Source organism: Phoenix dactylifera, unplaced genomic scaffold (genome assembly GCF_009389715.1).
Source record: "Phoenix dactylifera cultivar Barhee BC4 unplaced genomic scaffold, palm_55x_up_171113_PBpolish2nd_filt_p 000275F, whole genome shotgun sequence".
NCBI classification, from domain to species: Eukaryota; Viridiplantae; Streptophyta; class Magnoliopsida; order Arecales; family Arecaceae; genus Phoenix; species Phoenix dactylifera.
The window spans coordinates 8,581-72,575 of NW_024067760.1; the positions used below are offsets into that span (position 1 = coordinate 8,581).

Consider the following 63,995-nt stretch of genomic DNA (forward strand, 5'->3'; position numbering starts at 1 on the left):
TGCCTGTGGAAACCGTACGCCTCGAGTGCCTGCTGAAGAAAACTCCATCTGATCCTGTCATAAGCTCTCTCCATATCCAGCTTAATAGCCATCAAGCAACGTCGCTTCGATGCTCGCTGGCAGGTCCCACATCATCTCCTGAGCCAGCAAAACATTATGGGAGATATTTCTGCCAGCTATAAACGCCCCCTATTCCTGACTGATGATGCCAGGCAATAGGGGCTTCATCCTTCGGACCATTATTCTGGCCACAACCTTATACAAGATAGTGCACAGACTAATGGGTCTAAAATGGCCTGACTCCACCGCCTCCTGACGCTTCGGAATGAGCGTGATGAAGGTGGCTTTCCAATCTTCAGGCATCCACGCCTGAGAGAAAAAGCACTGAATAGCCTCTACACTGCTATCCGAATGATACCCCAATACTGTCGGAAGAAAGAACGGGGGGAAATCCATCCGGTCCCGGGGCCTTGTCTGGAGCCAAAGCCCAGACTGCCTCCTGAACCTCCTGTGCCGACACAGGTCGGACCAGGGCTGCATTCTCCGTATCCTCGACTCTCGCGTCCATCCGCATGGGATGGTCTCGGTCGCCGGAGACCTCATCCTCCATCCATCTGTCACGGAAGAAGTCCAGCAGGGCCTGACTAATGGCAGGCTCCCCTTCCACCCGAAGTCCAGACCCATCTCGTAGCGAGTGTATCGTGCTCCGCTGTCTCGGATGATCGTGGTCCGGTGGAAGAAACTAGTATTACGGTCTCCCTCACGTACCCACTGAACTCGAGATTTCTGTCGCCAGAAGATCTCGTGCTGCCGTAGTAGTGAGTGGTGGGTCGCTAGGAGCCCCCCAAAGTCCGCTCATGGTCATCCGCCGAGAGCGCACCTTCTAGGTCTTCTTTCCGCTGCAACTCAGAGATCGCAGACTCTACCCCCTCTACTCTCCGGAAGATATCGCCCACAACCTCACGGTTCCACCGCCGAAGACGCCTCTTGGCCAATTCTAGTTTGCGCGACACCCGGTGCATTGGCATCTCCACACACCGAGATGCACCATGCCTCACAAACAATGTCCCAGGACTGTGGGTACGATAGCCGAACCTTCTCAAAGCGGAAGGGGCTATGGTGACTAGGTCCCGAGGATGTGGAGATCAGCAGGGGGGCAGTGGTCTGAAGCGATCCGAGGTAAGTGACTAACTCTGCATGTAGGAAAACGGAGGATCCAGTCCGGGGACGCAAGTGCCCTATCTAGACGCTCCCATACCCTAGCACTTGCCGAGCTGATTATTACACCAAGTAAACTTCGGTCCAGAGAACCCTAAGTCCACCAGGCCAGGTGCGCGACACAAAATCGCGAAACTCCCTCCTATCCGCTCTGTCCATAAAGGCTGCCCCCACCCCTCTTGTCACCCCAAACTCAATATGCAGTTAAAGTCACCAACAACAATAGTCGGGAGACCCTGGGCGGGTAAGGCTGGTAATCTCCTGCCAGAGGACTCTCCTGGTCCTATAATCCGTGCTCGCATACACCCCACACCAAAACCCATGGAGCAGCATCCGGTGCCGAGACAACCATAACTACCTGCTGGGGGCAGTTGTGGAAGACATCAAAGGTCGCCACCCCTCGCCTCCATAGTAGCAGGATACCTCCCGACAGCCCCCGAGAATCGACTGCGTATGACTCCCAGTCCCTCCCCAAGCGCCGTCTCAAACGTGCAAGCCCCTCGCCAGATAGCCGGGTCTCACTAATGAAGCAGATCTCCGGATCATGGACTTGCACTAACCGTTTGAAGGATGACATGAAGGACGGCTTGGCCGCCCCCCCTACAGTTCCAGGCTAGGACCCTCATGGATCACAGTCCACGTAGTCGGGCCTCCGACCCCATCTTCCCCCTGGAGCACGGAATCAACTTCAAACGCGCTACCTGGGCCTCCCGCTGCTCGTAGATACGGCCTGCATGACTGCCGCCCTGATGCGCTGCACAGCAGTCGAGTGATCCGTACCCCCCCTGTCATCAGCGATACCGCCTGAGACCCCCCCCGGAAGAGGCACAAGGTGGTCCCCGGCCCCACTCCCGCTAGGAGCAGCCTCCCCCAGCTCATCCCCAGCCGGAGGCCGAGAGCCAAGCTCGGCCGTGCTCCTCACCAAGTGCGAGACCGGGTGATCCCCGTCCTCGCACCCTCCTGGGGCAGTCGTCTCCGGCATATCTGAGGTCGGTGGCGGAGGGCCAAACCGAAAGACCCCATCTGGGCTACTCCAAGGCCCTCATGAATGTCCCATAAACCCCGGCTCGCTCGGCCCGCCCCTGGGTCTAGCCTGGCCAGTAACCATAGAGGTCCCCAACCCAGACTCCTGCACCTGGCATGGTGGGCAGTATTGGAAAGGCCCTGCAGGTGCCCCATGGGGTCCGGCCAGGGTCTGTTCTTCCTGGGCCAGGAGATCCGGCTCCGTCAGAACCCCCTGTCCCAAGGCTAGCTGAGGCAGTGGGCCCCCCACACCCTATGACTGTGTGCCCCCCAGAACCAGGGCTTGTGGGCCCGTGGCTGCCCGCGGGCCCAGCCCCAGGCTCGGCCTGGGTCGTCCCGTCCACGGGCCGCGCGCCAGTGGCAGGGGCAGCCCGCTACTCCCCATGCGGACGCGTGCCCTGATCGCGAGGCGCGTCCGCTGCGCGGGACTTCCCCTCGACGCGGGGCGCGCCCCCGGTGCGGGGCACGCCCTAGTCCACCGTAGCCGGCCCACGAGCCCGGCGCCCGGCTCGCTGGGCCCGGGTGCGCTGGGCCGGCACCCGGGCAGGCCTCGCCGCCTGCTGGGCCGCCGGCCCAAGGCCCCCGAGCAGGCCAAGGCCCGCTTGTGGCCGGGGCCTCTTCTGATTGTGGACCCGGGCCGCCGTCGTCCCACTGGGCCCCGGGTCGGCCCGCCGAGTGACTGGGTCGACTCGCTTGGCTGGCCCCGAGTTCCCCCAACCCGTCCGGGTCGACTCCTGGCTCACCGACCGGGTCGACTCCTGGCTCACAGGCCAGGTCGACTCGAAGGGGCTCGAAGGAAAGCACCGGGCATAGCCCGTCACCCCCTCCGGCCAGCGGCGACCGCCGGCGCGCCACCTTCGTTGGCTTTTGCCAACCGTCGGTGTCCGCCGGCGAGTTCGGGTTGGGCGATTGAGGTGGCTGGCGGGCCAGCGCTTGCCCCGATCCTGGGTCGGGTGCGCTCGTCTCCCCCGACTGCGGCGGGCGGTTCTCCCGCTGGAGTCTCCACCGCGTCGCCACCATCCAAGGGCCGTAAACCGGCCCTTGGTTCTCCTCCCCAGCAGCCGGAGGCGGCTGATCCGAGCCACCACCCGGGTCCGCCACTCCCGAGTTTGACCCCCCCTTTTCATGGTCTGTCGCCGGGAAGCGGCAAGCCGCCACCCCATGTCCCATACGACCACACCGGGGCAGATCGCCGGAGCATTTTCGAAGACGAAGGGCTGCCATCGCACCTTCGTCTTCCCTTGGATCAAAACCCCCGGTAACAGAGGTTTGGAGGCGTCGACCACCACCTTCACACGGGCGAAGCCCATCGCCGCCTGCTGCTCGGTAACCTCGTCCACCGCAATCGGCCGGCCCGCCCGAGCGGCGATGTGGAGAATGGTCGATGTCGACCAGTACTCCGGCGGAAGGCGGGGGAGGCGGAGCCAAATCAGAGCCGTTTTCACGGCGTCTTTCTCGGGCTCGAAGTCCGGCACCCAGGGGGACATGGCGAGGAGCTGCCCCGCCACCACCCACGGGCCCTTACCGAGGGCCCGATCCCGGTCCTCCGTCGACCCGGAACTTCAAGGCAAGGTAGTCGTCCGCGAGTGGGACGGCCACCACCTCCTGAAGCTTCGCTCGGGGCGGCCACGTCCTTGGCCACCCATTCCGCCGGAACGCGGCGGCCGAAGGTGCGTGCCACCGCCGCTCGCCCTTCCCATGCTAGCCGAGCCGCCGCGATCGGTTCCTCCGGGAGAATCAGGACCTCCGGGAAGCGGCGGCTCAGCCGCTCCACCTCAGCAGCCGTGGGCCACTGATTCACCCACGGCCCCGGCTTAGACCAGGCACCGGGAATACGTACCTTTGCCTTTCGCCGGTCCCTCCGCTGGCTGGGCCCCTTTTCCTCTCGCCGGTCCCTCCGCAAGCTGCTTCCCCTTCCGCTCCTCCGCTGGCTGCTTCCCCTGCCGCTCCATGGAAATGGCTATTGACTGCCCTCAATCTGAGCCAGGACAACATGACCAGGGCTATCGTTGGTCCAAGCTATTGGGCCCATATGAAGATCACCTGGTAGAAGGACCATCACAGGGGACCGAGTAGTGGAGGTGGCATCAGGGGAGAGAGAGAGAGAGAGAGAGAGAGAGAGAGAGAGAGAGAGAGAGAGAGAGAGAGAGATAAGGAAGCAAAGGGCCGGTCTATCATGTGCTCGAGGGGGAAGGATAAAGAGATTGCCGGCCATGGAGGCAGCCATGGAAATGGAAGAAGGGAGCAGGATAGGGAGCAGAATGGAAATGATAGAAGGGAGATGAAAGTGTCATGCCCCAACCCACTGCTTAGGCTGACACGTAACACGGCCACACATTATATAGGGTATAGCACTAGGGAATGTGCAAGGATTTTTGGATGAATAAAAATTTTCGCAGTATAATTCATCATTTCCAGAATAGAACAATTAACTCCAATATTGTTACATAATAAAAGAACCTAAATACAAATTTTTGAACATCCAGTAGTATCAAAAATATTTCTTTCCCTTCCACGTCTTACTAGCAAACCTAACTTCAACCGAGCGCTAACCACCCTATAGTTTTGAAAAAAAAATCAAGCAATAAGAAATCCTTCCATGCACACACTAATATATGTAATGAAATGATACATAGTCATGAACCTATGCAACTGCTAGTACACATTAAAGAGAATATAATAGTCATGCTTATTCCAAAATTAATCGATATTCAAAATTTGGATCTTCCTATCATTTCGCTCAATATATCAATCATAAGTCATCAATAGCAATTTATCTTAACATTGAGTCAAATAAGCATCTTATTAGCATCTAATGGTAAGGCTTTGCTTAGTAACTTTTTTGAACTTGCTCTCCCGAATTTTTAATTATCTTGTGATTTGGACTAGCCATGGCCACGCTCTAGAGACTAACAAACCATAGTACCATGTTCTTGCTCATAGTGAGGCCATCCATAGTTTTACGTTCATATCCATGATGAGTTTATCTACGATTCCATGTTCGTATATGTGACAAGGCTATTTTTTCACAATGCCATGTTCTTGCCCGTGATGAGGCTGTCCATATTAATGTTTTCAATATCTTCTTTATATATTAACCATTGGATTATCACACATTGGAATTATTTTAATCAATTTCACTCAATAAACTAAAAGATAGTCCTATCGTAATTCATGCAAAAATCAGACCAAATATCCTCATGATAATAGACATGATTTACAATATATGTACAAGATATCGTCGTGCATATCAATATTTACATTTACAGGTGAACATGCATGGGATTCTTACCTATATCGACAATTAGTCGAATAATGTACCTACAAGTCCTTGCATACCCCTAATAATTTCCAACAAATTTGATACCAATAATTATCATAAATAAGAAACCAACGATCCAACAAAATTGGCCCTAACCCATACATTTACCTCACCTTCCCTAATTCAAATAATTTATCAAAAATTAACTAAATGAGGGGATCATATTTTTTACCATAATTCGAGAGTTCGAGTTTAAAACTCACATTTAGACTGTTTCTTGTTAGGATACTGCACTCTACAGAAATTAAGATTATTAAAGTAGGAAGAAAATAAAATATTAGAGGAGGGACAAGACTGGCGAGGTGGTGGTGCCTAGTGTCCCAAGTCTATTTAGATCTGAGTGACAATTGTCTAGATCAGTTGCAGGGGTCCAATTTGAGTAGGGACAACATGTCTAAGGTTGTTAATGGCCCGATATATTGAGGCTAGATGAAGATCGACCAGTAGAAGGGCCATCATGGTGGATCGAGTGGTGGAGATGGCATAAGGGAAAGGAGAGAGAGATAAAGAAGCAAGCGGATGGTTGGGATCTCTTATTAGTGGCACGCGAAATTTTTTTCGTCTCATGCTGAGTGCTAAGATTCGTGCGGACTTTCAGGCTTGTGCAGCCTTAAAGGCCGGTCAATGGACCGGGCCCTTACATTCATGCTCACAAATCAATCTAATTCATATGCATATAATTTTGAAATAAAAAGAAAAATACATAGTTACAAGCTTATTTCAGGCACCTCTATGGATAAATCTTGGCTCCGCCCCCAATTAATAATGATGATCAAAGTACATGGCCATATTTAGATCCTTTCTTTAGATAAATGTTGCATATATTATCGGTATTTAGCTCAAGCTTCTGAAGGCCACTTCAAGAGCAAGATATTTGAGACCCATCCGATAGGTGGAGGACACAATCTTTTGCAAGGTTGCAGCAGTTGCACTTGGATGGCAGCTTCTCATTGCCGGAAGATGTGCAGGTCACGTAGTCGACGTCAAAGCAAATTTGAGGACAGGGCTTGGCACCCATGCTGCTTTGCACCTCCCAACACAAGGCTACATGTTTTGTAGCATCAAACAACAAAAACGAAGAGAAATAAATGGGTTAATTTCTAAGCTTATAGTTAATCCATGTACATAAATTCATGTACTGCCAAGAAAAGGGGCCATTACCAGATAGTAGGAGAAGCATTACAACTGAGAGTTTAGTGCATGCCATGTCTTCTTCTGAGCTTGTTCCACGGTCTGGGAGATATGGAGGTATGGCTGGCATTTATAGAGCAGGGCCTGAAATGAATTCATGGTCTTGTTTCTAATGTGAATGAATGATTTGTCTTGCGTGAGGCATGAAACATCTGACGATTCATCAGGAAAATTTAGTGCAGGACAGTGATGGCTTGTAAAGAGGAGAGCTTCATGTGTATGACTAGAATTTAGTATTTTGACCTTGTAGTTGTTTCATTTCATGGAAAATTTCAGTATCGTGTTAGATTATCATTAGAAAGCAAAAGAATTAACTTTCTGCGTTCTTCTACGGCGGCGGCGGTTATAGCGGACTTTGTGAAGGACTATGTTCTTGATGTCGATGTCGATATCGATCGGATAAGGATATTTGTCTTCTGAATTATCACTTTGAATATTTCATAGAAAACTCTGAAACTATCTGTATCAGAGTTCTATATACTTCATCTTGCCTCACATTTTTTTTCTACATTTTACTGTTTGAGTTCCAATATATTCCAATCCTCAAGATACTACTTTTTATAAAAAATATCCTATTTGAAATTTATAACATTTGCATATCAGAGTTCTATATACTTCATCTTGCCTCACATTTTTTTCTACATTTACTGTTTGAGTTCCAATATATTCCAATCCTCAAGATACTTCGTTTTATAAAAATATCCTATTTGAAATTTATAACATTTGCACTTTCTTAATCTTAAAATATCTTTTTTTTCTAAGAGCTTATCTTTAATAAAAACTCATCTTTGCATGTCCCATTGTCATTGTTCCTCATGCATTCTGCTCTTCCCCCACTGCTAAGAATTTGACAGCCAATTCCTCCAAAATCTTGCCTATTCTGAATTACTTGTCCCAGTTGAACACCATCCTAATGTCATCAAGATCTTGTCTCTTCCATCTATATTGCTAAAGATTTAGGCATATATACATTTGTTTAATTTAATTTTATTTTTTAACAACCATTTTTGTTATGGCTGGATACTAGCTTGGGATTTGTTAACATTGTCATTATGTTATGATGTTGATGTTGTTGTTGTTGTTTGAACACACGTGCACATGCATTTGTGCTGTAACTAATATACTAAATGCTTTCTATGCTTCACAAATATCACATATGCAAAAGAGAAAAGTTTCTCTAACTTCCAACTCTAGTTATTTAAGCCATAAATTAGATCTAATCACTGATATCCCTAGTTTAGAAAACTTACTGAATAAAGTTTGAAATCAAGCCCTTAGCTTCATTTTTCAGAAATTTAGAGACAATGGCATAGGGGAGATAAAAGTCTCAAGCCTCAACCCATCACTTGGGCTAACATGTGACATGGCCGCACATTTCATAGAGTATAGCTATAGGGAATATGCAAAGCTTGTTGGATGAATAAAAATTTTCATAGTATAATTCACCATTTTTAGAATAGAACAATTAGCTCCAATATTATTAAATAATAAAAACATTTTAAATGAAAAATTTTGAACATCCAGTAGTATCATAAACATTTATTTTCTTTCCATCTCTCACTTGTGTACCTAACTTCAGGGCGTCCTATGTCTCTGAAAAGAAAAATCAAGTGACTGACAGTAGCTAACTGCTTAGTAAAAAATCCCCCCATGTGCACACACTAATATATATAATGAGGTGATACATAATCATGAACATATATAACTGCTAATACCACATTGAGGAGAATATAATTGTCATGACACGCATTTTCCAAAAGTGATCACTAATCAAAATTTGGATTACCAATCATTAGGCTCAATATATCAATCATGTGTCATCAGTAACAAATCATCTCAATGGTGATTCAAATAAACATCTTATTAGCATCCAATAATAAGGTTTGGCTTGGTAACTTTTCTGAATTTGCTCGACAAAGTTTTCAAGTATCTTATAGTTTTGGACTAGCCATGGCCATGCTTCAGCCTGTGACCGGCAAATTATAGTATCGTGTTCTTACTTATGGTGAGGCTATCCACAGTTCTACATTCGTATCTATGACAAAGGTATCCACAGTCGCACATTTCTACCCATGATGAACTATCCCTCATGACATGTTCCCACCCGTGATGAGGCTACCCAAATCAACGTGGCTAGTCCAATATTATCTTTTTATTAACCTTTAAGTTATGCCATATTTGAATTATGTTAATCAATTTCATACTTTATGCTTAACAAACTAAAATATAATCCCATCATAATTCATGCAGAAATCAGAGTAGATATTCTCATCATAATACATGTGATTTATAAATAATAAATTTGCAGAATATATTCATGCATATCAACATTTAAATCTACAGTTGAACGTATAGGGGATTTCTATATAAACTGACAAGCCCAATAATGTGCTTACCAATCCATGTGTGCCCCTAAAAATTTTCAATAAATTTAATACTTATAATTATCATAATTAAGGAAACCAACCATCCAACAAAATTGGCCCGAGCCCATACATTTACTCTAACCTTCCCTAATTCAAAAAACTTATTTAAACTTAATTAAATGAGGGAATTAGAATTTTTACCATAATTCGAGGGTACAAGTTTAGAGTCCATGCTAGGTTGTTTCATGTTCGGATGACTAAACGCTACAAAAATTAAGATTATTGGATTAGAGAGGAAATAAAATATGAGAGAAGAAGGGACATGGCAAGCCAGGTGGCGTTACCCCAACATCCTAAGTCTATTAAGATTTGAGTGGCAATTGACTAGACTAGGAGCATGGGTTGAATCTGAGTCGGGCCAACATGACTAAGATTGTCGATGGCCCGCTATATTAGGCTAGATGAAGATCAGCTGGTAGAAGAGCCATCATGAATGGAGGATTGAGTGGTGGACGTGGCAATAAGGGGAGGAGAGAGAGATAAGGAAGTAGAGAGGAGATGGTGGTTGGGATCCCTTATTTGTGGCTCGAGGCATGGCCGTAAAGAAAGGCAGAAGTATCACACGCTTGAGGGAGAGGGATAGAGAGATCGACAGCCAAGGAGTTAGCAACAGAGATGGTGGCATTAGGAGGAGAAGAAGGGGTTAATAAGGGTGTCTTGACCGAAAACAAGCTCATGGGAAAAAAAGCTCAGAAACTCGGGTTGGTGTCACGACCCCCGCCCCGTTCCCGGCGGGCCGCCGCGACGGTCCTAGGGTGCGGGTAGGCATAAGGCCACCAGCCACCGCGTAGAACCCTACTACCTATCAATCATCAATAAATCTTGAAAATTTTGGCATGATACATGCACAAAATGATCACCTTTCCTATGGTGACCTGTCAGGATTATCTCATTACATACAACAATGCTACCTGTCAGAGCAGCAATCACATAATTGTTGGGAATTGTATCCTAAATGTCAATCGTCAGCATATTGATGATTGAATATTGTAAATAAATTGACAAATTAATAAAGTATTATTTAGCATTATTCATCATTTCATCTTCAAATGAACTCTTATATGATGAAGTCCTTAGGACTTATGTTATGATAAAGGAGGATTTATCTTTGAGTCCTTAAACTTGTTCGCGACCAAATGATATGTTGTTACTAGGACGACAACATTATCGAGATTAGGTCGTTGTGTGACATATACGTTGGTTGTCCTCTTAACCAAGGAGTGTGGAGACACTGGTATGCCATACAGGTGAAGTGTAGGAGTACATTTCACTGAACGTGACCAATTCCGGAACGCTCTACTGTCGAGAGATGTTCCGAGTGGATATGGGTATAAGTTTGGCCCTCTGACCTGAGACCGCAACCTGTGACTAGCAAGCAACTCACTGTACTTTGGTACCGGACTACCTGAATTTCTAATTCAGTGACGGAAGGTCACTGGGTGCAGTCAAGTACTTGCGTAGTCAGTTGTGAGTCAAGATGGAATTGACCCCTCCTGCAAACAGGAGATAATGTCTTGTGACTAATTTAGCAAAACCTTGGCCAGGGTAATCTCAGTGAGGAGTCACGGGATATCTAAAGTTAATCACATAATGGATGTACTAATTATAGGGTTGACAGTGAGCTCTAAGTCATCCTGGCATTAAGAGTCAAAGGGATTGAATTATACAGTAACCATAGTTCAGGGTTTCAGAATATTTGCTTCGCATATATTCGGCCTATTCGGACGTCGGGTACCATTGCTAGATGGTCACATCGATTAGTGTAGGAAGTCGTTCCTATACTACCGGCTTAGGTTCGAACCTATGAGGTCACACGCATAGAAGATTCCTGATTGATCAAGAAGGCTAATGAATGATTAAGAATCATTCAGGGGTAATTTGGTCAATTCGATTGGCAAATTATCTTATAAAATAATTAAAGTAATTATCGGAGGATTAATTAGTAATTAGATTGCTAATGAACTCAATTGGATTGAGTAATTAGACTAAGGATGAGCCAAATTGAATTAGATTCAATTCTGGGCTCAATCAGGGTTTTTGACCTGATTGGATTAGGTCTGAATCAAGAGGACTTAGGTTGACCAAATTAAATTAGATTAAATTTGTGCTTAATTAGGGATTGACCTAATTGGATTAGGTTCAACCCATGGTAATTGAATCATTCTAATTGTTAGGATTTAATTAAATTAAATGGGTTTGATCTGAAACTATTCGGATCTTGAAATCCACTTGTCACATATCCATGCATGGCGCCATAAATTGATTTTTAATATGATTAAAAATTAATTTAATTTATTTAATGGTGCCATGGGACACTTGGCAACATCAGGGACCTCTTTCATCATTAGATGGGTCGAAATGGAGAGATAAATTCATGAAAAGAATTGGATAAGATCAAATTCACTCTCTTCATGACATATGCCATCCTTATCTTTATCTCACTTCTAATTAAGGTTGAATTTCGAATTTAATCACCACAAAATCACCACGTGACCCTCTAATCTGATTAGGGGCATGGGAATTTCGAAATTGAAAGAGGGAAGTGGCAACATGATGAATGGTTTAGATTAGATCAAGCTTCATCATGTAATGGCACATGAACTTGAATTTTGAATTCAAAATTCAAAACCCCACAAAATCCTCCACAAATATGGGATGGTTGGCATGAAGTTAGGTAGGAGAGCAACATTAAAAGGACCTCCATCATCTGGTGGTCGAATTCAAGGAAAAAAGAGAGAAAAAGAAGAAGAAAAAAGGGAAAAGAAAAGAGAGGAACCCTAGTTCATGCATGGAAAAATTCTGCATTCAATCTAGCTGACTTCTTCCTCCTCTAAGTCCATCGCGCCATTAGTGTTAGGGGTCCCTGATAAGAGTCTTTAGATCAGATCTAAGTCCTCTTCAATCCCTTTAAACCTTTCCTCCAAGTTCTTCCAAGAAGGCGGATCAAAAGTTGATAGTGTTTGGAAGATCAAATTTCAGCCTCAAGAAATTCTGCGCAAGCTAGCACTTCCGCAGGATTGGATCTCTTCAGGAACTTCGCGTGGACTTCTCGTAGAGGCCATTCGTGTGCGTGGCTGCGAAGTCGAGCATCAGATTCACAAGTTTCATCCATCATAAAAGGTATTAATCCTACATTAATCTTTTATTATGGTGTCAAGATCTAGGTCTGATTCCCCGAGGTTTTACCCTCTTTTGGGGCTCCTCACGGAGATATCTCCAGAATCCATTTAATGGATATTCGGAGATTAATCGGAATAGAGTTCTTAAGTTTCAGATCTGATAGTTAATCATGCATGAAAGTTTTAGCATAATTGTTTAAACGATTCCGGCATAATCCTATGTGTTCTTAAGGTGCTGATTTCTAGATTTGATCTTGTAAGCATGCATGAATTAAATTGTTTGATTCGATTTTTCCGCTGCATTTTAAAACTTAAAAAGAACTATGTATGGCTTGATCCCCCTTATGAAGGGGTACGTAGGCAACCCGATCAGGTTCAGCCATGGTTTTAAAAAAAAAAAAAAAATCCGCATGCTTAACACCGAAGAACCTAGGATTCACTTTCAATAATCTGTCACATAATGAACCTGGACAATATATATCAATACATCATCTCAGGCATATAACTCATCTATATAAAAATCTGGTTCCCATTTCATCCATGGTCAAACCCATATCCACAACAGGATCTATGACTGTAACTATACACTAAATACAACAGAAGGTTTATAATACACCAAAAGGGGATAAACCTCTATCTACATTATACTATGCTACACTATGGAGCGGCACAGCTAGCAGGCAATCTCTAACCCTGCTCTTCTCTATACAATACCTGCCCTGCAATCAAAAACACAAAACTGGGGAGTGAGTATATAAATACTCAGTGAGTGGAGTAGAGAGTACTATGCACATGAGACAGAATATAATCATGGCTCGAGATGAAATCTCAAGATCAATAACAAGATGAACATGATCTCAACATAGAGAATATGGAGTAAATCATCAATATCACCACAATCAATATCAACTCATCTGAAGTATATATGGAATAATCAAGTAAACATATATGCTACTCATGAATATGCTCAACAGATCATAATGCTGGAACATACAAATCAGGTGTCAATATGCTGAAATCATCACTAGACAGCTATCGGGAGGTGGGTTTTACGCCCCAGGCGAACCAGCAACAACTCCCTACTGTCACATGCATATGCAGGATAAGATACCACACTGATCATGTAAATGCTGGCCAGTATCCAGAACAGAAATCCATCTCACATCTACATACTAAACGGCACCTCGCGGGAATTCTACATCCGCGGAAAGCCATACTGCACCTCGCGGGGTCTTACTATGCCCGGCGGCAAGCAGAATATAAGTCGTAGGACCGGCCGATCCTACGCCTAGGGCCGTGTCCCCCCTAGGAAGGGACTGGGCTCCGCCCACCCAGAAGGCTACTATGTGCGCACAAAGGCCGATGTTCAACCCCCATCGACTATAGGTGTCCTGCAGATACTGCCAAGCCATGCATAAATGCCATAATGCACCCTTCCAATACTCTACTAAAAAGGAGTATAATCAAGACTACTACTCACTTGATCATGACCCAATCATAAACTAACATCAGGGTTAGAAGTGAGGGTCAAGGAAGTGCAATACAACTCAATATACCACTAAAAAGGCTCTACAAATCTTTGAAATGGAGGAAATGAAATCAATTTACAAAAGAAATCATTTCACAATTCGGAATCAATTTGATTACTCATCAACCCCTCGTAATTCCTCTCAATGTTCCCTCAAATACATGTACAGAATAATCAAGCATGGAGAATCAAGATTATAGAGAAATCTACTACAATATCAGTCAATATGCACAAGTGGAATCAATTCACACTTGGCGACATTCATGAAAATGAATTAAGAATGCTCATGGTGCAAAGTACATGACTCCCACTCACCTGTCAATCTGGCACAGCCTTGATACGCCTCCAAAAATCTACAGCTGGCAGTGGGAAACTTCTTCCTCTTGTTCCCTAGCTTCTTGCCCAACTGATACATGCATTTACAATATATTTAGTTTTGTATCAAGGGCTATAATCTACGTGCCAATTATAACATAGGGAACTTTAATTGATTCAACTCCCCTGTTCCCTAAATCTTTTCTTTTCTTTCTTCTTTTTCTTTTTAATTAATTAACTCACCATTTATGTGTATTAGGGACTCCCTTGCATGAGTACAAGGTCCCTTTTAGCTTGATCTAGGCTTAATACCCTATTATAGCATGAAATCCCCTATTTTCCACCCGGATGAACAGTAACCTGGACCGACAGCCGGTTACTTCATCCCGGGTTTGATCTACTTTTCAGACTCCAAATTTGATGAAATTTTTACCTAACATTCTACACTCATAGAGGATTCCAAAGAGGTAACATGCATTGCTATCGGAGGTCGTTTGACCTCCTAAATAATTCGCCGAAGTTGGGACTTCGACACAGTTTTTCCGTAGTGCCGGAAAAATTTGTCAAAATCCGATTCTTCCTCTTTTAACCGCCTCTACAACCCTTATCCGACCCTTCTAGACTATATCCACCCTTTGTATAGCCTAATGTCATCAAAAGACTAGATAGGGATGGATATTTACCTTTTTCTTTTTGGAAATCGAGGTCCTTGCGTAGAGGGGAAGAAGATCTACACTTTTTCCTTCAGCTGGCAGCGCATCCGGGATCTCCTACCTTTTCTTTTTCTTCTTCTTCTTCCTCTTCCTTTCCTTTCCTCTCCTTCTTTTTTTCCTCTCTGTTGCCGTCTGAGAACCCCCCCTCTCTGTCTCTCGGTTTCATTCCAAAGCCACAGCAAACCCTCCAATTAAATCACATCAAAATACTATTCACCCTATTTTTAATATTATTAAATTCCCATTTTGCCCCTAACACTTCAACATATCTACTGTTATGCCATTAACTTTTGATTTCTTTCCAATTTTACCCTTACCACTTCAACGCATCTACAACTATGCCATTATCTTTTCATTCCTTCCAATTTTACCCCTCATATCAATTTTAAAGGACTCTTCTATCCTTTTTTATATAAAAAAATATTTTGGGGTTATTACATCCTCCCCCCTTATATAAAATTCGTCCTCGAATTTAAAAGAGTAAATTACCTGATTACTCAAAGGGGTGAGTGTATCTGCTCTTTATATTCTGCTCAGTGTGGTATTGGAAATCAAATAAATTAGGAGTGTTTTACCTTCTATCTCTACCACATAGGTAGGATATACATATTTCGCTTTTATACTATCCCCTACAGGTGTATTAATAGCTAAGGGAATACGCATTAATATCTTATCCTTAGCTAACTTTTTAGCAAAATAAGGGGACACAAATGAATGGGTAGCTCCAGAATTAAATAATACTCTAGCTTTAATCTTATCAATGAGGAGCATACCTGTCACAGTTACATTTAATGCCTGTGCCTCTTGTGGATTTACCGTGAACACCCTTCCTTGCCCTCTACCTACTGGAGCTGATGGCTGAGATGGTCCAACACTCTGCTGTGATGCTGGTGTCTGACCTCTGCCTCTGCCTACAGGCCCCCTACTACTAGGCCTGTCCATCTGCACAGAAGGGTAGGATGCCAAAGGCACAAACTGCTGGGTGGCACCCTGCAGGCATTCTCTGGCAAAATGACCCGGCTGTCCACATCTGTAGCACACTCCCTGGCCCATTCTGCATCTGCCAGGGTGCTGCTTCCCACATATGCCACACACTGGCCATGATTGGAACCCAGATTCAGTTCTGGCTATAGTGACTGGAGGACGAGGTACTGATGGTAGAAAAGTATCTTGTGATTGACCTCTTTCCCTCCATTTCCTCTTACGTGGGGCAGGTGGAGCTGAGCGTACAGACTGCTCCGTCGGGCCCTCCGAGAGATCTACTCCCTCAGATCTACCTCTACTGTTTTGCTCCTTCCCCACACTCATTTTCCTCTGTTCTCTTTCAGCTCTTTCCTCTTTATTTCTGGTCTCCCACTGTTTTGCTTTATCTATCAGCCTAGACAAGGTGGGGACCTCTACTGCCAGTACTGCATTATAAAGCGGGGAAATCAGACCTCGTCTGAACCTTTCTATCCTGGCAGCTTCAGTGGGGATGATGTAAGGAGCATACTTCCCCAATCTAGTGAACTCACGAGCGTACTCAGATACGCTCATTCCGGGCATCTGCTTCAGCCTCTCAAACTGAAGAGCCCAATTCTGCCTCTCAGCCGGAGACAAGAACTCATCCATCACTGCTTGCCTGAACTCTTCCCAGGTTGGAGGATTCCTACTGTACAATCTATCTTCCATATGCCTCTGGTACCAGTCCCAGGCATCTTCTTTCATTGTAAGCCCTACAAGTTCTATAGCTCTTGCATCAGAACAGGGCAGTCTCCGTATCATCTTTTCAGTCTCCTCCAGAAATCTCTGAGGATCTTCACCTTCTTCCCCCTTAAACTCCGGGGTTCTGAGCCTCAGAAACTCCTGTACAGTAATCCCCTCATTATCTAGAGCCCGCCTGGCCAAACTTCTTGGCACAGGTACAGGAGGTGGGATAGATACTACTGACGGGGCAGGAGGTTTCCCCCGAGCAATCTGCTCCCTCAGAGCCTGATTCTCCGCCAGTAACTGTTCCATCAATGCATCTCTATTTCCTACCTCCCCTTGATCATCAACTCTCCGCCTGTCTGCAGGAGGAGATTTTTCTCTTTGGGGCTCGATATGTGTGGAACCCGCATCCAATGCTATATCTGGCTCCATCCTTCTTCCAGGACGAGCAGATCCTCAGTTTTTTCCCACCTGTCATTCTGTCTGAGTGGAGCGGCGAAAGAAACTGGCAAACAGCCCCCTCGGGGTTACCACGCTTCCGTCAGCTCGCTCGCCATGAGGAGGAGATAGATTTAAACATTTTCACAGTCGGGCTGGGTTAAGAACCATCAATTGCACTTGCTGGAGTCATGCATCGCCTCTTTGCACAATTTTTCCTTGGAGGTATTCTTTATATGTCTCTAGAAGAGTAAAAAAAAAAAAAAAAAAGAGAGGGCAGTCGTTACACACTGAGTCATAATATATTTTACTGAATTGTAAATGACTCATAAATTAACATACAGAAAAACCTTATGCTCCATAGTATAATCCTATACTTAATCCTGACTCACCCTATTGCTCTGACAGGACTCTTCTTAACCTTTGCTCTGATACCACCTCTGTCACGACCCCCGCCCCGTTCCCGGCGGGCCGCCGCGACGGTCCTAGGGTGCGGGTAGGCATAAGGCCACCAGCCACCGCGTAGAACCCTACTACCTATCAATCATCAATAAATCTTGAAAATTTTGGCATGATACATGCACAAAATGATCACCTTTCCTATGGTGACCTGTCAGGATTATCTCATTACATACAACAATGCTACCTGTCAGAGCAGCAATCACATAATCTGTCACATAATGAACCTGGACAATATATATCAATACATCATCTCAGGCATATAACTCATCTATATAAAAATCTGGTTCCCATTTCATCCATGGTCAAACCCATATCCACAACAGGATCTATGACTGTAACTATACACTAAATACAACAGAAGGTTTATAATACACCAAAAGGGGATAAACCTCTATCTACATTATACTATGCTACACTATGGAGCGGCACAGCTAGCAGGCAATCTCTAACCCTGCTCTTCTCTATACAATACCTGCCCTGCAATCAAAAACACAAAACTGGGGAGTGAGTATATAAATACTCAGTGAGTGGAGTAGAGAGTACTATGCACATGAGACAGAATATAATCATGGCTCGAGATGAAATCTCAAGATCAATAACAAGATGAACATGATCTCAACATAGAGAATATGGAGTAAATCATCAATATCACCACAATCAATATCAACTCATCTGAAGCATATATGGAATAATCAAGTAAACATATATGCTACTCATGAATATGCTCAACAGATCATAATGCTGGAACATACAAATCAGGTGTCAATATGCTGAAATCATCACTAGACAGCTATCGGGAGGTGGGTTTTACGCCCCAGGCGAACCAGCAACAACTCCCTACTGCCATATGCATATATCGAATATGACACCACACCAATATGTAAATCATCACTAGACAGCTGTCGGGAGGTGGGTTTTACGCCCCAGGCGAACCAGCAACAACTCCCCACTGTCACATGCATATGCAGGATAAGACACCATATCGATAATGTAAATGCTAGACAGCTATCGGGAGGTGGGTTTTACGCCCCAGGCGAACTAGCAACAACTCCCTACTGTCACATGCATATGCAGGATAAGATACCACACTGATCATGTAAATGCTGGCCAGTATCCAGAACAGAAATCCATCTCACATCTACATACTAAACGGCACCTCGCGGGAATTCTACATTCGCGGAAAGCCATACTGCACCTCGCGGGGTCTTACTATGCCCGGCGGCAAGCAGAATATAAGTCGTAGGACCGGCCGATCCTACGCCTAGGGCCGTGTCCCCCCTAGGAAGGGACTGGGCTCCGCCCACCCAGAAGGCTACTATGTGCGCACAAAGGCCGATGTTCAACCCCCATCGACTATAGGTGTCCTGCAGATACTGCCAAGCCATGCATAAATGCCATAATGCACCCTCCCAATACTCTACTAAAAAGGAGTATAATCAAGACTACCACTCACTTGATCATGACCCAATCATAAACTAACATCAGGGTTAGAAGTGAGGGTCAAGGAAGTGCAATACAACTCAATATACCACTAAAAAGGCTCTACAAATCTTTGAAATAGAGGAAATGAAATCAATTTACAAAAGAAATCATTTCACAATTCGGAATCAATTTGATTACTCATCAACCCCTCGTAATTCCTCTCAATGTTCCCTCAAATGCATGTACAGAATAATCAAGCATGGAGAATCAAGATTATAGAGAAATCTACTACAATATCAGTCAATATGCACAAGTGGAATCAATTCACACTTGGCGACATTCATGAAAATGAATTAAGAATGCTCATGGTGCAAAGTACATGACTCCCACTCACCTGTCAATCTGGCACAGCCTTGATACGCCTCCAAAAATCTACAGCTGGCAGTGGGGAACTTCTTCCTCTTGTTCCCTAGCTTCTTGCCCAACTGATACATGCATTTACAATATATTTAGTTTTGTATCAAGGGCTATAATCTACGTGCCAATTATAACATAGGGAACTTTAATTGATTCAACTCCCCTGTTCCCTAAATCTTTTCTTTTCTTTCTTCTTTTTCTTTTTAATTAATTAACTCACCATTTATGTGTATTAGGGACTCCCTTGCATGAGTACAAGGTTCCTTTTAGCTTGATCTAGGCTTAATACCCTATTATAGCATGAAATCCCCTATTTTCCACCCGGATGAACAGTAACCCGGACCGACAGCCGGTTACTTCATCCCGGATTTGATCCACTTTTCAGACTCCAAATTTGATGAAATTTTTACCTAACATTCTACACTCATAGAGGATTCCAAAGAGGTAACATGCATTGCTATAGGAGGTCATTTGACCCCCTAAATAATTCGCCGAAGTTGGGACTTCGACACAGTTTTTCCGTAGTGCCGGAAAAATTTGTCAAAATCCGATTCTTCCTCTTTTAACCGCCTCTACAACCCTTATCCGACCCTTCTAGACTATATCCACCCTTTGTATAGCCTAATGTCATCAAAAGACTAGATAGGGATGGATATTTACCTTTTTCTTTTTGGAAATCGAGGTCCTTGCGTAGAGGGGAAGAAGATCTACACTTTTCCCTTCAGCTGGCAGCGCATCCGGGATCTCCTACCTTTTCTTTTTCTTCTTCTTCTTCCTCTTCCTTTCCTTTCCTCTCCTTCTTTTTTTCCTCTCTGTTGCCGTCTGAGAACCCCCCCTCTCTGTCTCTCGGTTTCATTCCAAAGCCACAGCAAACCCTCCAATTAAATCACATCAAAATACTATTCACCCTATTTTTAATATTATTAAATTTCCATTTTGCCCCTAACACTTCAACATATCTACTGTTATGCCATTAACTTTTGATTTCTTTCCAATTTTACCCTTACCACTTCAACGCATCTACAACTATGCCATTATCTTTTCATTCCTTCCAATTTTACCCCTCATATCAATTTTAAAGGACTATTCTATCCTTTTTTATATAAAAAAATATTTTGGGGTTATTACAGTTGGCCACCCATCGAACAATGGGGTCCGGTATTGGCTTTGTCATCAGGGATCAGCATGCTAGACTTGTGGCGGCTGAAGGTCGGTGTATTTTTGATTAGTCCGTTGCTAGTGCCGAGGTCAGAGCTGCCTGGGAGGACGTCTCCTATGCGAAATGGAGGCTGGAGGGGGACTGCATCATCTTTAAGAGAGACTCTATTACGGTAATCGAAGGAATTTAGGATCCCGAGAGTGCTCTTAGGGGGATGTGGCTGCTCTATGACATTTGCCGATTCTTAGGCGAATGCGGCGCTGCTCGGGCTACCTATGTCCTCAGGGAGGCCAATAGCACTATGGACTGGGTGGCGTTCTATGCGGCTCATCACTTTGGAGAGTTTATTAGGAGACCCAAGCTTCTGTTTTGTCTCCCCTACATTTTCTTTTACTATCTGATGCTTTGGGTTGTACTCACATCCATTGTGTGTGAACGATCGATCTACCAAAGGATGAAGGCGACAGTGGAAGAGATTTGAGAGAGAGAAGGGGAGAAACAAAAAAAATTAGAGAAGGGGAGAAACAAAGAAAATTAAGGAGGCTAGGGTTGGCAGCTGACCCCAGATCCTCTTGGAGGTTATGCCAGCCTGTTGTGGTTGCGTGGGGCTTCGGCCTCCCCAGCTTGGCCAAACAAAGATTAATTTACTATTCCACTGCTTGGTTTGGAGATGGATTACTAGCTTGTCGAGTCTTCGTAGGGTTGACTCGGCAACTCAACTGAGTCTAGGCTGAATCTATGCCTGGTTGAGTGTTAGGAAAAGTGTCAAAGGAGAAAGGGATCTAGGCAAGGAAAGCAATATGAGGGTGGTGAAGTTTTTAGAATTTCTTATGTTCATCTCATCTTGGAATAGTATAAGTAAGAAATTTTGTGAAGGAGTAAATATAATTTTATATATTGAAAAGGATATGTATGTAAGAAAAGTCTTTTAATTAAATTAAAAAACCAAAGAGACTAATTTAAAAAAAATATATTTTGCACCGCCGTCCGTGGAAATCGAACCCACGACCACATGGTTAAAGGTTCAAGTTTTTCTCGTATATATTATAAGGACTATAACTTACAAAAATCTAATACAACTATGAGCAGTTAAACTTACTAATGTTTTACTACATGTTAAAAGAAACAACTATAGCTATCAAAAGTTATAGGTCTACAATTCGACTTTTTATGACTCAAGAAAACAATGCAGTTTTTATCATTTTTTTTTCTATAGCCATTCTTTCCATTCATTGACCTATGTGCTGCCTTCACCAATCTAACATTTCACTCAAGTCTTCTATCCACTAACCAGGCTCTTTGATTTATGCAGTTATAGTTAAAGAGAATCATGAAATTTGAAACTCAATAAGAAAAAAAATATTAGAGCATATGTGCAAGGAGAAATTTTGTGAAAGAGTAAATATAATTTTATATATTTAAAACGGTATGTGCAAGGAGAAAAGTCTTTTAATTAAATTAAGAAAACAAAGGGATCAATTTAAGAAAAATAAATTTTGCTTCGCCGTCTGTGGGAATCGAACCCACGACCACATGGTTAAAAGCCATGCGCTCTACCGGCTGAGCTAAGACGGCTGGGATACGCATTCGGCAATCGCTCAGATAATTATAACAACGGAAGGTCCAACCGCCATACCCTTGGCGAGCCCTATTTATTTCTTTGTCCGTTCTCCTCCAGGGTTCCCAGATAATCTCGAATTGTAAAAGCAGGAGAAGAAGAAAGGAGATACAGAGAGAATTGGAGATGCTGAGGGTCGCGGGAAGAAGGCTGGCTTCTCTCTCATGGAGGCCGAGCACCTCCGCCTCTGTCCTCTCCAGGAACCCCGTCCATGGTGCCGGGCATTCGTCGACCGATGACTCTAGATCGATCTCTCCCGCTCGATTCGCCCTCGAATCGGGCCTCCCCGGCACGACCAGAGGTTAGAGATGCTCCTGATTTTGTTTCTCTCCATTCGATTTAGTTTCTTGTGCTTGCACGATCTAAGAGCTACCTCTGGTATTAGTATGATTTCATGCCGTGCCGCTTGGATTTAGTTAAATATCTGGAGATAGATTTTGCCTTCCCTCTTTTCTTGTCCAAGGATAGGCGGTTTATTGAATTTTCGCATCGAAATCATCTATCTAATCTCATGTCAGTGCTGAATTAGGCCCTTTTGCTGCTTTTCTAAGGTATGCAGCCTTTTGTTATTCTGGATATTTTAAAGTTGGTGCAATGTATGGAGAATATTATCAGTTTAATGTAGATTAGCATATTAAGCACGATTTTTCTTAATTTATGGATCTTTTCTTGTTATTGAAAGGTTCATCGTATATTTGGTTTGGTGGTTTGGTTAATAGAAGTAGTTTTATTGGAGGAAAGCCTTGTTGCTTTATCTTTCTAAAGCACCAGATTTAATTGCGTCTCAGAGTTTCATCTGGAGCATAAGCTGTCAATATATACCCTGTAGCTTTTCCCAGCTGAAAAGGACATGACTGTGATTTAAAATCATTTTAAATTGTTGGGCATCTTGTTAGATTTAGTGCATGTTTGGAGGTGTGTTTGCACTCGACAAAAGTGATTCTTAGTCGAAAAGCAAAATTTTGAGTGATTGGCTACAACCCAAAAGTAATTCTTGATCATGTTGAAGACCTCCCAAAATGTGGTTTACGTAAAGCTGACCCTCCCCCGCTTCTGTAGATGCAGCTCGCAAGTTAACTATTGTGTTCGTGGGAAGTTAGTTTTTTTATTTTTTATTTTTTGGAAAATTGTGCTGGCCCTCGTCCACTTTCATCCCGACTCCCGAATGTATCAGGACTCTTCCCTTCTTATGAAGATTATCAATCTCCGAAGAATAAAAAGGCAAGGAATGTTCAACTCTCCTCCTCTCTTGCAACTAGAAACCCTAACTCCAATCTCCTTGAAGAACTCCGTGGTCCTTGTTCTTTGTTTCTCTGCGCAAGATCCAATAACAAGAAAAGAGGGAGGGCATTGTCAGGGAACAGGGATCATGGTGGTGGTGGAGCCATAGATCGCATTGTTCCTGTTCTACGTGGGGCTCAAACCCCAGATCCTCTCCAGTGATATCTTGAGGGATCCTTCTGGTAAATTGTTGGTTCTGTTTATGATACTCTGTTTTCTCTACAGACCTGAGAGGAAAGTTCATGAATCTGATGCATTCAAACTTCTACTCTATTGAAGTAAAATCGTTGACAATAATCACCACGTTCAAACTTCTAGACCTGAAATCTTCCCCAATTCCCTATCCTCCTTGGAACCAGCTTTGTGCAGCCTCCTTTCTCGACCCTCTAGCATCCAATCTCTCCCTCAAATGCTTCTTTTCTTCCCACATTTTTTGTTCAGCGTATATATTCAACAACAACACATATGGACCATCCTTTTTTGGCTCCAATTTAATAACCTTCTCTACGAAGCTATGTTCCCAATTCCATCTCCCCATACAACCCACAAGATCCAAGAAAAGCTTCCCTTGCCAACGGATCCATTTCTATCCCATCTCCCATATGAACCTCTCAACTTCTTTCAACCTCCCTGAACGACCCAACATATCAACAACACAAGCACAATGTTCCCTATTCGGCTTAATTCCATAATGGTTCACCATAGAATTGAAAATTCTAAGCCCATCATCCACAAACCTCCATGGCTACATGCAGCTTGGCATGCAAGCAAAGCAACAGAATCTAGCTTAAATCCTTTGCTCTCCATTGCTCCAAAGATTTTGAGAGCCTCTTTTCCCTTCAAAGGATTCCAAAGATGTTTCTAATAAATTTATTACAGCTATCGGGCAGCGCTTGTTTTGTTTATTGATGAAAGATTGAGAAAATATAGTCCTTCTTGTTGGTCTTTTTAGTTGCCATTTTGGATTGCTCATATATAGAAGTTTCATCTGGTTTTGTGATATAGACCATTATACTTGCTTCAAATAGATAGAATATAGTTTCTGAAGAGTACTGCTCTGAAACCTTGTGCTCTTTGATATCAGTCTAGTCATGAGAGGAGGAAATAAACTCCACTATATTTCTGTTTCTAGTCCAGGTATTTCTGTTTGTAGGGCACTGCAATTCTGTGAACGATTTCAGCTCTCTCCAAAGAGCTGATCTCCTCATGTACATTCTTTAATCTTCCTCCTTCAACAAATGTGGGTGGCTTAATGCTTCCCTTTATTTCAAAAAAACAAAAACGAAAACAAAAACAAAACAAACTCCTGCCTTCAAGTTTCAGAGAGTAGAAGGTCTTCATGCAGTCTTGGTAGTGTCTTGTAATGCTCAAAGCAGCCATTGCAAACTTTGGATCTACTAGTTTTTAATGTGCCTCTCAGCATCAGTCTTGTGCTGGTTAAATGTCACATGCATGGTCTTTTCATTTTAGAAAGGTTCTCCTTTTCCATGTCACAATTCTCATCCATTTGATATAGTTCTTAGACACCCTGGAGACCAGGGAAGCCTAGTCACTTTGTGTGTGGACTTGAATTCCTCCATGGACTTTCAAACCCTTCTCCAAAAACCTAGTCCATTGTTGGATCCTGATTATTGAGCTTAATAAACCAAACTATCAGGACTATATCATGTAGACAGAGTATGTGTCACTTGAATTGAATAGTGGTAAGAGTGGCTCCTTGAAATATAAGTATATTTTGGCTTTATTCTAGTTTTTTGGCTGACCATAATCATAGTGAATGTTGCAAATTCTGAGCAAAGTCCATGTTGTAGAGACACCTGGATCCCTATAAGACCACATCGATGATGTGATCACTGCTCATGTTTGTGTAGGAGTTATGAGCTATTCAATTTTTCCCTCCATGTTTGTTTCCCTTTGGTGGAGCTATGTCGGCATCTTTTCAGGAATTCTGGAAGAAGGCTGACCATGGAGTCATGGTCTGAACCATGGAATGCAGTGATTGAGAGGCATTCTTTCTCGGTGTTTATAGTGGCTCAACGCTTTTATATTTTTTATTACTCGATGTCTGTTTCAAAGAAAAAATGGCTATCGTTTGTACGAAAGAAACTAAGTCCTCTCTCCATATCTCAATCAAATTTCTTAATTTTTTTGGAACTAATATAACCTGCTTTTTGTGCTAAACTTATTAGTTCATGACATCGTACTAAGCAAAAAATGAATTCCTAGAGGCTGACCTAGTATATAATCAATTTGATCTTGCTTTGGAGTTTGCTGATAATGTGCATAGCTTCCTATACAAATAGAACTTATGCAAATTCCTTTTAATTTTCTAGTTGCTAGCATTTGTTGGAGATTTAAAAAATCAATTGGTTGCTTTGTATCGATAGGTATCAGAGTATGTTAGTGTAACCTTCTTTTGATGAAACATTCTTAACAATTATTTTGCTTTTTTTTTCATATTAACTATATGGAAAAAAAAATATCATATGATTTTTATTAAATTTATTTGCATCATGGTACTCATTTGTCTTATATCTAAACAAATTTAGAATTATTTTAGGCTTTTGTCCTTTTTGGTCATTTTGTCATTTAAAAGTAGGCTTTTAAATTTACCAACCAAACTTACAGTAAACCACTTCTGCAACTTCAGAATAGTTTTTAGATCTTAATAGCCAAATGCTTTTACGGCAAAAAAACTACTTTGCCCTGAAACAGCTTTTGACCTCAAACGTAGCTTTTGCCAAAAACTGCTTTTGGGCCAAAAGCTACAACATTCCCAAACAGACTCTTGATCCCAAGAATTGTTATACTCAGGCTGCGTTTGGTTTGGCAATAAGAAAATTAGGAATAGCAGTTTTAGGACTATTTGAATAGTTATGCCACAAGTTATTTCAGTTTCTGCTTGGCCACAATATTTGGAAGCGTTTTAGAATAATTTCTGAAGGAGGATTCTTGTCCATAAAAAAGTAAAATCTAGACATAATTTATGCCTCGAAATAGTGATGCAGGTCAGAAGAAGGAGAGAGAAGAGGAGGGAAGAGAAGAGAAAAGGAGAAGGTAGAGAGGGGGAGCAACTCAATATTCTGTATCTCAAATCTCAATAATGCGAATTTTCGATGACATTATCAATCATAAAATATCAATGCTAAATATTATTAATGTCCATACATTTCTTTCACACAATGATCAACTAACCAATAAGAATATTATATTATTAACTATTATTAACTACGATTAGCTATTTAAATTTGTACTAGGATGGTAGCTACATATATAGAATATTATGGATATCATCAAGAAATTCTGAAAACTGAAATGCTATCTCTTGGTGGCGATCTGCATTTATGAACGAGCTTGACCCATCACATGAAGATCCCTAAATATTGCTCATCTTTCTATCTATTGCACCGTACGATTAACCAACCAAACCATTCTGATCTGCCGCTCCACTCCTCTCTATTAGTTTGGGCTCGCTCTCATTGTCTATGTTATCCTTCTTATTGGAATTAGATCCAACATACCATGCTACACCTGGCTAGAAGCCTTTGAAAATTGAGCACGTATATCACCTTGATCATGGGGTAGACATGCTTTCTATATAAGCGAATCACTTGAGCTCTAGGGATGGTGGCGATACAGTGAATTGGGTAATCACCACCATGTAGGAGGCAGGTGCCTCATTAGAGGAGGCAATGTTGGCAGTACAGTGACTTGGTATCATGGTTAGAAACACATCCTCTATATGGAAATCACTTCACTTGAGCTTTGGCAATGTTGGCAGTACAGTGACTTGGTTGTCACCACCGTGGAAGAAGAAGATAATGTATTAGATAAGGCACATGTATCATAGGGTAGAAATGCTTCCTCTATGAGAGAATCACTCCACTTGAGCTTTGGCGATGGCGGTGGCGTAATAACTTGGGTCGTCGCCACCATGGAGGATGAAGATGCGATACGTATCATAGGGTAAAAATACATCCTCTATAAGAAAATCTCTTCACTTAAGCTCCACTAAGGTGGCGAAGCAGTGATTTGGGTTGTTGTCGCAAGGGGTGCATCGATCCGAGCCAAGTAGCTTGTCATTCGAGCTCGACTCGATTCGACTCGAGGTTGACTACCCTATCAAAATGCTCGAGATTTAAGTATGGAGCAGCTTGTCATAATACTTGGTCTCCAAACTTGACTCGAGATCGATTGAGCCTTAATATTTGAGCTCGAATTAGACTTGATCAAAAGAAAAAAGCAATGATCGAGATCAACTCTACTCAACTCGAATATCAACCAAGCCAAATACTCGAGCTCGAAGCCTTAGTCATAATTAAAAAATATAGTTAAAACAAAATATGAAAGGCATGGAGTAGGAAGGAGTTAGGTCGGATTAAAAAATTAATAAATATTATATTTTAAAATATTAAAATATTAATATATATTATAAATAAAATAAAATATTATTAAAAATCAAGGAATGCCGTACCGGCACGTACCGGCCGGTACGTACCGGTCCGGTCCCTGACCGGTACCGGACACAGATGAAAACCGGTATTTTCCGGTTTTCTTTTGTGAACCGGCCGGTACGGAGACCGTACCGGCCGATACCGGCCGGTACCGCTTGGTACCGGCCTCGTACCGGTGCGAACCGGCCGGTTCGCACCGGTACGGTGTTTTTTTTTAGGGGGGGAACCACAGCGCCTCGCTGTGGTTTTTAAAACCACCGCGTGGCGCGTGGTTTCAAAAACCACCGCGTGGCGCGTGGTTTCAAAAACCACGCGCCACGCGTGGTTTCAAGGAAGAAGTGGCCCACGGGCCACTTCTTTCAAAAACAAAAAAAAAGCCGTTTTTTTTTTTTTGGGAACCACAGCGCCACGCGCTGTGGTTTTTAAACCACCGCGTGGCGCGTGGTTTTAAGAAAGAAGTGGCCCACGGCCACTTCTTTCAAATAAAAAAAAAACCAGGGTTTTTTTTTTTTTGGGAACCACAGCGCCACGCGCTGTGGTTTTTAAACCACCGTGTGGCGCGTGGTTTTAAAAACCACGCGCCCGCCGTGGTTTTAAGGAAGAAAGCTGTGGCCTCGGCCACAGCTTTTTTTTTTTTTTTTTGATGGGAAAGAAAGTGGTCCGGACCGGTACCGTACCGGTCCAAACCGGTACCGTATCGGTCCGGCCGGCCACCGGTACGCCGATCCGGACCGGTACGGCGGACCTTGTTAAAAATATATACTCGACTAGGATCGCGAGTCTTCGAGCTCAACTCGAAAAACTATTTGAGCTACTCGAGTTTGACTTGAGCTTGGCAATAGCCGAGTTAAGTCGAGCTTGTACCCTAGCCATGCATCTTGTTTAATGAGGATGTGTTTCTACTCCATGATATTTGCACCTTCTCTAATGAGCATCTTTCTCCTCTACGGTGGTGACAACCCGAGCCACTGCACCGCGGCTATCAATGGAGCTCAAGTGGAGCGATTTTCTTATAGAGGAAGTGTTTCTATTCTATGATACATGTGCCTTCTTTAATGAGGCATCTTCTTTCTCCATGATGGTGACAATCCAAGTTATTGTACCACTGCCATTACTGGAGCTCAAGAAGTGATTTCCATAGAGGATACATTTCTACCCCATGCCTCTTCTAGTGAGACATCTTCCTCCATGGTGCTGACAACCCAAGCCACTATAACGCCGCCATTGCCGTAGCTCAAAAATGGAGTAGTTTTCTTATAGAGGAAGCGTCTCTATGCCATGATCAAGATGATGTATGTGCTCAATTATGAATGCTGATTTTTCTAGACTTGTTAGATCCAAATCCAATGTAGAAGGCTAGCATAGACAATGAGAGCACACCGAAACTGATTAAGAGGAGTGGAGCGATGGTTCAAAATGGTTTTGTTGGTGAATCGTGTGGTGCAATAGATAGGAAGATGAGTAATATTTGGGGATCTTCGTGTTGTGGGTCAAACTCGTTCATAGATATGGATCACCATCAAGAGATGGCATTCCAGTTCTCAGAGTTTCTCGATGATGCCTATAATATTCTATTCTATAGATGATTATGTATAGCTACCTTCCTAGTACAAATTTAAATAGTTTAAACCAGTTATTAATAGGTAATAATATAACATTTTTATTTTTTAGTTGACTTGTGTGAAGGACATGTATGGATGTTAATAATATTTAGCATTGGCATTTATGATTGATAATGACATGGAAAGATTGCATTATTGAGATTTGATGTCAATCAAACTTGGCCTATGTTTTGGAAGAAAAATCTCCCTCTTTGATAGAAATTCTAGGGTTTACTTAACAAATTGTTTGTATAATATGGGCGTTCCTCTTAATGAATTCCCCTAATGTACTAGCTAACAACATTCCCTAATAAGTACTCTATGCAAGAGTATCTTTCACACGTGAACTTATGTTGATGTAAAATATAGTGGTCAACTTTGTAATATATGGGGCACATCTAGAAAATCTACAGACTATTTGATAGTATTTAAAACTGCACAATCAAAAGCCAAACTAAAGTTCCCAGCTTCTACTTCAAGAATACCTCATAAAATCTCTCTCCAATACTGCACCTAATGCTATATAGCATATAATTTGAAGCTACTAGAACTCAATTCCAAGCACCATGCATAAAAGACAAAAGCTCTCTATTCTCTGAAGTCACCCATGCTTTAGTATAGAGATCAAGACTTAATTAAATAAAATAAACAAAACGCCAATAAGGATAAAAGTCCTCTACTTAAACTACTAAAGCATCTATTAGTGCTGTAGCCCAATTTGTCCTACTTTATCTAGGACTGTCTTTATATAGAACTCCATGCTGTTCAAGATCAAAATCAAGCTCACTTTGACTTTGGCACAAATAACCAGTCTTAATAAAACTAGAACTCACAAATGAACCACCAACTCTACTTATTGTGAAGTTTGTGCTAATGACTGTCTGTCCCCCTTGGTGTTTGTTCTGTAATCGATGGTGACTTCTAATGCACAATCATGCTTCTAATTATTGCATTGATTTGACTATTAAGTGAGATAAAATTTTAAATTATTCTATGAATTTTACTTGAATCATTTCTTCAAAATATTCTTGTTAGGGTTTGTTTGGTTGGGGCATGTGAGATTATGGGGTAATTTGATGATTCCTAGGAATCATTTATCTAGAAAAGTAATTGTGGAAGAAAATAAATTTGGCCACATTTGGTTGGTGGAAAACTACTCAAAAAAATAGCGTCGGAAAAAAGATTACTATGTTTGGTTGGAGGTAATCTTATATGAAAATATTACTAAATTTTCAAGAGTGCCCTTGAATAAATAATTTATGTAATAACATTTTTTTCTCGGTCTATTTGTTGGTCATTTATGGCCCACTTACATAAGCGTCGTCAATATTGGTTATTTTGAATATTGAAATATATTTACATGAGTTAATAAATATTTTTAAATTAATTATACATATATTTGAATGTATTTTTTATTATAAATAAATTTTGTGTTTTGATATATAAAGGAATATATTAATTATTAATGAATCTTACGTTAGATTTATTGATAATTAATAAATATTTGTTAATTATTTATTAAAATTAATAGATGTTAATAAATATATTAATATATTAAATATATTATTATTTATAAATAGTATTAGTCAATGTATAAGTATATTTATAATTTATTAATATAATGTCAATATAATATATATTAATATAATTAATACAATATTAATATAATATAAGTTATGGTATTTCTGTCAAGAAAAGATAATTTCAGATTACCTCCACTTGGTAATCCAGCATTAAATAATCCAGAATGTCTCAAGATTCACGGAAATAACTTATGCTACTGAAAAGTGTTTTTCTTGTGTGATTTTTTAACCTGCAGGATTTTCTTCTGAATCTCTTGTCCCTAGACATCAGGACATGGGGTTGGCTGACCTTCCTGCAACAGTGGCAGCTATGAAGAACCCAACCTCAAAGATAGTCTATGATGAACACAACCATGAGCGATTTCCTCCGGGCGATCCCAGCAAGCGAGCATTTGCTTACTTTGTTTTGAGTGGGGGGCGATTTGTGTATGCTTCTTTGATTCGTCTCCTAGTCCTTAAGTTTGTGTTAAGCATGTCCGCTAGTAAGGATGTCCTTGCTCTAGCTTCACTGGAGGTCGATCTCTCCAGCATTGAGCCTGGGAGCACAGTTACGGTGAAGTGGCGTGGGAAGCCAGTGTTTATAAGGCGCCGGACTGAGGATGATATCAAGTTGGCCAACAGTGTGGATGTGGCATCCCTTCGCGATCCTCAGGAAGATGCAGCTAGAGTGAAGAACCCAGAGTGGCTCGTGGTGGTTGGGGTCTGCACCCATCTGGGTTGCATTCCCCTGCCCAATGCTGGAGATTTTGGTGGCTGGTTTTGCCCGTGTCATGGGTCACATTATGATATCTCCGGTAGGATTCGCAAAGGCCCGGCTCCATACAACCTGGAGGTGCCTCAGTATACCTTCATGGATGAGAACAAGTTGATGGTAGGCTAAATTCTGTGTTTTGAATGTTGTGGTATGATTCTCTATATAATATTTGTCTTTTACTTGCCTCTGCTGGATATTACAAGTTTCTGGCACTGGTTCATGAATAATTGCGATCACCTTGGCGAGCACATTATTAAGGTGGAACATGTATATTGCACCGTGTAAACTTATTGGAAATATCCTCTATTAGCTTCTTGCCCTGTTCACCAGGGTAAATTCTGGTCAATGGTAGTCTCCTCATGCCTGAGAAGATGTTGTAGATTTACAAACCTCATGGTTTTTGTTATGCTTGGAGACCATGGGACGTATTGCCGAGAGCTCAATATTCATAGCATGTGGTTGTCAAATTGGAATATGTTATTTGCGTGCTCATGCATTAATGTCAGTATAAGTGCATGGATATACGAGGCATAGGTTTCGATTTATCTTTATATCATTCTTCCTTTTAGCTTGACTCTCAGCAGGACCATTAGTATCCTTCACTGGATCTTTAATTCAGAAGTTACTGGTTTTGATTGGGAAGGCTAATGATTTTTTTTTTTGTTGTTTTTTGGTAGAAAAAGACTCATGATTATTGCTTATCAATTTCTTTAATGGAGAGGAGCATCTGTAATTGCATCAATTTTATAATTGTTTGGTGTGAGTTTGATAAACGAACTCTTTGATTCAAGTTATATACCTTTTCTTCCTGAGTTATTATTTGGAATTAAACATGAAGTCATACGTTTACTAAAGCATATGTATAAGTGAAATACATGGCAGGAGAGAACATCCAAACTGTCTTTCCTGTCCGGAGACCAAGTAGGGATGGCGCATCTCAAAGAATTTAAGCTTGGACAATATTGACTCGGACGACCCTCCTTGCTCTCTCTCAAAAAATAGAAGGATTCAGCTTCCTTCACTCCCATCCACGGTTGGATCATGCACCGCACAGCTCTCAAAGCAATCACAGGATGATGGATATAACAAAGATCCTCCCTGAATTTAGGTTCGTTTCCGAGAGAAATCACATTTTAGACTCCAAATCCCATTGGAAAACTTCTTCATGGCTCGCGAGGGAACGTCCCTTCACTCCAAGGCTGAGACAGAAAACCCCAAGGGAAATGATCTCTTCCCGAGATGAAGAGCCATCTCGCTCGGCGCTGTGACGTCTTATAAGGAGAGCGTGGGGGGCAGCCTCATCTGACGTAGCTGGGATTTCCTTCGGAAAACGACATTCCGGAGCTCCACTTTGAGGGACGGTGGTGCTGTGCCTTCCCCAACTTTTAATTCCGCTGCTATATGGCTCAAAAGACCGTCTCAATCCGATCACTAATTTACAGGCTTTGCAATTTGCACCATCCATATTACTAATAATTGTGATCCCCAACCACCCAGGATGCTTAAAATTGAAACTGACTTCCTGGTGATGGCTACTGCTAGTTTACTTATTCCATAATTTTTATATAATTTAAATAAAAAATTAGAAATTTCAAATATTAAATTAGAAAAAGAAAAAAAATAGTTTCCAAGTATCCAAATCCATCTTTCTTTCTTTTTTTCTTTAACTTCTTGGAATATCAAGTAAATCATTTAAAAATTATAGATCTTATTAATATAACAAATACTATTCTAACAAAAAAAAATATTTTTTTAGTATTAATTTATTGAAAAAAGCAATACTTAAATAGAGTCAAACACATCTCTTCTATATATATATATATATATATATATATATATATATATATATATATATATATATATATATGAAGTAAACCAAGTCAATGTATAATCCATGCGGAACCTGTTTTTTTATGGAGGAGAAAGCATAACTACTAAGCTATATTTTGGTTGTTTCCCTCGTACAATTAACATCTTTTAAAAAAAAAACAATATATATTTCATTTTCAATAATTCAATTATCAGATAGAATTGTTTTCTGACAATAATTTAAATAGTCTAAATATAGTATTTAAGCAACCTTCATAGATCATAATAGTAGAAAACTTAGGTATAACCTTGTCAAAAACAGCTATTTAGATAAAGTTATACTTGGCCACTACTCAAACATTTTCCACATAAATTAAAGATAACATTGTAACTCAATAAAGAGTTAGGGGTAATTTAATCATTTTAATTCAAAAAAAACTACTCTTTAGACCACCACCAGCTTATCAAATTATTTTTATTTCGATATTGCCCATGTTCTCCTCCAACGAATCTCTTCGCTTGGAGGTTAGGCCTTAACTAATTAGGAATAAAATTGGATCAAATATCAGTATATTATATATATAATTATTTTGTGTGAGGAATTCAGATACGAATATGAATGCCAGTTATATGTAAAAATCTATATTTATATTTATATTTATTTTCAACGGGTATAGATACAAATCGGATCTGAAAGTATAAATAAAAAATACTAAGCGAAAGATAAATTAATTTAATATAATTTTAATATGGTCATTTATTTTCTTAAAAAATTTATGACTACTATATATTAAATAAAATTATAAATAAAAATAAATATTTGAATGTATATTGGATAGTTGTTTATTTATATTTATATTTATTTATTTTTATTGAATATAGATATGATTATGAATAAGCATATTATTGGATGTTAAAATTTACACCCGATTCAAAGGATCCGGACATCAGACAACTTTCACCCCTATAAGTAACCCTTCTTCCCTTCGTCTTTAATTAGTCTTTACTTCAAATTATCCAACAGAATCCATAAATTCTTTCTCGCCCTCTCTCTCTCTCCCCCTCCATGGCTTCGATTTCTAAGCTCTCAAAAGCTAACCTCGCCGCCGCTTCTTTCCGCTCCTCTTCCGCCCTCCGATCAGAGCCGAAACTCTCACTCAACTTCCGCACCGGGGCTCCGATTCGGAAGCGAGTCTCGCCTCTCCGCCTCTCGATTCAAAGAGATCGTGTGGAGAGGAGCTCATTGGTGTATGCTTCTATTATCCCTCCATCTTTCTTTCTCAATTCTTTCTCCCTCTATGTTTTGATTGTTTTAGTTCTTGATCTGTAGGTTTCAATTCATTGTTTGAACAGTAGATCAATTCAAAGATTCTGAAAGGTCGCTCCTTTTTTGTTAGAAAATTATGTTTTTTATTTATAATGTTGATGAGCTTTTGCTATTTTGTTCTTCTGTTTGGTCGAGGCAGTCTAGTTACAATGGTTGAGAAACTGAAGAGCTTGAGTTTGGTTGGTTTGATTTCTGTTTTGTAAAAGACTTGGATTAGGTTTATGATTGCAACTTGACCATTTAAAGTTTAAATGTCATATATATAGTTTTGCTGAAAGTTTCAATTTTGTGTATGGTTCTATGTATTGTTCTGTCAAAGGAATCTGAATTAACCTAAGCTATGTTGGTAAGTTATTACCAGAGCATTTTTTTTTCTTTGTTTCTTATCTTCAATTCTGAAATCTCTCTCTCTCTCTCTCTCTCTCTCTCTCTCAAATTTGAGCTTTCCTTTTTTTTTCCCCCCGCAAAGTATGATCATTAAACTTGAGCCCCACATTGGGGGTCGCACTAAGAGCCTAAACGTGACTCCCATAACGGAAAAGGAGTTAGAAACGCATGGAGACAAAGTATTCAAAAATTAGCACGCAAGAATATTATTTTTTTTAAAAAAGTAGAGGTATTGCATTGGATCTAGAACTCTTAAAAGGATTAATCAGCTTATATAGATGTAGAATGCTCAAATAGATGAAACGATGTAGAGAGAAAGAGCTATCTAATGAGAATAGAATTTTAAGATAAAACTCTCATTTGTTATTATTTTTTTTAAAAAGTAGAGGTATTGCATGGGTTCTAGAACTCTTAAAAGGATTAGTCAGCTTATATAGATGTAGAATGCTCTAATAGATGAAAAGATGTAGAGAGAAAGAGCTATGTAATAAGAATGGCATTTTAAGATATTTGGGGCCATGAGAAACTCAATTCAACACCTTGAAGTGGGTAAAGTTTCCAGAATACCCAAAGGAGTTTGAAATCTTGTGTTAGTAATACAAGCATGGATGCATGCATCTATGCATGTGTATGTGTATGTATACAGATACATCTGCAAGAGTATGCATGCCTGTGTATGCACCATAATGTGCGTGAGGTTTTCCATTGTCTAATTTTTAACTTTTATTCTGACTTTCTGAGTTGGCACTTTATGAAGATTTTTTCTGTCAACTCTATATTCCAGTGTGAGATGTTCCGAACAAGATGGAAATGGTGCTCCAGCAAAGAGAACAGCACTCCATGACCTTTATGAGCAACAAGGGCAATCTCCATGGTATGATAATCTTTGCCGCCCAGTAACAGATCTGCTTCCACTCATTGCGAGTGGAGTTCGAGGAGTTACTAGCAATCCTACGGTACCTTTCTTATTTGTTGAAAGTTAAAAAAGCCTTTTTTCAACATTTTTAATCTTTAGCCTTCAAATCTGATTATCAGCTCTGCGTAATGCTGTTGCAGATTTTCCAGAAAGCAATTTCATCATCCAGTGCCTACGATGAACAATTTAGGTAGCTAACTATCTGTCTAACTCCACTTTGTTAATTCTCCATTCATACCACATCATCTGGTGCAGATTTTCTTTATGCATCAATTTTTGATGTTTTGTTACCTCAAACTTTTAGTTTTTATTTTTAATGCTAAAGTAAACACCGCTGCAGAAATAATGGGCATATATATAATATCTTTAGGACAGTCAGCAGCAATTGCTGGATTTTCAGCATCGCTTATACACTGCAGAAAACATAGCATTGTTTTTTTTTTATTAATTGGTAGAATAGTTCACTCGTCATAGTGATTAATTAGTTCATGCTTTCTCATCCTTTGTGCATAATATTCTCTAGAAAGCATTTACTATGCAAAAGTGCTGCACAACAACTGTTTTTCCTCTAACAATTTCTCATTTCCCTTCGACAAAGAATGACTAATAAAAAACACCAGATAATGAGTACAATAACATTGCTATTTCTTACAAAGACATAGATATTATTTGTAATTTCTCGTTGGTACGAAAATTATTCATCACTTTGCTTATCGTGCTTGTCTTATCATTCAGTTGATGGCGGTTAGGAGATGTGTGGACCATGCTAGGCTGGCCTTGGGACAGAATGTTATGGTCAAAAGATTTATTTTTTGGCCATCATATATTATATCATGCTTGGCAGGGAAGGCACTTTTGGTTTTCTATCAATTGGTAGTTGGGGCTCAGAAGACATAATTTTAAAAGAATAAGGTTGGATTTCTTGGAAGTCTGTCAATGTGAAACTGCATCACAAGAAAGAGATAAAAAAACATCCTCTTAAGACCTTTAAAAAAAAAAGACATCCTCTTATGGAATTAGTCGCATTTCTCTATTGATGTAGTCTAAACCTTCTCCATGTCAATGTTGCAAACCATCATTAGCCTTCTTGCTTTTAGAATGCAATCGTTCATGCCCAATGTGATGGATCTCTCTCAATGAAGGTGCTGGATGACATATGTTGGATGTTGGGAGCATAATTTAGTTTTTGGCCATCATGTATTTTATCCTGATTGGCAAGTACTTTTGATTTTCTATTATTTGGTAGTCAGGACCCAGGAGACAATATCTTAAAAGAATAGGGTTGGATTTCTTGAAAGTCAGTGTGAAAACATATCACAACAAAAAATATAAAAGACATGCTCCAATTAAATTAGTCACATTTCACAATTAATGTAGTCTAACCCTTTTTCATATCAATGTTGCATACTAACATCAGCCTTCTTGCTTTTAGAATGCAAACCTTCATGCCCGATTTGATGGATTTCTCTGAATGAAGGTGCTTCACAACAAATGTTGGATATTGCAAACATAATTTGGTGAATGTATTTTATCTTAGGTCACCTGTTTCTTTTCTTATTTTGATAACTCTGCATGTCTTCCTAACAGTGTAATATCTTCACAAAAAAGGACACATACCCTACCTTCACACACATACATACACACACACACAAAAGAAAAGAAAAGAAAAAAAAAACAAAAAAGGAAGGAGGAGGTATCTCCTGCAGAGATGTCCGTACATAACTGCTTCATGAGATTTGGGAACCAGGAAAAAAAGTACTTTTGATAAAACATAGGTTACAGTGAATTTTTATTATTTTTATTTCTATACCTTTAAATCTTTATTAAAAAGTTCACTGCTTGAGACCATCTCAGGTATGAAATTACTGTTTTTTGGAACATGTACATCTTAGTCAGTTTAAAGTAATGTCTTCTATGTGATAATCTATGAATTCATGATGATTTCAGGCAGCTTGTTACAGCTGGAAAAGACATAGAAAGCATTTACTGGGAGCTTGTTATAAACGATATTCAAGATGCATGCAAGCTTTTTGAACCTATTTATGAACAAACAGATGGCGGTGATGGTTATGTATCTGTTGAAGTCTCTCCTAGACTTGCAAATGATACCAATGGAACTATTGAAGCTGCAAAATGGTTGCACAAAGTGGTTAATCGTCCCAATGTCTACATAAAGATCCCAGCTACTGCAGAATGCGTTCCTTCAGTTAAAGAAGTAATCTCAAATGGTATAAGTGTCAATGTTACAGTAAGTTCCATTGCTTACGCTTCTCTTGCCTGCTTATTGGTGATTAGGATTAAAATTTCAGAATGTGCTGTGTGCACTTGTAGAATATATAGTTGATTCATGCCCCATTTAGTAATCATATGTCTACATGATTTTATCTTTGTATTAAGATCATCGTCATTTGTATTGATCTGATGCTTAAATCTGTGAGACAGATGTTTCTTTCTAAACGGACGTGGATAGAATATGAGACTTAATAGAGAAAGTTTTCTACCAGTGTCACCAAGAAAACTTCCATTTCCTTGCCCATCTTAACTCTGCCTTCTCTCTTGCTGGAAGTTCTGACCACCCATCAATTGTGCACAGTTTTTTTTTTTGGTGTTCATTTTCTTTCTATTGATGTGCTTAATGTAATGTCTTTCAATTGTATTTTTCTTTTGATTTTGATCTAAATGTCATCTCCCAATGGAGATCTAGTTATTCTATTTTGATTTATCAGTGAACTCCTTTGCATTTAACCTTAGTGTCGTATGTTGTTCATATGATTGATTAGTATGTATTACTGATGACAGCTGATCTTCTCACTATCAAGATATGAAGCAGTCATTGATGCTTATTTGGATGGCCTTGAGTCTTCTGGGCACGATGACCTATCTAGAATTACCAGTGTAGCTTCTTTTTTTGTCAGCCGTGTGGACACCCTTATAGATAAGATGCTTGAAGAAATTGGGACACCTGAAGCTCTTGATCTCCGAGGCAAGGTAAAAATATAAAATGCCTTATGACCTATGTTCATTTGGAAACATGGAAATGCTAGAAGTCTGATCATGGTTTTATTTTAAAACTGCTTTAGGCTGCAGTGGCTCAAGCTGCTTTGGCATATAAGCTCTATCAAAAGAAATTTTCTGGTCCAAGATGGGAGGCCTTGGTAAAGAAAGGTGCTAAGAAGCAAAGATTGTTGTGGGCATCAACCGGTGTTAAGAATCCTGCGTATCCTGACACTCTGTATGTGGATCCTCTCATTGGACCTGACACGGTGAGCCTCAATATTTCTTACTCATTCGATTATAATTTCTCTTAGAAGTTTCAGATCATGCATAATAGAAAAAGAGGCTGTTTTATATATAGACTAGCTTTTTTCTTCTCTTTTTTTTGTGTGCGTTTTAATCTGCATACTAGTATGATTCAACATAGCCAGATTTACTTGTCACATGAGTACTCATATATATATATATATATATTTTTTTTTTTTTTTTTTTTTTTTTGGTGCACCTGAATGCTATGAACAGTAACCTAACTTAGAGGACTGAATATTATCGACTTGGAAAGAAAGCATTAGGAAATTAGTAATTTCCATGGAGTTCATCTATTTACTAAAGCAATTCAGGCAAATCAGTACCAATTTGTAGTATCACATCTGCTAACTATTTAGTAGTTCTTTCAGCCACACAGGCAATGGTAAGATGGCATTCAGGTTCCACCTAAGCCTGACTTTTTACTCAAAATGTGGATAACTTGGGGTCCGGAAATGGTTTTGCCACCAAAACTAGATGCTATCATATCATTATTTTAATTTTTAGATAGAATATTATTATTATTATTATTATTTTTGTCAAAGATCATGTAAAAAGCTAGTATTTGAGGATGCAGGTTTCACACTCTGGTATATTCAAAGCCTAGTTAATTCAATCTGGTATTTATGGACTTTAGATCCCCTCAAAAAAGTCATGGACTTCAGAGAGCATGGCTGACTAAATTATGCACATGTTTGATCTTCTATGCTTTCAGGTTTCCACCATGCCTGATCAAGCTCTGCAAGCCTTCATTGACCATGGCACCGTTTCAAGGACCATTGACTCAAATCTGTCAGAGGCTGAGGGTATCTATAGTGCGCTCGGGAAGTTGGGCATTGACTGGAACAAGGTTGGGTCTCAGCTTGAAGTTGAAGGTGTCGACTCCTTCAGGAAGAGTTTCGACAGCTTGCTTGTTAGCCTGCAAAAAAAGTGCGATTCCCTCAAGCTGGTCGGTCTGTAGGTGGAAGCTAGTGTTTCAGTTCCCAGCTATCAGCTGTCCTAAATAAAGCTGGGTTGGTTTTTTAACTTGTAAATTGTTCCTTGTTGTAAGATGTCGTCTGCTTTATGTGTACTAGGCAGGCTGCGAATATATGGTTTCTGAGGATACTACATAGCAAGTAATAGCACCAATTTAGAGCCATGAATTTTCAGAGGGGATCTAAGCCAACGAAGATCTCAAGGAAATGAATTGGTAGCCAGCAATCCTTCAGCCAGTGCCACCTTCCTTCACCTACATCCTTTCCAGAAAAATCAGGTTCATGATTTATTGCATTCTACTAGATATTCAAATGCAGCCAATCGGCACGGTAGTTTGATGCTTCTGAAGTAATTTTAAAGCTTTAATAGTTTTAGGAATGTAATAGATTTTAAATCCCATGAAACCAAATCATCATAAGAATCTGTGGTTCAATTTGGTTACTTATCCTATGACCTGTCCAGATAGAACTCCAAGGAAGTTGTATTGATCATAGATCATAAATCATGCTAAAACTGGAGAGAATTAAACAGTTGAGATATAGGTTTTTTCTGTACTGCTGAGATTGGAATAGCATGTAGAAGAATTTGGGAAATCCAAAATAGAAGTGTCTCTTTTCTTAGACTTCGATCAACAAAGTGCACACCAATTTGGCCAAGCAACTGGATCAATTAGTGGTACGAAGATTTCAGAACAAGTGAATGGATTATCTTTGTACCATAAAAGAAAAATGAAATCGATCATCTTACGTCCTATTTTGTGTTAGTACTGTAGGATTTCAAGGGTAAAATGGAAAAACAATTGAAAAATCTTCCATAGTACTAATGTTTAAAATGATGCAGAAAACATGGTAAAGTTAACACAGATTGAAATAATTAAATTTGAAAGCAGCAGAGGTTCTCTGCCTACTAATGTACAAAACCAACCTGAAAATGGTAGTGATTGGGAGTTCTGGTTCGGTCTTGTAGGTGATGAAGACACCACTTTAACTGATTCAGAAGTAGCTCTTCAGAGAGGCGTAGCCTAAGGTGTGGAGGGCGTAACCCAGAGGCAGCTCAACTAGGTTGTGGAACCCATTGGCACCATCTATGATTGCACCAAAGTGCTGGATCCACTTCCTTTCCTATAGAGTCTATGCTATAATCCTTGCTTTACCAATCCTAGCCTGCTCATTCCTAGAGATCTTCTCTCAACCATCTGTTACTTACCTAACCCTCCCATTTCAAATTCAAACAGGACCTTTGGTTCCATTATTGGGACTTATAGGTTGGAAACCTAATTGATGCAACTCCTAAATTTCATCTCTCAAGCAACTCCATCATGATGGTGAAAGTTCCTCAAGCTCCAATGTCAGCTCCTCAGCTACCATCCTAGTTACCAAAGTGATCTCATAATTCTTGCACGCACTGAAACCTCCTCAGCTGGCTTCACAAAATCATTCCTTCGTTAGCCATAAAGAAGAAACTAAAAATTCTAAAGCTGGAAGAAATTAACCATAAAGGAGATGATATCCTATTCATCAACTCCCTCACCTTATGAGATCTTATCAAGCTCGGCCGCAGATGTGGCCTTCTACTATCTAATGAGGGGCTAGAGGCATCAACCATCAAATTGAAAATCTTGGAACCGTAGAGATGCACAAGAAGTGGCTATTAGATGGCCATTTTTAACAGAGCCTAAGGGTGTTGAAGGCCTCTGTAGAACTTTTGGGTCGTTGAATATTATGCTTGAAATGCTTAAGGATCATGCATCATTTCGCTATTTTAGCTGTCTCATATTCTTAGTGTATGTTAGTCTCCTTTTGGGTTCCAGGAATCTGCTGTTGCACCATTTGTTATCCCACTTATCCTTCTGTTCGTCGTTTGTCATTCAGATGCTTTCATCCAAAGCAAATATCATTTATTGAATAGCAGAAAATATATGTTCAGTGGCAAAAATATTCCTCTTCTCTATGCTGCTCAAATAAATTTCTTTTAATGCTCAGTAGTGCCATCTCTTAAAAATTGTCGTCTCCAAATCAGAACGTCAATCCTAAATTAGAACATGAGAGGAATAATAGATCTAGTTAAATCCTCCGAATTCTCGATGAACCACAACTTAAAACATCTAAGACCATGAGTGATTAGATCTGGATAAAAACATAGCAGAAACTGTAAACATAACCACACAATTTGAAAACTGATACCAAATCAAAGTTGGAACACCGGTGCAGGAGAATAGCTCTATTTTATATTTCAACATCACACAATTTGAACAGGTAAGATTGGGAACAGAATTATAGGCGCTTGGATATCTGAATCAAGATAAAGCAGCAACTGTAAGGATAAACAGCTTACAAATTCACATCTACATCATTCCTCTAAAGTGCTTGCTTGAAAAGTTGAGACCTATTTGTCTGCGCCAAGAATGTGATGCTTAATGGCATCCATGACAACAGGACCCACCACAACATCTAGGCAAGCATTGAATCAGGGTAACCACCTGGCCCCTAGAGCAATATTTTTATTAAACATTGCTGCCACTTGATGGTCATTTGATTAAAATTTCACAAACTTCAAAGAAATCCTTAAAGGCATTATTTGTTGGTAAGGTTTCTTCCAAAGGTTCAATTTTTATTCACGAAGAAGGATCCCTGCTTTGCATAAGGAATAACTGGCTAGGAAATCCAATTAGACTATCTGCTGACCATCCATCTAGCTCTACTGGGACGACTAAGTAATTTCCAAGTGGAATCTATGTTCCAAAACCTGTCGTGCAAGAATCATGATCTTGCAAGCAGTGAAAATGAAATAAGAAACAGAATAGGGATATGCCAAGAAACAGACAGTTACAAATTGCACTTAACAGTATCTAGTTGTTGCTTAATCAAACTTTTCTAATATCTGATTTCTTTTATCAAGATCTTCATTTAATAAAAAATTGGGAGAAAAGGAAAATTAGAAGTAAAGGCACAAGGTTTTGCAACAATGCTTTTATTATCAGAGACAGTGCTATAGCTATCAAAACTTTCAGCTTATGGTATGTAATACAAGGTAAAACAGTAGCATCAAAAAACAGTTGTTAATCAATGTGCTAGAGAATTTTTACATATGGACATGTCAGTATATTTGAGAACTGTCCCTTGATAGATAGCTCTGTGCTGGGGCTGCAGAACTTTTATTTACAAACACTCCCTCCAACACTACATGCTCTGCTATTTCTCTACCAAAATGTAGAGAATAAATAAATTTATTTCATGGACTCTCGCAGAATTCCATCACCTGAGACATCATCAAAGTACTGATAAATTAAAAGAGCATGCAAGGACTAAGAAGATATTGAACCTCTACCGATCCTGAATGTGTTCTATCTATTCCATAATTTAGCAATAGACTGAAGCAATAGGTAAACATATTAACAGATATAGCCAAAAAAGAAGGAAAATGATACAAGAATCAATCAGAGGAAAGAACTTCACGGCCATTAATTTAACAAACTTTGAACACTTTGCATGCAATTTCTGAGAATTCTAGAAAATAAATGAGAAGACAAGTAAACATATTAAATCCAGTATTACTGGCCTAAAACTGTCAATCAAATGAACAAATATGAACAAATATATTAAGTAAGAAAAAACATAGAGGAAAAAAACATCATTAGATACCTTGCCACAAATTGGACAACTATCACTTCTTTCCATCCATTCATATATACAGCTCAGATGAAAATGATGAGAGCAATTTGTCACAATTTTTGGATTTTCAGGAGTATACTCTGTAAAATGAAAAGGAAAGTAAATAAATTAAAGAATCTACAAAGGAAAGATGACAAAAAAACTACAATTCCTCATCAAAGATCCATAAATTGAATAACATACAGGGCTTTCCCATTAGAATTCATATTAGGACATCTCAGACAACCTATTGAAGCAACACATTTTGTATTTAGTTATAAAGAAAAAAGAAAAAAAAAACATAACAATATGATCATGAAAACAAAAGAGAAACCAGGATACCATCAAGACATGTAGGGCAAACATCTTCATCCTCTGAAGTCGCTATCACATAACCAGTACCATAAGCTTTTGCATATAGATTTTTCTCTGATTCAGAATGGCTAGGCTTTTCTTCCTCAGTTTCTACACTGTTCCATTTTTTAATGGAACCTAAATGTTCCACTGCAGAGCTACTTCCATTTCTTCGACGGGTCTGTGATTCTTCCTGTAAGTGGCTCATAGACTTGTCCCTCCTCAAGACCAACCCATCACGTTGGGAATGAGATAATCTAGGATCTGTATCATAAGATGGAGGTTGAGGGACAAGGTGGTAGCTCTCAGACAATGAACTGTCAGCTGAAGCGGTTCCAATGCCTGTTGATATCAATGGAGTTACTGCTTGAACAGGGGAAGCAACTGTCTGCACCTCCAATCTTTGAAACATTGCGCTATACTACAAGGGAAATGAAATTGAGTGAGAAAATAGTTACTGCAAAATGTATGGCAGAAAAGAGAGAGAATTAGAAACAGGATTTACAAAGATAACCTTCAGAACATAGCTCTATGGAGAACTTATAATCTGCTTGACACGGAAAATAGATTCATAAAGTGTGGTACTCCCATTGACTGACATTTACTGATGATGCCAAACCGAGTGGACCAATATAATATAATAGCAATGGCATTCCAAATATCTCAGATTGCATAATTGACAAAGTACGCAGTTATAGTCCAACACAACATTCATAATTTGCCTAGAGAGAGAGAGTCGCATTTATCTGTATACAAAACGTTACTAATTCGTTCACCATCACTCAATAGCAATTAGCCCTTTGACCATACTGTTTTGCTTCTTTATTCATCTGTGTTTGACTTTCATATCGTGCTGGAGACAATAATTAATGAAGGGTCAAAATGATTCAGAGAAGGCACCACAGACGGGAAGTAGAAACATCAACATGGAAAACACACAAGCATGTTCACAGACAAGAATTTCCCACATAAACACAGGTTTCTTTTAGGATTGATCGCAAAGAGACTGTAGATTCTACCAGCAGGTCAGCTATATATGATATCATTTTTAGCTAGGCGCACCATAATCAGATATGGTCCAAATGGAAAATATGATTGGCACAAAGCTATGATAAAAATTATGGTAAGTCGATGTATAATAAAACCTGAAATGTAAACAAAATCTGTGATTTTATAACGTTACCCCACTGAACAGCTGATGAAAGAAGTATCTTAAGCATATGCAGTGCCTATACATGGGATTGCTTGGATGGGCATATTCTTCGAAATCCTCTGAACATGGACAACAGCAAAATGCTCCCATACCTATATTTTCCCGATATATCCAGAAAAAAACACACAATATAAGGATGAAGCCCAACCAATAAAATAATTACATCAAATAAATAAAATGATTGCACTTGAAGCCAAATACTCAGGATCCTAAATTACCTCTTTAACAGATTTTAGGGGAAGAGAAAGAACTTCTAACTTCAGCAATTACTGTACAGAACCTTACACAGGAACACGAAATTTGAACAAGAAGAATGCAATTGTTTATACATCTATATTCAAACAAAAGCAGGAAGCTGAATGGTGTAAACAAATAGATGTTTTAATAACATTCAGCACATGATGGGCCAGCTAACATCAAACCCATCAAATTATTGACAAGATGGTAGAGTGTCATCAGCTTCATCTTAGATGTGCCTCAGGAGTATGATCTTCTTTTTTGCCAACGAGTAAGATGAAAGAATTAGTTGGCTACATCAAAATAGGGATACATGCAAACAAACCAACTATGCTTAGGATTCAGGCATAGAAATGAAAGAGAAATGAAGTAGATATTGATGTTTCAGACAAGGTCCGCCATACCGGACCAGACCAGTACGATTCCGGTTTGTGCCGGAACCGGGCGGTACGAACCGGCTAGCTCTTCCCCGCTGGAGCCAGAAAAGAAGAGAACGTGAGAGATCGCGGGGAAGAGAGGGAGGGAGGAAACCTGTGGCCGCCATCGGAGAGCCGCAGAGGGGCGGCGGAGGCCGGGGGGGCGGCGGAGCCCGGCTAGGGACGGGGGAACCTGTAGGGGCGCGGTAGAGGCCGAGGCCGCGGCCGCGTCCCCTCTGCGGCTCTCCGATGGCGGCCACAGATCTCCTCCCTCCCTCTCTTCTCCGCGCTCTCTCTCCTTCTCTTCGTCTTCTTCGTCTCCAACACAGAATTGGCCCGTACTAGTTTCCACGACTCCGGCGTACCAGTAGCTAGCCGGACTGGTTCGTACCGATCGATACGGGCCGGTTCGGCAGACCATGGTTTCAGATGATATGACGAAGAGCCACTTTTTGATAATGAAATGAGCACCGGCAACAAATCAGAAATGTCAACCAAATCTCATCAGAATTCATCAACTTTTACTAATAAAACATATATAGTACTTTCTTTGCAAGTATTGCTTAGAACATTCCCATCAATTATATTCTGAAAGATAATTAAGCTAAAAAATACTCTTAAATAGTATAGAGGCATCAAGATGATTTGCACCACAATATTCCAGAGCTTCACAAATCTTCTGCACAATTAAATTGTATCCACCTATATTCATCCTAAAAATACAAAAACACCATCATGATGTTGTCGTAACGAGGTTTAATCATGTAACATGTTAACCAATCTTGCATGTGCCAAATCATTTAACTTGTATGCTGCATGGGAGAGGGAATTGATTAATCAAACACTGGCTGAAAGGACCTGTTTACAAATCAGACACTCTTGGCATGCTATAAATTAGCCAACATGCCAAACTCCGACGCAACTCTCATAGGCTTGGTGGAACAAACATAATTTGGCATGAGCCTGCGAAAAAAGGGTAGACTCCACTTCCAAACCTATAGGTAATATATCCCCTATTGTCAAACTTTTGATGCCTTAGTTTTCAAAATGAATGTTGGGCAAGTTGGACCTCATGCCCTTAGATATAAGTATAACCTCTTTAGAGTTTGAAAGCAGAAGACATGTTGATAATGATGACGATGACGATGACAATGACAAATTAAAGAACAAGAAGTGAAGTGGATGCAGCAGTGTCCCATGCAACAAGAGAAAAATAACAAGGAAAGAGAATGCCAAGAGCAAAGAAACCACACTCCCCCTTAGTGCACCACCACTACCCCCCACCCCCAACGTGCACAAATGCATGCAAACACCAAAAAGAGAAAAATGAAGAGAAGGAAAAAGTGAGGAAAGAGGGGGACAATCCCTATTTATTTTAGATTTGTTTTAGATTTGACTCAACTATGTAAATCTTTTCTGGAAGTAGGTTGTTTGCTTCATATTTTCTTGCTAATTTTGTGTTAATTTAGAGGGGAAATTTTCTATTGTTTTTTGAATCATTTTCACTAGGACCATTGTCCATAAGTTCTACTCTAGGGCTTCTCCTTCTGGTAAGAAGGCAGGCAAGCCTCGGAATCTATTGAAAAAACAACCAGAAGCATCTGCATCTACCAGCGAAGATAGATGCTGAGGAATTAGATCATCAAAAGTAAAAAAAAAGGGCCTAGGTTGGTTTATAATAGGTTTTAAGTAGCTTTAATTTTGTTTTGCAATAAGTTCCTTTGTTTTCATTCCGGGTTCCATGTTAATATGTGTTTTATTGTTTTTGGACGCTCTGGGTTATTTTATGTCATGAAGTGAATAGATTAACGGTAGTGGAGCTTTTGGATTGATTTGGAAAAAATATATATTTCCAATCACATCATGTTAGACTCCAAACTCTTTAATTTTCAAGTTCAAGGTTCTTTTATGATTAGAAAATGTTAACGCTATTGAGAGGAATATAAACAGAAGTCAATTAGAAGCAACAAAATTTGCACACTCTATGGGTTGCTTTGAATGTACTAGCTTGCTTATAGATTTATTTCCTAAATATTTGTCCATTTCTCTCCCACTTTTTCCTTTTCTGTCCCCTCCTATTACACTTTTTTCTTTTAGATTAGAAGAATTATTTTGAGTCAAACTGTTTTAGATTATAAATTCATTATTGGCAAGGTGGGGGTCCTAAAATTAGGAACCAATTTTTCATGGGTATTTAGTCTATAAATAGCGGTTCATAAGGAGTAACAAGTTTTTCCCAATTTATTGTTTTCTTTGAATTAATTAGCTTGTTTATAAATGTTTTTCCTCAATTACTGTTTCTCCTCTATTAACTTCCTTTCCTTCTTCTCTTCCACTCCCATTTAGATTTTTCCTCATTTTAGTTGAGTCAAATCTAAAACAATTTATTAACTTCCTTTCTCCCATCCAATTACTCTTTTTCTTTTTTGAATGTTTTCATTGAGAATTTTCATATCTAAAATGATGTAAAACTTATTTCTGCATGTATCAATTTATTTGCAACCTTAGCACTAAGGGACTGCATCAAAATCACGGCTTTAGAAGACACCTAAGCAGCCACCTTAGGCAAAGTTGCTCCAGGGATACATTGCCAAGTTAGGCTGCCTATATATGCAACCTAACCATGGGCAGGCATGTACCTGCTGCCTATATAAGCAACCACCTTAGGCAAAGCTGTGCATCCTTATTTCCAGTGATTAAATGCAGTGCATAAGACCCCAAATGCAAATGCGGTCCCTTAACTGCACTATATTGCCTACATGCGGTTACTATATACAGCAATACCACACATGGGCTGAAAGGACAGTCCATAGTACTATGTGGCCATATTTGTGTCTCCATCAGCATTGTTTGGTTGCATATGTGGCCCACTTAGCATTATGGCTCCAAATATATGCCCCATTCTTATAGGGGTCTATGTACATGGAACAATGTTCAAATTAATGGTTAGGGTGAATTTGAGTTACAATGATATTGTAACTGCTTTTATTAGTATCAAGTAATAAGACTCATATTAATTGTTATTGCTATTAATATTGATATTATTTATAGGGCTAGAGCCAGAAATTTCCCTTTGGAGGGGGCTCAGAAAATTGTATTGACAACATTTATCTTGGCTTATTATAAGAAATGACTAAATTTATTTTTGTAAAATAGCAAAGGTATTTTAAATTGTGTTTACTTTTCAATTTTATTCATAGATTATAATATCGTATTGGGCACCATATTTGATTTAATTTATAATATTTAATAATTTAAATAAATTCAAAGAAATATTTTGATCTAGCATGTTATATATCTAGCCAGATTATTTCAGAGATCAATAATATACTTATGGGATTGTGTGTAAGTCAAGATTTCTTTTGGTGATATAATTATTATGAAGGTGATTCAGAAAACTAGAAGCATTTTATTGTTTCTCATTCATAAATCAAAACAAAGAACAAAAAAAAATCTGAGTAGGTTCTCAAGAGAAACTCATGGATGAATTTTTCTTTTTCCAGTAAATTAGTGGCATGACACCACACATTTTATTCTTTGTTTTGGTAAGAAACACCAGATTTTTTATTGAAGTGGTAGTATGAGAAAAGATGGAGAGAGGGTCAAAGACCATCCATGGATAGAGCAAACAGGGCTACACGAAATGAGAGTTTAATCAAGAGCGAAAAGGGTTGTTTTAAATTTTGTGAAGTGGATATAGAAATTATATTATAATTTAAAAATGCAAAGTAGTAATGATTCATTTTGTGAAGAATATATGAATGCATGCACCAGCAAACAAAGAGGAAAAATAAGAAAAATAAGAGAAACATACCTGTCTCTCTCTACCGAAATGTGCATGGGTAGGGATGGACTCTTTGGAGAAGAATAGATTTTTTCCAGGCTATATATTCAATCTATAGATGAATGGATTGGTCCCGTTCTAAATTTTTGAAAAGAATATAATTCTAATGGGGTTATTTCGAACTTTCCAAACAAGGAATCCTCATTATGATCTAAACTTTTAACTTTTAACAATATAGATTAGTAACAAATGCCATAACAGAATTAGTAGAATAGTGCAATCCCAACTATCAATGAATGAGAGGGGGCTTTACACAGGAGATAATATGGGAACTTTTGGGGTGGCACATAAGAAGAGTCTTTGGATGATCAAAAGACAAGCCTTACAAAACTAATAGGTGACTAAGGATCTTTCAGATCTTAAGGGGACCATGGCCCCTGCTGGCCCCCCAAGACTGCCCCCGATTTTTATCCAAAAAATAGTATATGGTTGTTTTTGTTGTAGTTTATGTATTTTACTAATTTTTATTTGGTTAAAAAATACAAACCACATATGTGCTACGCAATCCCTTGACTGCCTACATGCCATGGCAACTTTAAAAACATTACTTATTTCTTTCTTTCCTTCCTTCTCCTCCACTCTTTTTTTCCTTTTGCTGTGTCTATCACCACTAAGCTGCTGCTATGGCCATTATCATCGATGGCTTCCACCACTACAATAATCAGCATATGCTATAGCTATCACGATTTCAACTCCATAATCAGGAGCTCCTATCATTGTTGCTATGTTTGAATCATTTGCATGACCTCAAAACAGCCATGTAGCGCCTAGGCACTATGCACCCGTGGCTGCTTGTTTCCACTCTTCAAAACATTGTCAAACATAACACTTCTAATAAATAACAAAAAGATCTCAAACCTCATTATTATCTTGTGAACTTTTGTCAAAGCAATTTTCTTACAGGATTGGCCGGAAAAAAACAACCCATTCAGGGCCTCTTTGGATATTTCTACAAGATTGGGATGAAAATAATGTAGGAATTGGGTCTGTTGACCCATCTAACTTGCATTTTCTAAGAGCCTACCAAACCCAACCTAGGTCATAGCCTTTGGGCTGCAGGAAGAAAAAAAAAAGAACCTATGAAGGTCTTTTTTTTCTTCCCACAAGATTCGGGCAAGATGGTATTTGGTTGATACAAGGCCATGCTTAAATGGCGGCCCAATTCACAAATCCTATAGGATTATCAGCCCAATCTTGTAGAAATATCCAAACAAGCCCTCAACAGTTTTCAGATTCTATTGATATGTTAATCCCAAATAGAGTATCTAAACAAGCACTAAAAGCAAAGTTGTAGATAGGTTCTCGAATAATACTTTTGAACTTAAAACATTAACCCATGAATCAATATACATGAGAGAGAGAGAGCAATATTCCTAATTTTCTATTCGACACAAGAAAAGGGCGGTGTCTTGTATCGAAATAATAATGATTTTTGCTCTTGTTCGTCAAAGATTACTATTCCTTGCTTTTCGGGTTTATCAGAACTCCTTTTTTTAGATTCATAAGAAGTAGTAGACAAACAAAACGAAAGGGTTAGGGGAGGAGAAATTCATTGAACAAATAGAACTTCTTTAATTATTCAATTGATTTAAACTTCTAATTTAGAAAAATTATTCAAACAAAAAAATAGCAAGGAAAAAAGGAGTTCAATGAGAATTTCAATAGTAAATTTATTGCCTAGAGCAAATGCTCAAGTAGGAAGGACTCTGTTTGTCTCTGTCAAATGAATATATACATCATCAGTATTTTGAAAAGCTCTCTGTCTCTTTCTTGTGACTGCATTAACTTCTATTCATATGAACATAAAGAAGGAATGATGGTGTAGAAGCAAAACATGGGCCCTGGTCAATATTTATTCTTGTTCACTTAAAATATCCTCTTTAATGATGCTGCAAAAATCTCTCAATCTCATTTCAAGAGCAGAAACCTATGAGACTCATCACCATGGAGCATAACTTAGAGATCACCAACATGGAGCGGAGGTGAATACCGCATGGAATTTCTCTATCTTTCCTATGGACATGAAAACACCAAATACAAACACCTTGATCAAAAACAGTAGCCTATTCATAGTTCTCAATGAGTGATAGCCTAATCGACAAATGATACTGCCTCTGGCTAATGCTCGAGCCACATGTCAAATATGGATCCACATATAGGCAAGATTGAACATATGAACTAGGATATGTAGTGGAAGCTTATTAAGCACGCTAGATGTCCTCCCTTTATATGCTAGCAGAACTAGAAGAATACACCAAACTAGGAACAACCTATTTCTAGTTCAATAAAGCTGATTCTCAAGGCTCCAAAATCACCTAAGAGGGACACAGCCCATTCGTTTGAAGGTTTCACAAAACCCTTCTTAAAACATAACTCTGAAACTCGAGCTCTTATAATTCAAACAATAGGAGAATGCATTGTTTTGTCTAGGGTTGCCCAAGCCATTTCTCCTGCCAAGAGCTTGTAGACCACCCATATATTGAATGCAAGGATACATAGGAATTAACCAATGCAAACAAGATGCCACACCTTGTTTATGTCATTCCAAAATGTTGCAAAACAAGATATTGTTCCTCCACAAGAAGGAATCACAATAGGCATTTTAAACTTGGGCAACTGAGAATAATACATCCGACAAACATAGGGCTTGCTTGGTATTGCTTAAAGTCATTCTCAAAAATCGGATTATTTAAATTTTTAATTAAAAAGTACATTTTGGTATATCTAGTGTTTGGTAACATTGTGGAACTATTTTTTTATATATAAGCTTACCATATTTGAAAGACAAGGAGCAATGTCATGAAAGAAGCAAGAACTTACTTTTCTAACTTCTTTTTTGGCTTCTGTTTCTTGTAGAAGCACTTCTAATGATATTATCAAACACTTAAGCTACATTTGGTTTATAGAAATGAAAAGAATCAGAATAGGCATCAATATACAGTGAGAATGGAATGCAGGGAATCAGAATCATAATTCTCAATCTATTGTTTGGCCACGAAATGAAGGAATGCCTGGAAAAGGAATAGCAATTCAATTCTAATAATTAATTTAGCTATTTATATATTAGAATATAATTAATTTATATTGCTTATCCAAATATATCATCAAATAAAGGGTAAAACTAAATTTATAATAATAATCATTACAATTCTTTCAAGAGTCTTCTATTATTCTATATATCTATATGATGAACTTTTATCTAACTATTATAATATTAATGGTCGTTATTTTTACATATCATGTTTTATTCTTTTCATTTTTAATTAGCATTCTTATCAACTGGTTTTTGTTTTTATATGAAATACTTGTATTTATAAATGAAATTTTCAATGTAATATTTTACTTTTGAATGTAAAATTTATTTACATATTTTTTATATTTTTGTTTCCATCTTTGTCCATATTTCCTAATTTTTAATTAAAATATTTTTATATGTTTATATTACAATTGTATGTAATTACTTTTTTCTATCCGTTTTTCAGGACTAACTAGACCACAAGGTTCAGTTTCTCATCTGGAACCAGCAAATGAATATCCATTTTTAATTTCTATTTTCTAATTTTATCTAATATATTATTTTTATATGATACAATTTAATTATTTTTATTATTCATAACACACATTAGACATTGCTTATTTGCTGGTATATAATAAATAGTACACTGTTAAGTAACAATTGATATAATATTACAATGCATACTACTTGATATTTTCATTATTTTCTAATAAAATATATTTAGTTAAATATTAGTTAAATTATTTATTTTTATTTTGTATTATAATTATTAATAATTAACTCGTATCAAATATATTATTTATTGCTATTTTATATTATAAATATTGCTAATTAGTTAATTACCAAAATATCATTCATTCCCATACTCATGGGAATGACCATTCCTCCCATCTAGGAGTGGGATCACCATTCTTTCATTCCAAAGGGCTTGTGATTATAGAGGAATCATTATCCCATTATTTAATGTCATACCAAGTATTGGAATGAGGCCAAAGTCAGAATACCCATTCCATTCAATACTCATTCCAGTCAACCAAACATAGCATTATTTTTTTCAGAAAATACATTTTCTACTTTAGAAGATACACATATACCATTTTTAAGCGTTACCAAGTGCACCATTAATCTGCCAACTTATAGAGAAGTTACGAGATGTCCATAGAAAGGAAACCATCAAGACCTTGCAAGATTATTAAAAAAATATATGATCATGACTAGTTGATTCCATATCTACGTACTGCAACCCATCACAAACAACATAGTTGTTTTCTTTTTCAAAGAGAAACAATTTTTTATTGGCTACCAAAAAAGGATCGTTATTTGCACCATACGTCAATCTGTTATCTTCTACAAAATTCCTCAAAAAATGTCAGAAGAGATGACTTGGTATGTCTCATGTGACTGAATAAAAATATTCCAGTATAGATCAAGTAAATAAACATCTCTTCCATCAATTTTACCATGAAACTCTTCTTTAACAAAGCATACAATACAATGAATAAATAGATGACCCTACAACACAAAATCTAACTGCTCTCTGGTACTAGAAAACTTTTGATTTGATATTAGGATGGTATGCCATTTGTTACATTGTCATTTTCATGATCTTCAAACCTATGCTATATGTACCAGTACAGTTCATGACCACCAATTCACACCTCAGCTTGATTATATCAAGCTTCACTTCCTTAAATCTCAGTAAGAAAGTACAACTGTTAAATAATGTCTGATCTTAAAACTCTTCTTTTTTTGTGCGTGCGCATTGTGAATTTTTCAGATTTAGGAATTTCATTAAGACTAGGAACTTCTAGCATTTTATGTACTCATTCAATATGCTTTTCTTTTCAATTCCCACCACATTATCTTTTGGTACTATACCATAAGCTTTACCAGAATCAGTAACAAGTCTGATATCTTGGTCCTTACTCCTAAAGGCAATTTTTTTATTAAATAACAAAGTGAGAAATCTACCTATATCTGCAGGTTCTTAGGGTATTCCCATAATGTTTAATAAAAAACGAAAAAAACTAATTTTGTGTCCCTAGTTTGTGTTCACAACACTAATGGGTCAAACCTGCTCCAGAACAAACCACCCAATCCCTCTCCTGCTTTTACTTCTTGAGCCTCAATAAATTATAAGAGAACTAAGTAGTTTACTCCATGAAATCTCATATTTCCCTCTCCTGGACGCTAAGCTAATGAATTATTTAATAATGCATGTTCTACATAATGCATGATATGCAGGTATTTTCCTCAACATTTAACAGATCAAGCATAACAAAAGCAAGTGATGTTCCTCTCTAAGGCATTTTTCATAATTTCACCACACATTAAAAATTTCGATAAACAGATATGGGCAAAAGCATTACATATGCAACAAAATACCAATCATGATCTATTTAATCACAAAATAATCATATACAGGGGGGAAAAAACAAGTCAACTCATGCCAAGCTATACTCAGCAGTGCACAAGAACAGCCTTTACAACCTTAATCCTTGATTAGAACTGCAAAATCTAAGTTGTCAATCTTTTTGGACAAAATCTACCAAGAAAAGAAAGGATCTTTCCGCTTCCCAATACCTCCCCATCCTCCCCCACCACCCCAACACCCCCAGAAGAAACGAGAAATAACACAAAAAAAAACAAAAAACATGACAAGATCTGCCACTTTAATCAGCAAACAACCTAGATAAACAACAAACAGCTATTATCTCTTCGCGCCATGAAACCCTAAGATCATGAAATGCAGACACGAACCCTTGTCTCCAATCTCCATCGATCCCACCTCTGAATAACAAATTCAGATGAAAATTCACTCATACAACCGCACGAACAAGCGATTTCTTTGCGAATTAGAAAAAAAAAAAACCATCACTGTCAGATCCACCCGATCAAAGAAAGCCAAAAAGTCAGGAGAATTCATATGATGGTCTTTCTCCACATAGCAAGCGATCAAACCAGCAAGAACGGGAACTGGAGATCTAAAAGCACTACCTGACGAAGAATCGAAGGAAGGGATTTTACCTGTAAAGAAAGCAACAGGGCTAGGGTTTAGGCCCCCTAGCATTGACGGAGAGGGACGGGGAAGCAGAGCTCCGCACCGCTGAAGTGAGAGGAGCTGCAGAGAGAGAGAAGGAGAGAAGCGTTGGACTCGGTGGGGGTGTCGGGGCGCTAACGCTATCTTACGGAAGAGCGTACCGAAGTTTATAGGCGGATGGTCGATTAGCCGCTCGTGTTGCATTCGGATGCATCTGGACCGTCCATTTTTCTCGTTAAACCTACTTGTAGGGACGCCTAGACGTGACGGTGCATATGGGCTGACAGGATGTCTTTGAATGGAAGAAATGAACGGTTGATAAAAGTGTCCTCATACGCATCTTTATGCTTTGTACGTAGAAGATGGTACCGTTAAAGCCGTCTGGCCTTCTTCTTTTCTTTTTTTCCTTTTTTTTTTTTTTTTTTTTTTTTTTTTTTTTTTTTTTTTTTTTTTTTTTTTTTTTTTTCCCGAAGTGCCAAGGATAACTTCCCATCTCCAACTCATGGAATACTGCTAGAGTGATTAGTTGAATAATTAGCCACCTGGCCCGCAGTCCCATTAATTTTACAGAAAACATGTTTGACCCGAAAGATCCCTTCATCTCAAGCTTTTCTTTCCCGGCTAGGTTTTAATATATAAAATTATCAACTTTCAACCCTTTGCACCTGCATCCCTTTTTATTTAAAAATTTTCAATTAAACCCCTTAACTTTTGATGTGAGCCGATGAACCATTAATGATCATTCATCAAAATGCTCTTCAGCATAACAAGGGCCGACCAATGTTAGGAATTAGGGCAAAATCCCTAACTCTTTTAGCCCACCCATCACCAACCCATGTCGGATGAGATCGTTGTTCGGTGACCCTCCACTTCGATGAGATCCTTCTCTAGCAAGTAGCAACCCTCCAACGAGCATCCAATTTCCCTCCCGATTGTAAGTGTTGTTGACATTCCACCAACCATGGTCAATGTCATGCTAGGTTCAAAAGTCACGAATGGTAAGAAAATAATTGAAATAAACTATCCACATCATGCTAAAAAGTCCACTGGTTAAGAGACGAAACAGAGTTCTATCAATTCATTTAGTGCATTGTGACGATACAGCTAATTTCGGCACCTAGTACACTGCTAGTCCATATATTCTTTAATCTTATCAAGGGGTACCTAGCATGGAGTGATGACTTCAAGATCAACGAAAAGTGATGAGCACTATATTTAGTTGCACTCTTGTGATTCTATATAGTAGTGATTTTAAATCACCTTCACTTCTAAAATCATCTTCCAAACAGTTGTAGTTAAACCTGTTCTTGAGGACATGTTTCCACGATCATTCTGGAGCAACAATGTTGGGCAGAAATTTGAGGACGATAATGCTCCTCAATACAGCCTAGCCAACTCCCCATGCGAGAGACTCCATGCAAGGAAGCATCATTTGCGATGAAGCGTCGTCCATGAGTCTATCCCCAATTCGTCTTTGTCAGGGCTTTCAATTGTCATCTTCTTTTCTTCCTTTCACCCTTTTTTTGGTTGCCGCGGTTTCTTGTTTTTGTGAGGTATCTAATGTTTGATATACAGTCACACTAGCAATTAGAGAATTTTTTGGTTGAGAACTTTTTTTGAATGGATTTATTTGACAACTATAAAGAGGGTATGACTCTAATTTTGGATCGTTTCTTAGCTTGTGTAATCTATTTTTGACGAAGGTTCGCACTAAGTTTATTGATTGCTTAAACAATTTAAGCATTCTTCCTGTCGGTAACGGGGGATAACATAATGATATGCAGCTCAAGAAGCTGACCCTAACTAGATAGGAATAAGATTGGTTATATTTTCCTCGCATCTTAACCATCAAACCATGTATTGTTAATCAAATTAATTTAAAAAACATTAGCAGCAAAAACCATGTTATTTAGAAACACTATAACAAGTGGTTATTTGAGTAAAAATCAGCTTATTACAAATAAGATTATCTTTCTAACTTGGAAAAAGCAAACCAAGGACAACAAACCTATTTGAGACTAGATAGCCATGAAGGAAGAGCTCCCAAGAGTTTCATAAACTTTGTTTAAGAATCAGTAAGAAGATTGTTTTCATATCAAGTTGATAGACCTACCTTTGAGGAGTAGTAAGTGATCATTATCTTAGCAATTAGTTACACAACGTTTCTTTCTTTTACTATTTTCTCTTTTTTTTGTGATTATTTCTTCTGTAAGATCATCACCAGCCTCCATGTCTACGTTATGTTTAGTACAAATCTTAACCAAATGCTCAAGGGATCATTGCTAGGAATTACTTTTTCCTTGATTCTACCATGCGATCCATGTCTGTGTCACCTCAAGATCTTCGCATCTCATATGCACATTGCTGAGATCAAGATTGTTTTGTAGAGAATTTTGATGATTTCTGTTTCATTTTCTTCATTTAGTAGGTATTTGATCTTTTGTTTATCAAAATATCTTCATCAAGATCCAGATAATTATCTCTTGTGTTACGTGTGGAAATTGTGTTTAATTGTCTATGTGTAAATTTAACTATTTGTACTATTATTTGCTGCAATGGCTCCATTTCCACAGTTCCTGGTATCTTGGTTTTGCAAATGGAAATGATGGAGTACATGTATAGCAGCAATATTCATGCAACTTAATTTTTTCAAAAAAAGGGTTTAAACTGTTGTTTTCAGCAATTGATATTGGGATGATTGTTGTTCCTTTACCTATTGAGGGTTTAAGCGCCTTATGTATTTTAACATTTTCAGGCTCCTTTACGTTTTCATTTGACTGCCTTTATGTCTTACTAGGTGGTGGCATGTCCTTGTTATGTTCCACAGACAACAGTTTTTTAATTTCACTTACTGTGATAAACGAACATCTGACCATGGCAATGATTTTTAACGGTAGTTTCTTTTTTTTTTTTTTTTGTTCTCTCTCTTTTATTCCATGGTTTTGTTTTTCCACTGGTTGTGACAAAGGGACTTAGAAATGAACATGAACCATAACAATATTGATTAGCATGAAGCAAGGCAATCTGAAATTTTGGGTGATATGAACCCAACAAATTACTTTATACGCGTCCTCACATACTCTCCCCAATTAAACAGACTAAACATGTGCCTGCACGGGTCCTTACATACTCTCTCCGTTTAAGCCCCGACGTTCCTATTAGACTAAGGGTTCAAATCTAATCACAAGCACCACTAATCACAAGCACTATAATCGGTCCGTGGTCAGTCTCAATAGATCTGTGCTGCAGTGTTGCATAGTTCACATATGTTATGGGTCGGTTCATACTATTTGTAATAACTTAAGACCTCACTCAAAATAGCTAGCCGGAAAGTATTATTTGGATTCCTTGATTTTATATAAGTATCTAAAATCTTTCCAGCGAATAATCGATTTGAGACTAAACACACACCCGCACGGCTCCTCATAATGACCAACAGAAGAAATTTTAGAAGTGGGTTTCAAACATGTAGATGAACTATTCAAAAGATCATGAGGGATACCAGAAGGAGTATGATCAATCTTTATTGCTGGATAGTTTTATTAGAAGTTTATAGTGGAAGCTTGATAATAGTGTTTGAATTCTTATTCCTAGCCATGCCCAAATATCTTGTGAATGTAGATTCTAGACAGTAGATAAATAACTGCAAGGCTCATGCGGGGTATGGTTCCCCAATGAGTTACGATTTGAACTTCAATTTTGATTCTCTTTTCCTCTTAACCAATCATATTTCTATCCTTGTTCACTTATGTTGAATTCCTCCATGCATAAGGGAAGCATGCAAAGAAAAAATAAGTTGCCAGGTGCTTGATGTGTGATAAATTACTAGTTTAATAAAATTTAATATAAACCTCATATCTAACGTGTGAAAAGCAGGTTGCTGCCTGTCGTTCATTGTGTCGGTTTATGCTTTTGTTTACCATCTTGCCAATTTATCTAACAAGTTAGCAAAAGCGGCCCAATAAATTTGAAGGCCTAAGATGAATTCACTAATAATAATAATAAATGTATTTAAAAATTATTTGGGGGCCTCAATGTATTTGTAGCTAAGAGTCTTTAGATTTGGGGGCCTCAATGCTGCATTTATAGCTAAGAGTCTTTTGGGGGCTTCAATATATTTATAGCTAAGAGTCTTTAAATCGGAGTGTCATGTGACCGCCTAGGCCGTCCCTGCCAGTGAATATTCACCATTTCTACTTTTCCAGGCTATAATGATGAGAACTATTTGTGTTGGTTTTTTAGATCTAGTTGGGTTTCCAGGTGACAGCATGCAACCCCGTGCATGATAGCGTTCATTTCGCACGGTTGGGCGCTGCAAATAAATTATATTTAAAGGAGAATATTTATCCATGAGATTTGTTGTTAAATGTTATAATATTAGTATAGCATTTAGGGTTGAAATTTGGCCTGAGGGTGACCACGCCGGATGAAGCCGAGAAGACGCTGACCGGGACGGAGAAAGAGGGCCACCTCCTGTGCTCCGAGGTACCTGCACAAAGCTTTGGCTGGAGATTCCAGCAAATACCCTCTGATGGCTAAGTTAGAGTTGATCCAGAATTTTTTTGGGAGAAAAGTCCCTGAGTGTTTTTGATATGATTTATTTATAGTCCTCACAAGAGTGCCCAGGTGGCTAAGGCATGATCCATCCTCATCATGGAAGAAGATGGTCTTGGCCATGTGGCGTGTGGCCAAGGCCAGGGCTCACTTGAGGCACACAGTATGGGCAGCCCTTGTGCACGGCATGGTGTTGGCTGGTGTGGCAGGGTATGGCTCTTGGTAGCAAGCGTGGCTGGGGTAGCAAGGCATGGTCCTTGGTTGGCATGTCATGGCATGTCCAGCAAGCAATGGTTCGTGGAAAGGAGCTGGTTAGGCTGGGATGTTCAGCCACATGTGCGAGCGTAGGCGCGGCAAGCTTGGAGACCACGGCATGTGCTTGACGAGGTCGGCTCGGCCTTCGGCAGGGGCTGAGATCGGCCTGGCCTCTGGTCGAGGTCGGATCAGCCTTCGGCGGGGTTTAAGGTCGGCCTGGCTCTCAGCGGGATTAAGGCCTGGCCTACTCGACTCTGAGGTCTGCTTGGCAGGAATTGGGTGATTCCACGCTAGAGTAGGACGATCCATTTTGCCTCCCATCAATAGTATGCTTACATATAAATACTCTCTCTCATATGCATATGATGGAAAATGGACCAAGGAATGCATATTATTTTTGAAGAATTCAGAAGTTATAAGATGAACCTTAAATACACTATGCAAATATATTATTAACTAGGAGTTCTAATGTTGGTAGAATTCAAAGAAAGTTCTCATCTAGAACTTAATTTTTGGTGTGCAAATAGTTCTCATGGTCTAGACATTTGAACATGGAAGATGATTGGGAGCATAGTGAACTTTCAATTTTGTGTCTTATGTTAGGTTATCATTGGTCTAGTTCGTGTTTGCTCGATATAATATATATATATATATATATATATATATATATGGGGGGGCGGGTGTGTAACATATTGGATATTTTTGTTTGTGCTAGTTTTTCTTGTGTATATTGTCTCTATGTAGCTAAGTTGAATAAGAATGTTGCGGCTGAGTTGAACAAGGGTGATAAGTTGAACGGTGATAATTATGATATTTGGCACCAAAAAGTTCAATACATCTTTGAGGAACTAGAGGTTTTGGAGACACCAACCATACCATGGCTGAGCCTGAGCAAGGTACTTCTGCTCAACATAAAAGGAATCATGAGGCTTCTTAGAAGAGAGAACAACATTGCTTACATCATGTTGCTAAGCAGTATGTTGGATAATCTCATGTGTGAGTTTGAGGAGTACGACACAACTTAGAAAAAATGGCTTGTTCTGAAAGAAAAGTTTCGGGGTACTTCAGTTGCTAAGCTAAGGAGGTTTACTATCAAGTTTGGCTCCTACAAAAAGCACACAAATAATACCGTAAGACAACATCTTAGGAAGATGTCAAATATGAAAATGGAGTTGAAGGCAGCTGGCCATACCCTCCTTGATGAGTAATAGGTTCAAGCTATGATTAGATCCCCACTCAAGAGCTGATGCACAATGACAATATAAAGACTTTTCAAGAAATAGTGCATCATTTGGAACTAGAAGATGAGTTCCCCAAGGCAGCTAAATCTTTCAGGCTAGCTTATATAGCTGAATCTAACTCACACAAGGCTTCCAATTTCAAGCGCAAGAGAGGTTGGTAATTCTCCAAAATGGGTAAGGAGAAAGGGTGAGCATCTTACTTTGGCAAGGCTAACCGGCGCAAGAGAAGCAAGCTCGATGGTAAAAAAGGCAAGATCAAGATGTGCTGCTACAATTGTGGTAAGCCGAGTTACTTTGCGCATGAATGCATTGAACTGAAAAAGGTATATTCTTGCTCCATTTTACTAAATTATACTTATGTTTCTAATTGTTTTTTGCTTAGTGAATCAAGTCGGACTGTAAGCTCAGGAGCCATAGATCATGGAGCTAGAGATAGGGGAGCTGTTGCGTGGTACCATCAAATCAATCCTGACAGCTGGTGGATATATATAGGAGATAATTCGAGAGTTGGAATAAAAGGGATTGGCATCTGCAAGTTGGTGCAACAGGTTGTACCTTACTCCTACATGATGTTCTCCATGCACCAGATATTTGACATAATTTGGTTTCTATAATTGCCCTTCTTAGTTTGGGATATAGTTTGAACTTCCATGGTGCTTATGTAGTTATGTTGATATGTATTTAGAGGCAACTTATTATGGCTCTAGTTATTTATGTATAACAAAACTGGGAGTCCAGGTATTTGGGCTAATGTAGACCTCATCTCACTGATCATCTCATGAATCACATATGATCGTGTGCCTCTACATGTAAACTAGTGATGATGCTCTCTCTAACACCTGATGATGATGATGATGTAACAAGACTAAGAAATTACGTGCTGACATTCGAACCTGGTGCATCACTTAATGGGTCACAGTTATGGCAGGCACCATCCTATTGTTTCAGCAGCTACATAGATGGCGGCAATGACCATGGCAACGTACAAGGTGTACAAGGTGGAGACGAAAGCAACCCAAGGGGACTAGACATAAAGCTATTTTTGATCTTATGTTTAGGAGACTCATTTGAGACTGTCTTCATCATTTGGTTTCTAAAAAGTGAGATTTATTTGTAACACTAAAGTTTTATATGTTTCTAACTCCGAAGCCAATGAAAAGAGTGCAGCAAATGCCGATTCGCAAAGTAGTTTCAGAGAGACATGTTGAATGGATGGAGTATAAGAAACAAGACTTTCAATGTTAAATCTCTCTTGGTCTAGCTGGAGGGATGAGAATGTTAGGAAGAAAGGTAATCCCTTTGGCTCTCACAAATTTGAGTCTTTGGGGATCTCATACCACGCATCTCGTTGGATGTCATTGTGGAATTTGGTGGACAGAGATAAGGCCTTCTATAGATGGTCTTTCTTGGCCACTTCACCCTTTTTTTCCTTCTTCCTTTTCCTCCTCCCTCTCAACCTTCCTTTTATAACCTATCACTGTTCAACTGTTTTGCCTACTTGTACTCTTATTCATTTTCTTGTTGAATTTGATGGGCTTCTCCCCATCCTTCCCTCAAAAAAAATAAAAAGAAAATGAAAAAGGTGCAGAAAAGGAAACAACTCCTAAATACATGCCAAGTTACAACATTACTTTAAATTTTTAACTATAGTCTAAGTTGCACATCATAGTTACACAAATCAACCCACAGATTGGCTGGTGAATTATAATGTTTGGAGCAATCAAT

At 39.4% G+C, this 63,995-nt stretch overlaps 3 protein-coding genes and 1 non-coding gene across 5 annotated transcripts; 2 read left to right on the forward strand and 2 right to left on the reverse strand.

Annotated features, from left to right (window-relative positions):
- Positions 1-21,944: 21,944 nt before the first annotated feature.
- On the reverse strand, positions 21,945-22,017 carry TRNAN-GUU. Its single transcript has one exon. It is a non-coding gene; the product is annotated as a tRNA-Lys (tRNA).
- Positions 22,018-22,096: 79 nt separating this feature from the next.
- LOC120105390 (cytochrome b-c1 complex subunit Rieske-4, mitochondrial-like) lies at positions 22,097-32,139 on the forward strand. Its single transcript, XM_039117783.1, has 2 exons — positions 22,097-22,361; positions 31,216-32,139. The coding sequence occupies exons 1-2, from the start codon at positions 22,187-22,189 to the stop codon at positions 31,857-31,859; spliced, it is 819 nt and encodes a 272-aa protein (XP_038973711.1). The 5' UTR covers positions 22,097-22,186; the 3' UTR covers positions 31,860-32,139.
- A 2,409-nt stretch (positions 32,140-34,548) lies between these two features.
- On the forward strand, positions 34,549-40,623 carry LOC103696994 (transaldolase-like). The gene is made up of 7 exons (XM_039117784.1): positions 34,549-34,790; positions 36,041-36,212; positions 36,313-36,362; positions 38,120-38,420; positions 38,972-39,160; positions 39,253-39,435; positions 40,188-40,623. The coding sequence occupies exons 1-7, from the start codon at positions 34,609-34,611 to the stop codon at positions 40,431-40,433; spliced, it is 1,323 nt and encodes a 440-aa protein (XP_038973712.1). The 5' UTR covers positions 34,549-34,608; the 3' UTR covers positions 40,434-40,623.
- Positions 40,624-43,404: 2,781 nt separating this feature from the next.
- LOC103698642 (E3 ubiquitin-protein ligase At3g02290-like) lies at positions 43,405-56,363 on the reverse strand. Of its 2 annotated transcripts, XR_602741.4 has the most exons (6): positions 56,208-56,363; positions 45,638-45,759; positions 44,443-44,875; positions 44,305-44,347; positions 44,092-44,201; positions 43,405-43,708 (listed from the first exon to the last, which is right to left on the reverse strand). XR_602741.4 is itself a non-coding variant. In XM_008780681.4 (5 exons), the coding sequence occupies exons 1-5, from the start codon at positions 56,248-56,250 to the stop codon at positions 43,682-43,684; spliced, it is 735 nt and encodes a 244-aa protein (XP_008778903.2). In that variant the 5' UTR covers positions 56,251-56,359; the 3' UTR covers positions 43,405-43,681. The 2 variants fall into 2 exon arrangements, 1 of the variants encoding a protein (XP_008778903.2); XM_008780681.4 differs by lacking the exon at positions 44,305-44,347 and having other exon boundaries at positions 56,208-56,359.
- Positions 56,364-63,995: the final 7,632 nt, after the last annotated feature.

Excerpts from the sequence above, each read along its gene's own strand:
- LOC120105390 (XM_039117783.1), top strand. The coding sequence starts at position 22,187 with ATGCTGAGGGTCGCGGGAAGAAGGCTGGCTTCTCTCTCATGGAGGCCG. Across the intron at positions 22,362-31,215 it reads CCTCCCCGGCACGACCAGAG|GATTTTCTTCTGAATCTCTT; the intron begins GTTAGAGATGCT and ends TTTAACCTGCAG.
- LOC103696994 (XM_039117784.1), top strand. The coding sequence starts at position 34,609 with ATGGCTTCGATTTCTAAGCTCTCAAAAGCTAACCTCGCCGCCGCTTCT. Across the intron at positions 34,791-36,040 it reads GTGGAGAGGAGCTCATTGGT|TGTGAGATGTTCCGAACAAG; the intron begins GTATGCTTCTAT and ends TCTATATTCCAG. Across the intron at positions 36,213-36,312 it reads GAGTTACTAGCAATCCTACG|ATTTTCCAGAAAGCAATTTC; the intron begins GTACCTTTCTTA and ends ATGCTGTTGCAG.
- LOC103698642 (XM_008780681.4), bottom strand. The coding sequence starts at position 56,250 with ATGCTAGGGGGCCTAAACCCTAGCCCTGTTGCTTTCTTTACAG. Across the intron at positions 45,760-56,207 it reads CCCTGTTGCTTTCTTTACAG|GTATGGGAGCATTTTGCTGT; the intron begins GTAAAATCCCTT and ends GGGAAAATATAG. Across the intron at positions 44,876-45,637 it reads TTCATCAGCTGTTCAGTGGG|TATAGCGCAATGTTTCAAAG; the intron begins GTAACGTTATAA and ends TTTCCCTTGTAG.